This window comes from Phocoena phocoena, chromosome 1 (assembly GCF_963924675.1).
Source record: "Phocoena phocoena chromosome 1, mPhoPho1.1, whole genome shotgun sequence".
Lineage (NCBI taxonomy): Eukaryota > Metazoa > Chordata > Mammalia > Artiodactyla > Phocoenidae > Phocoena > Phocoena phocoena.
In genome coordinates, this window is record NC_089219.1 from 89,702,235 (window position 1) to 89,774,323 (window position 72,089).

General features: G+C 41.3%; 1 protein-coding gene across 1 annotated transcript; it reads left to right on the forward strand.

Annotated features, from left to right (window-relative positions):
• Positions 1 to 27,978: 27,978 nt before the first annotated feature.
• S1PR1 (sphingosine-1-phosphate receptor 1) lies at positions 27,979 to 32,599 on the forward strand. The gene is made up of 2 exons (XM_065881190.1): positions 27,979 to 28,286; positions 29,934 to 32,599. The coding sequence occupies exon 2, from the start codon at positions 30,097 to 30,099 to the stop codon at positions 31,243 to 31,245; it is 1,149 nt and encodes a 382-aa protein (XP_065737262.1). The 5' UTR covers positions 27,979 to 28,286; positions 29,934 to 30,096; the 3' UTR covers positions 31,246 to 32,599.
• The last annotated feature ends 39,490 nt before the right edge of the window (positions 32,600 to 72,089 follow it).

Sequence of the window (72,089 nt, forward strand, 5' to 3'; positions counted from 1 at the left end):
GCCCTTTTTCCCCAATTTTTGTCCTCATTTTTTATTTGTTAATAGATGTACTCTCTTTCTTATGTACCTGGTAGGCATACTCCTAGGTCATAGAAACATGTGGGCTCTTGAGTTGTGTCCCAAATACCACCATGTTAATCCCATTATCCAAGAATTTGGCTGATAGAATAAGGTAAAGTAAGCCACTTAAATATTGCGTTGACAATATTGAAGAACTGCCATGAAAGAAGATGAAGTGTCTTTGTATTCTATCTTCCATTTTTGGAAATCTCCTATTTATATGAATTCTGTTTTTTACTGAAGAGTTTAAATAGCTAGGGTTCCCCTCTTCCCTTTGCATTAGTTTCCTATGGCTGCTATAATAAGTCAGCACAAAGTTAGTGGCTTAAAACAACACAATTTATTCTTTCATAATTCCATATGTCAGAAGTCCAGAATTGGGTCTTATGGGGTTAAAATCAAGTGTCAGCAGGGTCGGTTTTTTTTCTGAACACTCTAGGGGAGAATCTATTTCCTGCTTTTTCCAGCTTCTAAATGCTGCCTGCATTCCTTGGCTCCAGGCCTCTTACATCTCTCCAGCGTCTTCCGTCCACCCGTACATATCCTTGTACTGAATTTGATCCATCTACTCCTTCTTATAAAGGCCCATGTGATTACATTAGACCCACTCAAATAATCCATGTTAATCTCCCCATCTCAAGATCCTTAACCTAATTGCATGTGCAGAGTTCCTTTTGCCACATAGACATCATATTCAGAAGTTTCAAGGGTTAGGATGTGGATATCTTTGGTGGGGAGGCATTACTTAACCTACCATACCCTTATTGACATCTCTATTTTTATCCTATTGCATCATAATTTTGTACATTAATTTTTTTATAATTAGGTATTGTAGCAAACAATATACCTTGGATTTGTTTTAAAATCACCCAGTTTATATAATGGACAGTGCCTCTTTTGACTCCCTTAATGGATAAGGCTTATGAGAGTCAGAGTCCAAATTCTTGCTACAGAAGCTCAGGGGGCCTGATTCTCCCTTCCCCAATGCCCTGGCATCTGGGCTGTTGTTCTGTGACCTTGGTTCAGCCCATGTGGACTCCAGCTCCATATACAGAAACCATTTAGACATTCTTTAGAGTAGGGTGGGACAGCCAGGGTCCAATGGCAGCAAATCCATACAGCTCCTGTAGAATGACATCAGCTGTGATTTCTGCTGTCTAATCTCCTTTGGCTGATTTTTAAAAATTGAAGTATAATCAACATATAACATTGTATTGGTTCAGGTGTACATCATGATTCAATATTGTATACATTGCCAAATAAGTTTAGTTAACATCTATTACCTTGTATAGTTACAATTTTTTTTTCTTGTGATGAAAACTTTTAAGAGCTACTCTCTTAGCAACTTTCAAATATACAATACAGTGTTATTAACTATAGTCACCAACCAGTACACTACATCCCCATGATTTATTTATTTTATGAAGCTTTTACCTTTTGAGGCCCCTTCATCATTTCTCCCACACTCTAGTCTCTGGCAACCACTAATCTGTTCTCTGTATCTATAAGCTTGTTTCTTTTTCTTTTCTATTTCTTTCTTTCTTCTTTTTTTTAGATTCCACATATAAATGAGATCATACAGTATTTGTCTCTGTCTGACTTATTTCACTTAGCATAATGCCCTTGAGGTCCAGCCTTGTTGAAAATGGCAAGATTTCCTTCTTTTTATGGCTAAATAATGTTCCTATATATACGTATATTTATACTATATTTTCTTTATCCATTCAACCCTTCACGGACAATTAGGTTGTTTCCATATCTTGGCTATTGTAAATAATGCTGCAAGGAACATGGGGGTACATATATCTTTTCAATTTAGTATTTTTGTTTTCTTAGGATAAATACCAGAAGCGGAATTGCTGGATGAAGTTCCATACTGTTTTCCATAGTGGTTGCAACAATTTATTACATTCCCACCAACAATGCATAAGGGTTCCCTTTTCTCCACATTCTTGCCAGCACTTGTTATTCATTGTCTTTTTGGTAATAGCCATTCTCACAGGTGTGAGGTACTATTTCACTGTAGTCTTGATTTACATATCCCTAGTGATTAATGACGTTGAGCATTTTTCATGTACCTGTTGGCCATCTGTATGTCTTCTTTGGAAAAATGTCTAATCAGGTGTTCTGTCCATTTGTTAATTGGGTTGTTTCTTTGCTATTGTGTTGTATGAGTTCTTTATAAGTTTGGGATATTAACCTGTTATCAGATATATAATTTGCAAATATTTTCTCTCATTCAGTAGGTTGCCTTTTCATTTTGTTGATGGTTTATCATTATCTTTCAAATGAATTTCTTTTATATTTAATTTAGTCAGAGTTAGTTTCTGTTGCTTTCACAAACAACATTCTTTTAATACAGGGTTCTTTACTTTTTTCTTAATTATTTTTTAAATAATTAACTGTAGTCTAAGGGTCTCATCATAATTATGTATTATCATTTGAGTATAAAAAAATAAATACCAGTAAGAGTATTTACTAATCCAAGCTCTTAACCCCATGTACAGATAGAGCTTGTACAATGGTAAATGGTTCCTTAATGACAACTGTGAGATACACATTGCCTTTTAATCATCAAGGAATGATTTATGTTTTGTTTAGGTTTTGAGTTTATTTTTTAATTGCTATTACCAGGACTTCCCTGGTGGCACAGTGGTTAAGAATCTGCCTGCCAATTCAGCGGACACGGATTCGAGCCCTCTTCCGGGAAGATCCTACATGCCACGGAGCAACTAAGCCCATGCACCACAACTACTGAGCCTGCGCTCTAGAACCCGTGAACCACAACTACTGAGCCCATGTGCCACAACTACTGAAGCCCACATGCTCTAGGGCCCACATGCCACAACCACTGAGCTCATGTGCTGCAACTACTGAAGCCCGGGCATCTAGAGCCCATGCTCCACAAGAGAAGCCACCACAATGAGAAGCTCGTGCACAATTAGAGAAAGCCTGCACACAGCAATGAAGACCCAATGCAGCCAAAAAATAATTTAAAAAAAGAATTTGATGTTGGCAAATACAGACTTCTCTATTACATAACAAAATATTTAATTGGAATGCTCTAGCCTTTAACCACTAGATAAATAGGAACGTATTAAACAGTTGTCTAATTGCCACAGGTTGATTTTCCTAATTCAAAAAGCTTGGGTATTATAGCATATTTTGAGAAAACACATTCAAGTAACCGCGACCACAGTGTTTGGGTTTAGCCCCCTCAGTGAGTCATATTTTACCCATGGCACTTATTGAATGCCTGCCATGTGCTGGCCTCTGGATGAGATGCTGGGTACAAAGATGAATAAGGCTCCTGGCTCCTCATACAATGCCTGGCAGTGGCAAGAGACCCTTGATGAATGCTTTTTGAATTAATGACCTAATCCCTGCCTCTAAGGATCTCTATCCTGTGGGAAAGGCAGGCACCTAATTGTGACGTACCGTGCTGTGTCAGTGCCCAAAAGTGCGTTTGAGTGAGAGTGGGTGTGCAGAGGCATGTTTCAGTTGCCTTTGTGAGTTCTTATCATGGTGTTGAGGTCACACTGTCCTGTCCAATAACACCTCCTGGCTCTCAGAATTGTTATTCAGGCCTCTCCTTCCAGGCCCTCATAGTTAAGCTTGTGACACTGTGTTTGAACTCCTATTATTAGGCCGAGTCAGCTCCTCAGCAGATTGCATCTTAACATCAAACAGCCAGAATCCCCAACAATCTCAGCAATGACTTCTTGGCGCAAAGCCAGCCCTCAAGCATCAAAGCCATATTCCTCGTAAATCAGCCCCACGTGATGATACATAATGGCATCAGGATTCCAAACCAATTATCCCCTGGTGAAAGGCATATTCCTCAAGGGCACGCTGGGCTTTATTTAAAAAACGGTAACATCACAGGTGCTAGCCCTGAAACGTGAACAATGAACACAACAAGCGGATGATAGCAGCACACACATTGCATCAACTCTCTTGAAAAGTTCAAGAAAAAGTGTGTCTAGGCACACTTTAAAAACTTTCCACCAGGAAAACTACTGGAACCCTATCTTGCCTGGAACTGTATAATGGAGTAGACGCGTGTGCTTTTAAATTCAGATCTTAACACTCGCGTTAGCTATGTGATCGTAGGCAAATAATTCTCTAAGCCTCAATCTCCATACCTGTAAAATGAGGGGTATTAAGACCTACCTTAAATCTGTTTTATGGATAGCAATATCATGTCAAAAACTCAATAAATGGTAGATATTAATGTTAATTAGAACTACTATGTCCATGATCACATGAAGCATTTTACAAGCGGTATGTTAGTCCTCCTATCAACACTCTGAGGTAGGTATTTTTACCCCCAACAGTAGATGAGCAAATGGAGACTTAGGTTACTTACCCGACACCCCAGATAGTGAGAGAGAGAGTGGATTCAAACTCAGGCTGGCTGACTCCTATGGCCAGGCTCTTACCCACACTGGTGATGCTTCCCTCTGACAGCCATCACGGTCCTCATCTTGCTGTCTTGTTCCTCTCTATTGCTCCCACGACTCCCCGTATCTCTCAGTTGACCTAACCAGCACGGGACAGTCATCATTACTGTGTTCACCAGATTCACTGGACAATCTGCCTTGTGAGTCAAATTCTCATGGCGGATATGCAGCAAAGGACCTCTTTAGGGATCTTCATTGAAGTAACTCAGTTTGAAACAGAATATTATATTTGACCCAAACAACACAATACTTCTCAATCATCAGCAACTAAGTCATTAACTAAGTGTATTGGAAAAAAACACTGGCTTCAGAGGGTCTGGAAACTTGCATTTAAGTCTCAGATCAGGGATTATGAGTTGTGTCAATTTAATCGGGCACTTAATCTCTCTGAGCCTGTTCTATTCTGAGTTAATATATGTGGTTGGTTATTCTCTGGATTTTCCCCCAGACACATTTCCCTCCCCCTCCTCTGCTTTCTCTGTGCCCTAAGGATTTGCTGTCTCCTACTAACTCCATTGCCAGAACCCCCTTGTCATCTGGCTTCTGGTTCAGTAGATCAGAAGGTGGGAAGGAGGAACAAGATAATTTTGCCTTGGGCTTCCCTGGTGGTGCAGTGGTTGAGAGTCCGCCTGCCGATGCAGGGGACACGAGTTCGTGCCCCGGTCCGGGAAGATCCCACATGCCACGGAATGGCTGGGCCCGTGAGCCATGGCTGCTGAGCCTGCGCATCCGGAGCCTGTGCTCCGCAGCGGGAGAGGCCACAACAGTGAGAGGCCTGCGTACCGAAAAAAATAAAAAAGATAATTCTGCCTTCTCTCACAGCTTCCATACTACATCTGTGGCATCAGCAGGGTGACCCCTCTTCCTTAGCTCTTAACTTTCCATGGGGGCTCTGGTAATGCTGTTTTCATCTTTTAGACGTTAGGCTCTAGAGGAAGTAATGGCTTTCTGCTCTCGCTAGTCTCTGGTGGCCTCAACATCCCTTGTTTGCTCTATAACCTCTCTACAACCTCTGTAAGTAGTCCCTTCATTAAACTCTTTTCATTGAATCTTCTGAGCAAATTCTGTTGTTTTCCTCAGAACCTGATGGGTACAGTATTCAAAAATATTTGAAAACTATAAAACACTATAAAAATATGTCATCAGGGACTTCCCTGGTGGTCCAGTGGGTCAGACTCTGCACTCCCAATGCAGGGGGCCCGGGTTTGATCCCTGGTTCGGGGAACTAGATCCCACAGCAACTATGAAGTCCACATGACACAACTAAGAGCCCGCATGCCACAACAAAGATCCTGCATGTTGCAGCTAAAAGATCCCACATGCCGCATCTAAGAGCCACACAGCCAAAATTAGAAAAACAAAAAAAGTCATCAAGTTAGTGGTACTTATTATTATTTGTCCACATTTTCACAATCAACACTATATTCTGAAGTTTGCAGAACTTACCCGATTCATCTAAACATTGTGCCAGCAGAAATTAAAAAATGAGAAGCCAGTGAGCAAGGTTATGTTGATTAAGATGCACCTGGATCTGATTTGCATCCTCTTTATAAATTAGGAAATGGTGACAAAGCTGAGTAATTATCAGAATTGAAAGATTTCCAATCATAATTAAACTCTACATCTTCAAGGAATGGTTGCCTGAAAGCAGAATAAGTAGATATTGTTTTTGTACAGATGTAAATATATGTGTGTCTGTACACACACACACACACACACACATATATATATATATATATATATATATATATGGCCTTTCTTAGTGAAGGGACTATGGCAGTAGCTCCCAAAGGCAACTATTACAGTGACTCATTTTATTTCTACTCTAAGAATCTCATTTTGGAAGCTGGAGTTTATGTGCATTACAGAATTTATTTGAACATTAACAGTTTTACATAAAAAGGCCAGTATAGGGGCTTCCCTGGTTGTGCAGTGGTTGGGAATCTGCCTGCCAATGCAGGGGACACCGGTTCAGGCCCTGGTCTGGGAAGATCCCACATGCCGCGGAGCAGCTAAGCCCATGAGCCACAACTACTGAGCCTGCGCATCTGGAGTCTGTGCTCCGCAACAGGAGAGGCTGCAACAGTAAGAGGCCCGCGCACCGTGATGAAGAGTGGCCCCCACTCACCGCAACTGGAGAAGGCCCTCGCACAGAAACGAAGACCCAACACAGCCAAAAATAAATAAATAAATTTATTTTAGAAAAGGCCACTATATTTATAATTCCTTTTTAAAAATAATGGGTTTTTTAAATAAATAAATAAATAATGTGTTTTTTTAAGAATACAATTTTTCTCAATACATTAACAAAAGTTATGCTTTTTGAGTATATATTTAAACTGTGTTTTTGTGCCCTGGGGAGTGAACTTTTGGATGACTCAAGGAAAAACAAAATTAATTCTCATTTTTGTCAGTCTCAACAAATGTATTTTTAAAGGTCTGATAATTATTTATTACATTCTCCAATCTATTTATATGAGTAAGTATATTAGGATTCATTGGACACAAGCAACAGCAGTCAATTTAGGCATATTTAAGTAAAAGAGAATTTTACTGGAAGGATATATGGGGTAGTTCAGTTAAGCTTGGTGATCTAGATGACAGGAAAGAATGGATGATTTCTTCAGGCCTCCACCATCAGAAAGTCCTGGCTACAAATATTTTCTGACCTTGAGTCACCCTGCTCAAGATTCAAATCCCAGGAGAATCAGCCTCGCCTGGCTCAGGTCCCAGGCACAGTGGTTGGCCAAGGGAGTTGGGTCGGTTGATTGGCAGTCCTGGCATGTGGAATGAAGTGGATGGTCTGCCAGAGGAAAAGTGGGGTGCTGAGATTGGGGGAAGAGGGAAGAAACTTTAAACCAGCAAAAAGAACAGATTCTACCACAAAAATCTTTGGAGCATTTTATAACATATTAAGATATTGGATATGGTACATTTTCTTCCTTAAGATAACTTCTCCAATTTGGACATTGGAACATTAAGAATATGACATGAACCTAGGGGTCAAAGGAGGCCACAGAGGTGGTTCTTGAAATTCCTGTAGAAACTACAGTTTCTTCGCCCAGATTGCCTGCCTGAGGAGGGTGCGGGAAGGAACAGCTTTCCCTGCACCTTCCTCAATGATTCAGTTAACACACCTTCCATAAGGGGTAGCAAAGGTTTCCTTGTCACAGTGAAAATGAAATAACATTGGCAGCAGTAAAGACTGTTACCCATATCCATCCCTCCAGTTAGAAACAATGTTTTGGATTTCAGGAGCTTTTCAATTGACAAAACAAACAGGAGAGAGGTAGTTATTAACTTTAGGGTAAATGTGCTATGCAGACTCATGCTTTTTCAAATCCATGCCTTCTCCATGAAATTCTGGTATGAATATAAAATATTTGCCCGTGAGGACAGAGATTGTGTCTATACTGTTGCTGCCATTTTCTGTATCAAATAAGCCCTTGATACATAATTTTGAACTAAATGGACCAATGACTGAATGAATATACCTGTTGTTAATAAAAGACATCTTATTACTACATACATTTTTGCAGAAAATTTCTTTAAAAAGTGAATGGGGGCTTCCCTAGTGGCGCAGTGGTTGGGAGTCCGCCTGCCGATGCAGGGGACACGGGTTCGTGCCCCAGTCCGGGAAGATCCCACATGCTGCAGAGCGGCTAGGCCCGTGAGCCACGGCCACTGAGCCTGCGCGTCCGAAGCCTGTGCTCCGCAACGGGAGAGGCCACAACAGTGAGAGGCCCGCGTACCGGAAAAAAAAAAAAAAATAGTGAATGGTTTTTGCTTTCATAGTATGCAGAAGCTTTGGAATTTTTGGAAGGAAAGAAAATATATTTCAGGACTTCCCTGATCGCGCACTGGTTAACAATCCACTTGCCATTGTGAGGGACACGGGTTCGATCCTTGGTCGGTAAAGAGCCCACACGCTGTGGAACAATTAAGCCCATGCGCCACAACTACCAAGCTTGTACTCTAGAGCCCGTGAGCCACAACTACTGAACCTGCATGCCACAAATACTGAAGCCTGCGCACCTAGAGCCCTTGCTCCACAGAAAGATAAGCCACTGCAATGAGAAGCCCGTGCATTGAAACGAAGAGTATCATCCACTCGCCACAACTAGAGAAAGCCTGTGTGCAACAGTGAAGACCCAGTGCAGCCAAAAATAAATAAATAAAGTAAATAAATTTATTTTTAAAAAAAGAAAATATATTTCAACCATGTCCTCTGTTTTGGATTTAGATTTATTAGTTTTAACTATTTCTAATGTGCTATATAATTTACTTATTTATTATGTTTGCTGTCTATCTCCCCTTGTTAGAAGTGGAATGCACAGGGATAGAGATCTTTGTCTGGTTTGTTTACTGCTAGGTTTCTAAATATTCAATAAATATTTTAATGGATTAATACCACATAATTTACTTATTATATTGATGGTTAATTGGATGTCTCCCCTATTAGAATATAATCTCCACAAGGGCAAGAATCTTTTTCTGCTTTATTCATGAGGTATATCCCAAGTACCTTGAACTGCACGTGGTGCTTTTTTTTTTTTTGACCATATCACACATCTTGTGGGATCTTAGTTCACCAACCAGGGATTGAACTCAGGCCCACAGCAGTGAAAGCACCACATCCTAACCACTGGGCCACCAGGGAATACCCAGACATGGTTCATTTTTGGTTTTAAACAAATATTTGATGAATGGGCTAAAGAATGAATACAATATCTTAATAAAATTCATTCTATCTCTAACCACACCTCAATTATAGAAACATTTTTAGAACTTATTTAAAATGCTGCTACATTGAAGCTTTAATATTTCCTTATTGAAGATAGGTTTTTTAAAAAAAATAAGACATAATTGACATTTAACACTTTGTAAGTTTAAGGTGTACAGTGTGTTGGTTTCCTACATTTGCATATTGCAACACGCTTACCGCAGTAGAGTTAGCGAACACATCTCTCACATCGCATAATTATCAGTTCTTTTTTTTTGTGGTGAGAACATTTAAGATCTAGTCTCTAAGCAACTCTGAGGTTTATAATACAGTATTGTTAACTATAATCACTACGCTGTTCATTAGATCTCCAGGACTTATGCATCTTCAGGTTGCCATTCTGTATCCTTTAACATCTCCCCAATCCCCCAAGTTCTGGTAACCACAATTTTACTCTCCATGTCTATGAGTTCAGCTAAAGATAGCCTTTAAAAAGAACATATACTACAGGACCACATTCTCTGCTATTTGTAGAATTTGCACAAGATTTGAGCCCTACTGGATCCTATTCCCACTTCCATTCCAAGAATAATTCCAAGAGGCTGGCTGAGCCTCTCCTTTCTCAGTTCATAGTTCAAAAAGTCATTTACAATATTTAATAAAACTTTAAAGGTTTCCTCTAAAACTTCATTTTAATATAATACCTACTTAAGTTTAATCCTTATTAAAAATAAAAGTCAGTGGTGCCCACATTCCAAAGATCAGTTAACTTGTTGAGGATTATATGTTTATTTGTCTGAGGAAAATACAAAAGGTATTAAAGACTCAGAACAAAGAAAATCATTCTTCACCAACTAGTTTCTTTTTCTGTCTCCATAGGCAAAAATATCACCTAAGTAGCAGCTGGAGCCCTGCTTCTTATATAATTAACAAAAGGCTTGCTGGTGGGCTCTTCATGAACTGTTTCCTAGGAGGCCCAAGAGGTCTAATGATAGCATTAGAATTGGGAATAATTTTCTTCTTTGCAGCATATCTACTTCAGAGAAAAAAGAAAGGAATATTATCATACTTTTTGTTATAGCTGTAGTCATTTTACACGCAAGACAGCCAGAATAAATTTTTTTATGTTACCTAATTACAAGAATATTATATATCCTTGCGAATGAATTCTAGTATTGAAAAGATTGACAGATCTCACCTGAAACATACTTGTATTGTTCCGATGTATATGTGATTATGTAGATATGGGTTAGAGGTTTCACTCACTTGCAAAACTAGCAGTTATTGACACCTTGCTGTGCACCAGGCATTGTGCCAGCGAGACCACAATAAACAGCATGACAAAATCTCTGGCCTCATAGAGCTTACAATCTAATAAGAATATCCCCATTATGCAGACCAACTACACAAAGATTCAATCAACTGTGACTTAATATGTGCCAAAACAGAATACAAGTGAAATGCCGGCATGTAACATGGGGGCTTGACCCAGTCAAGAGGGTCAGGGAAGACTTCCCTGAGAAGTGATGTTTAAACTGGCACTCAAAGGGCATGAAGAAGGAGTTAGCCTGGTGCAGAGAGGGTGGTGGGGCTGGTGGCAGGTTGGAAAGAATATTTCTTACAACAGAAACAGCGTGTGTGAAGGCCTTGAGGTGTACAAGGGCAGGCACGTGTAGAGAAGCAAAGGAAGTCCCCTATGACTGGAGAATAAAAAGCAAGGAGGGAGAACAGGTAGAAATGCAGAGGTTGGCAGAGGGTCTTGGAAGCCTTGTTAAATATCTGGACTTCATTCTAAGGACAAGAAGAAGCCTTCGCAGGATTTGTTTTTAAAACACAAAAAAGTTTTAAAAAACTTCTTCTGTTGGAGGATTGACACTGCCCAACTTTAAGTCTTACTATAAAGCTATAGTAATCAAGATAGTGTGGTATTGGTGAAAGAATAGACAAATAGATCAGTGGAACAGAATATAGAGCCCAGAAATAGGCCCACATAAATACAGTCAACTGATATTTGACAAAGAAGTAAAGGCAACACAATGGAGCAAAGATAGGCTTTTTAGCAAATGGTGTTGAAACAACCAGACGTCAAACATGCAAAATAATGAATCTAGACACAGACCATACTCCCTTCACAACAATTAACTCAAAATGGATCATAGACCTAAATGTAAAGTTCAAAATTATAAAACTCCTAGAAGATAACATAGAGGAAATCTAAGTGACCTTGGGTATAACAATGCCTTTTTAGATACAACACCAAAGGCAGGATCTGCAAGAGAAAACATGGAGAAGCTGGACTTCATTAAAATTAAAAACTTCTTGACACTGTCAGGGGAATAAGGAGATAAGCCACAGACTAAGAGAAAATATTTTCAAAAGACAAATCTGATAAAGCGCTATTATCCAAAATATACAAAGAGCACTTAGGCTGGGATGAAGTGAGGGAGTAGCGTGGACATATATACACTGCCAAATGTAAAACAGATAGCTAGTGGGTAGCAGCTGCATAGCACAGGGGGATCAGCTCAGTGCTTTGTGACCACCTAGAGGGGTGGGATAGGGAGAGTGGGAGGGAGGGAGATGCAAGAGGGAGGAGATTTGGGGATATATGTATATGTATGGCTGATTCACTTTGTTATAAAGCAGAAACTAACACACCATTGTAAAGCAAATATACTCCAACAAAGATGTTAAAAAACAAAACAAAACAAAACTTAATGATAAGAAAATGAACAACTCAATTAAAAAATGAGCCAAAGACCTGAACAGACACCTCACCAGAAAAGACATACAGATAACAAATAAGCATGTGAAAATATATTTAACATCATATATCATTAGGGAATTACAAAACAACAGTGAGATACCTCTGTACACTTATTAGAATGACCAAAATCCAAAACACTGACAACTAATGCTGATGAGGATGTGAAGCAATAGGAACTCTCATTCATTGCTGGTGGGAATGCAAAAACGACACTTTGGAAAACAATTTGATAGTTTCTTACAAAACTAAACATGTGATCCAAAAATTGTGCTCCTTGGTACTTACCCAAATGAATTGTTATATCCGCACAAAAGTCTGCACACAGATGTCTATAGTAGCTTTATTTATAATTGCCCAAACTTGGAAGCAACCTGGATATCCTTTAGGTGGTGAATGGATAAATAACTGTGGTACATCCAAATTATGGAATAAAAGTAACTGAGCTGTCAAGCCATTAAAAGACATGAGAGGGCTTCCCTGGTGGCGCAGTGGTTGAGAATCCGCCTGCCAATCCAGGGGACACGGGTTCGTGTCCCGGTCCGGGAAGATCCCACATGCCACGGAGCGGCTAGGCCCGTAAGCCATGGCCGCTGAGCCTGCATGTCCAGAGCCTGTGCTCCACAACGGGAGAGGCCACAACAGTGAGAGGCCCGCGTACTGCAAAAAAAAAAAAAAAAAAAAAAAAAAATCAAAAACACAAAAAAAGACATGACAGAACCTAAAACTAATATTACTAAGTGAAAGAAGCCAATCTGAAATGGTTCTATACTGTATGATCCCAACTCTATGACATTCTGGAAAAGGCAAGCTATGGAGACAGTCAAAAGACTAGTAGTGGTTGTCAGAGGTTAGCAGGGAGGGGGTGATGAATAGGAGGAACACAGAGGACTTTTAGGGCAGTGTAACTATCCTATATGATACTATAATGGTGGATAGATCTTTATATAGTTGTCAAAACTAGAGAATGCACAACACCAAGAGTGAATCTTAATGTAAACGGTGGACTTGGGTGATTATGATGTGTCAATGTTGGTTCATCAATTGTAACAAATGTCCCATTCTGGTGGAAGATGTTGGCAGTGGGGAGGTTGTGTGTGTGCAGGTATAAGGGGTATGTGGGGACTCCTTGTACCACCACCCACTCAACTTTGCTGCGAACTTAGAACTCCTCTAAAAAATTAAGTTCATTAATTAAAAAAAAAATGGAATTACCTAGCAAAAGATGAAAAGAAGCTCCTTGTTGTTCCTGAGTGGAGAATAGACTGGAGATGAGCAGAAGTGGAAGCTGAAGAAGCTACTGCAGTAATCCAGTGAGAGGTGATGGCAGCTGGGACACAAGGGGGACAGCAGAACAAGAAAGAAGTGGACAGATTCAGGATGTGTTTTGGTGATTGGATGCCAGAACTTGCTGAGGGATTGGATCTGTTGGTAAAGAAAAGGAACAACCAAGGATGACCCTGGGTGAGAACTGGAAAATGGGAGGGAGCTGGGGGTAGCTGTGGGGCACAGGGGCTTTTTGGGAAGGAGAGACTAAGCGTTCCATTGTAGTTGTGCTGAGTCTGAGATATCCAATTGGAGATACTAAGTAGGTTATTTTTGTTTGTTCTTACTTTGTGGCAATAGAAGTTTCACTCTCTGATGGCACAGTTTCTCAAAAGTGACCTTTCCTGATTTGGATTTTTAACTTTTCATTTACATAACTGTTGGGCCCATTTTGATGGTTTTTCAATAAAAGAAAAATCTGACTCAGACACATATTGAGTGTCAAATTCTCCAGAAAATTGCTTGCAGTTTTGAAATGAGTTTTTCCATCTTTCTTTCCATCCTTGCCGAGGTTTCAGTGATTTGAGGCCAGTTTCAGACAGCTCAGGCCCTAGTAGTCTCTACAAGAAGGAAAACTCTCAGAGCCTGGGTGCATAAGAACACAAGCTCAGCTGAGGACGTGGAACCACACACTGATGACAAGATTTACTATGCTGGATGGTATATATTTTTTATTTCTCAGTCATCCCTACTAGACTGTGAGCATGCTAAAGCCAGGGATTTTATATCCTTAGCATTAGCATATATGCAATATTGGATATTTGTGTATTGGATTAACATATAAGCCAACTTTGAGCCACTGGGTTTTCATTTAGAGATTCAATGCTGTCTTACCTGAAGTCAGGTCAATGGTTAAAAACTATAACCAAACAACCTGTTGTTTTCTTTATGCAATGACAGCCAGTTAAGTCTGATTTCTTTCACTGGATTGACTAAATTTAATAATTTAGTCATAATTTAGCGGAAACTCCCTCTTGTAAAGTTGATGCAATGTCAGTGTTAGGTGCGGTTTGAGGCTGTCCATAAACACTATTATGAAAGCTCTAGATTTTACTTTAAAGATTTAGACGTTCTGATTCTTTCTTTTTGGCCTTTAATGAGAACTGGTGTTTTTCAGAGAATATTCACTTTCCAAAAAAAAAAAATCATTTGGTGTTTAAGGAGAAATATCACCATTTTTTTTGTGATATTTCATTCATTCACTCAACAAATACCTCTGTGACTGCTGTCTCAGAGACTTTTCTGGGCCACCAACAAAACAGTTCACTTCTAGAGTTTATGCTGTGGTGGGAGAAGACAAACAAATTATGAACAAATGATGTGTTGGGTGTTAAGTACTATAAAGAAAAATTAAGTAGATGGAGTAGAGAGAAAATTGTGCATTTTTAGATAGGGGTCAGGGCCGACTTCTCTGAAGAGACAACGTTTGATCTAAAATCTGAATGAAGTAAGGATGGGAGTTATTTGAGGATAATAAGAACATTCCAGAAAGAATAGCAAGTGCAAAAGCCTAGAGTTGAGGGATTTGCACACAATTTCTAGTGTATTTAAATAACAAGCTTTAATTATTTTCCTTTTCATTACTTAAAGTAGCTTATTTTTATATGTAATATACACATACTTATGTATATATAATATAGACATATATATAATAACATATAAGTACTTATATTACCTAAAGTAGTACACTTTTATTTCGAATAAGCAGGACATCAGGGGAGTAATTATTTTGGAGTAACCTTCTAAAATTCCTCAGTTTTTGGCAATTTGAATTTAACCATCGAGAGAAAACTCCAGTGGTTGAAAATCCTTGACTGAATTGTGGGACCATAGACAAGTCACTTTATCTGTTTATCCTTTTGTCTTTCTGTTCAATTATCAACTTCTCCCCTGCCACAGAAAAGAGATTTAAAACGTTATAAACAATGCAACATATAAGAGTCACGATGGACTGAGGGCAAAATAACCTGTGAAGACAAAGTTTACTAAGCTGTTTGAATCTAAACAATTCTTAAGGGCTCTGGGTAAACATGTTAAGATCCCTTAAGCCCTTGAGAGGCATTTGTTTATCTCACATATATGAGAGCTGGTTTTGACCCATTCTTTTCATTCAGTCAAAGCCACCTCCTGGGACTTCCCTGGTGGCGCAGTGGTTAAGAATCTGTCTGCCAGTGCAGGGGACACGGGTCCGAGCCCTGGTCTGGGAAGATCTCACATGCCGTGGAGCAACTACGCCCGTGCACCACAACTACTGAGCTTGCGCTCTAGAGCCCGCGAGCCACAACTACGGAGCCTGTATGCCACAACTGCTGAACCCCGTGCACCTAGACCACCGCAGCAAGAGAGGCCACCGCAATGAGAAGTACACGTACTGCAATGAAGAGTAGCCGCTGCTCGCGCCAACTAGAGAAAGCCCGCATGCAACAACGAAGACCCAATGCAGCCAAAAATAAATAAATAAAATTAAAAAAAGAAAAAAGCCACCCCCTAAACAATATGTGCTCACCCTCATTCTTGTAATTCAGGGAATTTTAATGGAATTAGGCTGAATTTACTTTTAAAATACTTTTTTTTTTCTTTTCTGGCCACATTGCACAACACGCGGGATCTTAGTTCCCGACCAGAGATCGAACCCACGCCCCCTGCAGTGGAAGCGTGGAGTCTTAACCACTGGACCGCCAGGGAAGTCCCAATACTTTCTATTTCGATGTCTCACTAATCTGATTCGGCCTTTTCTACGTAACAACGATTAATGTGATTTTGCCATGTTGATATTAACAAATTTGCAGGAACTGTATTGTTTGTAATTTATGTAAATAAAATTTACATCATCATGCAAAACTTGCTGGACAGACTTTTCTCAAAATGAGAGGCTGTAATTAAGATGGTTTGACTTAAAATATATAGATAAAAACTTGGAGTGCCACAGGATACCCCAGAAAGACTAGGTTAGCATTCTTCAGTGCAGTTGGAACAATGGAACAAAGAGAGATTAAAGTTACTGTCTCTAGGAACATGAACCCTAGACAGAGGCAACAAAATTATGAAATTCTTCAATTAAAAAAATTTAATAAACTGTATTTTACTTTATTTTTTTAACATCTTTATTGGAGTATAATTGCTTTACAATGTTGTGTTAGTTTCTGCTTTATAACAAAGTGAATCAGTTATACATATACATATGTTCCCATATCTCTTCCCTCTTGCATCTCCCTTCCTCCCACCCTCCCTATCCCACCCCTCTAGGTGGTCACAAAGCACCGAGCTGATCTCCCTGTGCTATGCGGCTGCTTCCCACTAGCTATCTATTTTACGCTTGGTAGTGTATATATGTCCATGCCACTCTCTCACTTTGTCACAGCTTACCCTTCCCTCTCCCGGTATTCTCAAGTCCATTCTCTAGTAGGTCTGCATCTTTATTCTCGTCTTGCCCCTGGGCTCTTCTGATCATTTTTTTTTCTTTTCTTTTCTTTTTTTTTTAGATTCCATATATATGTGTTAGCATACGGTATTTGTCTTCCTCTTTCTGACTTACTTCACTCTGTATGACAGTCTCTAGGTCCATCCACCTCAATATAAATAACTCAGTTTCGTTCCTTTTTATGGCTGAGTAATATTCCATTGTATATATGTACCACATCTTCTTTACCCATTCATCTGTTAATGGACACTTAGGTAGCTTCTATGTCCTGGCTATTGTAAATAGTGCTGCAATGAACATTGTGGTACGTGTCTCTTTTTGAATTATGGTTTTCTCAGGGTATATGCCCAGTAGTGGGATCGTTGGGTCATATAGTAGTTCTATTTTTAGTTTTTTTAAGGAACCTCCATACTGTTCTCCATAGTGGCTGTATCAATTTACATTCCCACCAATAGTGCAAGAGGGTTCCCTTTTCTCCACACCCTCTCCAGCATTTCTTGTTTGTAGATTTTTTGATGATGGCCATTCTGACTGGTGTGAGATGATAGCTCATTATAGAATAAAGTGTATTTTAGATCAGAATTGAGTGGAAGGTACAGAGATCTCCCATATACCATCTACCTCCACATCAAAGCCTCCCCCATTATCAGCATCCCCCACTAGAGTTTTGCTACAACTGCTGAACCTACAGTGACACATCATTGTCCCCCACAGTCCAGAGTTTACAGTAGGGTTCACTTTTGATGTTGCACATTCTGTGGGTTTGGACAATTGTACAATGAGTGACATGTATTCATCATTATAGTATTATACAGAGTAGTTTCACTGCCTTAAAAATCCTCTGTGCCCTGCCTATCCATCTTTCCCACCCCCCTAACCCCTGGTAACCACTGATCTTTTGACTGTCTCCATAACTTTCCAGAATGTCATGCAGCTGGAATCGTACAGTGATTCTATTCACTATTCTATTTACTATTCACTTAGTAATAGTGCATCTTAGCTCCCTCCATGTCTTTTCATGGATCAATAGCTCCATATCTTTATAATTAGAAACTAAAATAAAAAATCAAAATAACACTCCGATTTATAATCTAGCTGCTTTCAAATGGTTCATCCCATTTGACATAATTCAGGATGAATCAGAGACACTTTTAATTTATTCATTCACTCATCGTCAATATTTATTGAGTATCTCTATGTGCCAGGCACTATGCTAGGTACTAATATATAATATACGGCAGTAAAAGATATAGACAACATGCTGTCTTTATGGAACTTACACTCCAGTAGGAGAGCCAGACAATAAACAAATTAGTAAGTAATATAGAATAGCAAATACTAGTTGAGTATTTCTCTCTTTTTCCCTCCTTTCATTTCTTTCTTCTCTCCTTCATCCCTTCAACATTTTCATTTAACTCTTCTTCAAGCACTGGTAAGGAGCCAGGAATCTATCATTTCTCATCTGGCTCTGCTACAGACTCTCTGTTAGACCTTGGGCAGCTCACTTTCCTTCCTAGGCATTTTCCTTGGCCTGTAAAATGAGGATGACAATCCCTGCTTACTACTTAGTAGGGAGGTACAAACAAATGAAAAGTTGTGAACTTGTTTTAAAAGTATAATAATACCTTCAATTTGTGAGATTAAAATGCCTTTGGATTTCTTATCAATTTAAAATTCGTATTTATGTACAGACGATTCAGTTCAATCTCCTTAAACACACAAATGTGGCAGCAATCACTGCTTCTTCCTCCTCGTGGCCTGCTCTGCTGGGCAGTGCAGAGCAAGATGTTCTCTTTAGGTTTTATCTCAGCACTGCACAACTGGGAAAGAAAATTACAGCCCAGAGTGCCCTTAATTACCTCTGCAATTCATGTGAATAATAAGATTTTTTTGAGGCTTGTGAAAATGACACAATAAAAGAAAATACAAATGTAAAAGACAGCTAACTTCAAACCTATAAGGCACATTTGGAAACTTTAAAAACAGAGTTAGATAACATAAAATTTGTTGGAGAATCTGTCTTCATTTTGCTTCTAAAATACCTGGAGAAATGATTCAAGAGAAAGATCATCTATTGAGTGGATTTTCAAAGCCAATGACTTCTTGATTTAGTTTATATGAAGCAAAATTCCTTCCGAAATTTTTATTCACTGTAAATTTATATATATTTATATAAATTTTTATATATAATATGAATTTATATACATATTACATATATAAATTTATGTGTAATTTATATAGAAAAATAAAGTCATTTTAATTGATTTTCTTTATTTAATAAATTCATCTTGAATACTTAGATTATTTATTTATTTATTGTTTATTTGGTTGCAGCAAGCAGGCTCCTTAGTTGCAATTCACTGTCTCCTTAGTTGTGGCATGCGAACTCTTAGAACTCTTAGCTGTGGCATGCATGTGGGATCTAGTTCCCTTACCAGGGATCGAACCCAGGCCCCCTGCATTAGGAGCATGGAGTCAACCACTGCACCACCAGGGAAGTCCCTTGAATACTTAGATTTTGCTAACATGTTACTTACAGATGTGTAATCCTTCAATTGAACAGAGATTACTTTCCCTCAAGAGAAAACTTTCCTCAGGAGAAGGTGGTCTTTCTTTTCTTTTTTTGGGGGGGGCATGCTGCGTTGAGTCTTTGTTGCTGTGCTAGGGCTTTCTCTAGTTGCCGCAAGCAGGGGCTTCTCATTGCGGTGTCTTCTCTTGTTGCGGAGCACTGGCTCTAGGCGTGTGGGCTTCAGTAGTTGTGGCATGCAGGCTCAGTAGTTGTGGTGCATGGGCTTAGTTGCTTTCTGGCATGCGGGGTCTTCCCGGACCAGGGCTCAAACCCGTGTCCCCTGTATTGGCAGGCGAATTCTTAACCTTTGTGCCATCAGGAAAGTCCTGAGAAGGTGGTCTTATGGAATGTTAGAGAGGCTTTTCTGCAGTTCCGATATCCCTCAAGACCCTCCAACCTGGTAGAGTTAAGGGACCCACCAGTCACGTGTTTGTTGAGAGCTGCTCCCGGCATTTACCACCCTACACTCTGGCTCCCTGATGCTCTCCTCACCACTGGCCAAGCAAGGTTCCATGGCAGATGGAGCAGAGGCTCAGCCAGGCCTTGCAGTTGAAGTCCTAAACTGGAGAAAAAGAGATAGCAGTTGTAGAAGATTGTTTTGGGGGACCCAGGACCCAAGAAAGCAAGTAATGGAGAGCTGGAGGTAGAAAGGACTTTAGAGGTCCAGAGAGAGGTAGAAACTTGTCTTAGGCCACTGAGTGAGTCCCCTGGGTTGGTCCCATGGCACCTACTTCAGAGCTCCCCTCACTGGGCCTGCTGCTCTCAGGACAGAGTTCTACTCAGGCCTTCCTGATGTCATTCCAGGGAGTCCCGAGCCTGCCATGGTGCACTGGTATCCAATGCCAGTCACTCAGAGAGGCCAACGCTGGCCACCCAGAGCAACAACTCAAGGCCACGTCATCCTGCCTTCATGCCCAGCATTGTTCTCATTACTTTCTGATACTTTCTTATTTACTTATTTCTTTAGTATTAGTCTTCAGTATAGGAATGTAAACTCCATGGTATCAGGGAGCTTATCAGTCTTTTTCAAGGCTGCAATGCCAGTTCCTAGAAGAATGCCTGTTGGTTCATAGTAGGTGCTCAATGACAAATTATTGAATAAATAAATGAAGGTCCATTTTTATCTCTATGATTCCAGAATTGCTTTAGCTTAGTTTCTGATTAGTACTTAATCATCAATGGTTTGGAACATTACAGATTTCAGTTTCTCTTGGTATGTGTCTATTGATCTGTAAAACACATACATGTGGTGTTTCTTGAAGGGATCTTGCTATCCTTCTGTTATGTAAGGAACCCTTCCCTCCCATGGAGATTACCTGTCTACCCTCAATAAGCAGAAAAAACAGAACTTAGGCATTTAGGAAAGCAACTCTGATGGTGGTCAGGCCAGTTAGGAGGAAGACATTATAAGTAGGGGATAAGGACCTAACAATGACACTGGAAGGATGGTGAGGAAATGAATTCAGAAGCCCCTTCAGAGGACAACAGTCTTGGCAGCAAATTTCACATAGAGGGTGAGACAGAAGGAGCAGTCAGAATGGACTCAATGTTCTAGCTCGTCTGATGAGATGAATGGATGCCGTTAACTGATATGTATGACACAGAGTAGGTTGAGTTGTTCTGAAAAGTGAATGATGAAAATGACATGGCTAGGCCTTGGGTATTTTTATCTTGAGGTGGGTGTGAGACATGCAAAAGGAGGCTTCCTATAAATATTTGCGAATTGAGTCTGTAGCTTAGGAGAAAGGGGGCCTAGAGATATACAGTTCAGAGTTGTCTACATGTGATAGAAAAAGTCCTAGAAGTAGATGAGAAAAGCCAAGAAAGGGTAAATGAATAAGAGGGTAGACCAAGGATACAGCATTTGAAGAGGCAATATTCACAGTGGAAAAAAGCTGGGAACTGGGACAAATTACTTAAGCTTTCTGTGCCTCAGTTTCTTCATCTGTAAAATGGGTTTTTAAATAGTATCTCGCTTGTAGAGTTGTTGAGGGGACAAACTTATTACAAAATGCTTATTTAGTACAGTGACTGGAACATAATACAGGTTATATAATTATTTCCTATTACTGGAGTAAGGATATTTAAGATCATATAGAAAAGGAGAAGGCAGTTAAGAGTTCTGGGAAAGAGCAATCTGAGCCAGAAGAGAACGAGAGAGAGTAGCACTACAGAAGAGCCCAGTGGAGAGTTTCAACAAGGGGGAAGTCAATGGTGCTAAATGTTACAATAAGTTCCCCTAAGTGAGGATTCACTAGAGACCTTTGTCTCTGTCATTAAAGAGTCATTTGTGTCCTTAGAAAGGGCAAGCTCAGGAGAACGACTGCAGCAGAAGCCAGACTGCCAGGGGTTTAAGAGAAAATGGAAATGACCTCTCTTCAGAGGTGGTAAATTGAACACTTTCACTTCCTTCTACTCCTACACTTCAGGGACATAATAGTAAAGGGATTTTTTTTTTTTTTTTTGCATAAACAAACAAAGAGAAGGAAAAGACAAGTGATCACAGCAACAAAATTCTGAAAACTGAAAAGCAGAGGATGGATGCTAATTTACTTAGTACAATTAGGAAAATAGAAAACTAAGGCTGCTATAGACCAAAAACCAGCTGAGTCATGCTATAGAACTGCAGAAAAACCCCAAATTGGGAATTTTAGGTATCTCTGAAAGTGGGGTTGAAAGTTAAGGTGAAAAGAGAAAGTCTGCTTTAGAAGAAGTTAAACTCTTGTAAATCAACTTTATATATATATATGTGTGTGTGTGGGGGGGGGTAACAACTACATAAAACATTTAAAAAATTAAAAGCTGAAAAAATCTTTTAAAAAAAAAGAAGAATGAAGCAGTTAGAGTCATCTTCATCCCCTCATACTGCGACCTTCACTAACCTTGCATAACCAGAGTGAATGTCTCTTTCCCCGTGGGGCAGAAGCTGTGGGGTAGAACAGAATGACTTTTTAGAAAGTATTTTATTGGAGTATAGTTGATTTTCAATGTTGTCTTAGTTTCAGGTGTGCAATAGAGTGATTCCATTATACATATACATATTCATTCTTTTTCAGATTCTTTTCTCATATAGGTTATTACAGAATATTAAGTAAAGTTCCCTGTGCTATATAGTAGGCCCTTGTTGGTTATCTATCTTATATACAGTAGCGTGTATACATAGAACAGAACAATTTTGACTGTGGAACACGACAGTAGAAACAGGTTGATTAAGTGGAAGTCTGTATGCTGAACAGTTATATATGTCCAAATGAGGAGTCTGTAATTTCTCTCATATTTTATTGAAATAATCCTAAACTTATTTCCAAATTGCAATAGTTATACCCTACAAATACTGAACATATACACAAATTCTGATCAATCTTTTTTGTGTGAATTCCATCAAAAATGGAAAAAAAGCATATGATGTGTTTAATAATTATACATACTAAGTTATCAAATATATTCTGGAAAGAAGAGAACTTCTGTTTTAACTAGGTATTAGTGAGAAGCAAATGCTCCAATTACAATTTACACACGACATCTCTGGAAGAATTTCCCCAGACTAGCTTCTGGCTCAGAGTTATGTGACACTGACCTTGCATTTTATATCGTGATAGCATGAGTAGCCATGGAGGGCAGTGCAAGTCCTGAAAATCAGTTCTACACTAGGAGGGTTAGTAATAACATGGAAGTAACTGTGGATCTCACTCACATATCCGTCTAAACTCGATCTAAATATAGCCCCCTCCTCCCCTTATTCAATCTAAATGCAGCTCAACTTCCCTCCAGCCAGATCCCAAAAATGCCTACAGCAACTCCAAAACCACCCCTACACAGAAGAAAATGAAATAGAGAAGGCTTCCTAATGGACAGAGACAACAAACTTAGCCAGTTATGGTTAAAATGTCTTATTTTTAATATTTATATAACCATGGGGACATATTGCTAGGACTCCTTCCAGGACCTTGGAAGCGGGACCCTAAAGTTTGAGCTACATTAGCTTCAAGGTTAACTGCCTCTGAAAAAAGCAATACAATTTTGGAAAACAAATTAATGTGTGTAAACGGCTTGTCAGACTAGAGAAAGTTGAAACTTGAGCTAGAAGCAGGGGAATCCTAGAAGCAAGTTAAATTCCCACTACAGATCCTCAGCTAGGGTCAGGAAATGGAAGCTCCAGGTATTTCTGAAAAGTTGGTGTAAATGCTGATCTGAAAATAAGAGGACTGAGTGTGAAACATTTACTAGAGAGAAGATGCTCTATACACCACCTCCTACCTGCCTCTCTCCAACCCTACTAGACTCATTGCTTTCAGCATCTTACTTCTCATTCATTTTCCTTTTTGATTTTTAAATCAAATTTTTAAAAATCAAAGTAAAATTAGCAGCCAAATCTCCAGCCCTCCATTTCCAACTTGTACAACAGGACAAGTACCAATACCCCCATTTCAGCAGAAGACTGGAGGTTTCCCGGAGGCTAAATCAGAGGGGTCTTTGGGACACCGGGTTGAGCTGAGAGTATGTATGTGGGGATCCCCATTATTGTGATTCAGTCAAATCTAAACACTGAGTGGTAAGATTCTCCCTACTTCTCTTCCCTGCTCTTCCTTGATTCACTTGGGAAAATATTAGAAGGCAGACAAGAGATTTTGGAATTCCCATCTAGTGAAATTGACCAGCCTAGGAATAGAGATCTCCAGATATTGACATTTTGGGCCCTCCAACAAAAGAACACAGCCTGGTCACCCAGCACCCTTCCATTGACAAGCTCCCCACAGAGTTTTAATTAGCTTTCAGTGTCTCTGTCTGAAATATGAATAGGCAGCCAGAGATCCCACATGCCTTGGAGCAAAACTAAGCCCGTGCGCCACAACTACTGAGCCCGCGTGCTGCAACTACTGAAGCTTGTGTGCCTAGAGCCTGTGCTCTGCAACAAGAGAAGCCACTGCAATGAGAAGCCCGTACACCTCAACGAAGGGTAGCCCCTGCTCACTGCAACTAGAGAAAGCCCACGTGCAGCAACGAAGACCCAGTGCAACCAAAAATAAATAAATTAATTAAATAAATAAATAAGAAAAGGAACATCAATAAGATTTCAAAGTGGTTGGGAGGATTAGAGGGTCAGGGAGCCTCGGAGAACTGATGCTCTTCCCTGCGAGTTTCCTACTATTTGATTTTTTTAAACCATATGCATGCATTAATTTTATTAAAAATAACTTTATTTTACAGTCAAAAAGGAACGTGAATGGTAAGATGGAAAGTGAGATAATAAAAGCAGTGAATATAATAGAGTTAAAGATAGAGGTGGTGGGAGAGTGAACATTTACCATAATAGTTTTTTAAAAAAGTATTTATTTATTTGGTTTCATGGGGTTTTAGTTGCCACAGGTGGGCTCCTCTCCTTAGTTGCAGCATGCATGTGGGATCTAGTTCCCTGACCAGGGATCGAACCCGTGGCCCCTGCATTGGGAGCATGGAGTCTTATCCACTGTGCCACCGGGGAAGTCCCTTACTGTAATACTCTTTACACACATGAAGCTCTTTAATCCTCCTAATGACTGAAAGAAATATCACTATACCATTTTAGAGATGAGGAAGCTGAGGCTCCAGGAAGTTAAAGGAACTTGCCCAAAGTCACACAGCTAGGAACTGGCAGAATTAAGGCTGAACTCAAGTCTGTCTGGTTCCAAAGCTCAACCATATTCCATTACATAGTTTTAAATGTTGGCAAACAAGAGAAGAGAGAGATTCTGGGACCTAGTATGAGGGGTAGACAGTGAGTTTTTGGTACAGGAAACACATAAATATTAAGGTAAGTTTCAAGTGAAGAGTCATCAGAGGGAAAGAGCTGAAAATACAAAAGAGAGAAGGAATAATTGTCTTAGAAATTTTGGAGGAAGCAGCATGGTGATACAGGCAAGAGAAGGAGCAGAGCTGTGGGAAGGAGGTTAGGGTGGGTGAAGTTATTACTAAGCTGAAATTTATAAGTGGTGATACTCTTTTCTCCACGAAGTCGGAGGCTAGTTATTCTCCTATGAACAAATGAGTAAGGAGAGAGTTGGATCTTTACAGGTGACTAGGGGGAGGAGAGGGAGTTGGAAAGTGAATGGAGCCTTTAGGAAAGAGAGTGGAGTTGCCAGATTTAGTGAATAAAAATACAGCTCACTCAGTTAAATCTGAATTGCAGATTAAAACGACAATTTTTTCAGTATATGTCCCAAATATTGAATGGTATTTTATCTGGCAACCCTTAAAGAGAGACACTAAAGCATGCATAAAGAACAGCAAAGCTGCTTTGAAATCAGAAATTTGGAATGGATCAACCTCAATGTGATGGGCATCAGATGGTAACCTCAGCATGCCAGGAAGTAAGGGAGGAACATTGGACTTGCAGCAGAAAGGAAGCCGGGCTAACAGCTTTCTGAAGATGCAGTTCTTGGGGGGCTCTCATGAGAGTAATGGGAAGAGACACATGTGGGAACCAGAGACTTGAAACTGGCAGGGAAGCCATTGTGGCAAATCACTTTGCCTACTTTCTAATTTTGCCCGAGTGGTCATCTATATTTTATATCTCATAGCTGTGCACTAAGGATGAATATTGCTAAGTAATCATCTGCAAAGTGTTTGAGCTCTTCTAAATGTTGAATCAATATTGAACGTTGTCCTCACCAACATTATTCACAAGAAAAGGACTGACTTACCTCACACAAATCTTTGACATGGTTGAGGTTTATCGCGGTGGTTTAGAGCAGCAGTTAAGAATCTGCAGCTTGTCTACGGTCAAAGCCCACGCTAACCAAGTTGCTTAATATGTTTGGAACTCAGTTTCCTTGTTTGTAGAATTAGGATATTAACAGTACCTAACCTGCAGGGTCATGGTAAGGATTAAATGTGTTAATATGTGTAACACTTGCATAGTCAGGAAAGAAGTGGTTTTAAAGGACTTCATTTGTCAAACCGTCGTACACATACAGAACACCTTAACTGTTTACTGAAGGCATTTGACACGGCATCTGCAGTATTTGAGTTTTGGAACCTAGCTCAGCCACTCATTAGCTGGGACATCTAGTGGCTTAAACTGCCTGACATTTCCTTCATCAACAAAATGACCAACAATGTTTGCTTCATAGAGTGGTAGTGTTAAATTAGATCATCTATCACGTCTGATATAGTCTGGGTATGCAACTTACTTTAATTCCTTTCCCTTTAAAGAACTCATAAATTAGTGGATGAGGTGAAGTTTGCCAAGTCCACACATTTTGTTGTGCTGAGTAGACACAACATATCTTCCCTTTGAAGTGAAATACATTCTCAGACCCAATCAAAGTCTATTCTAGAGTATAGAGGACAGTTATCTTAGTTTCTATGTCGTTCGCACTTACTGCTGTTAAATTTGTGGGTGTGTGCTGGGTGCAACGCTGCTGATGAGAGCTTTCGGGCAACTGTGTATTAACTGTCATTTGATTTTTTTCCTTTGCAAAGTCGTAAGATCCCAGAAGACAGGAGTCTGTTGTTTATTCATTCAGCCTCCTTCTGAGTCATTCAGGTACAGGGTGTGTCTGTACTGTGTTAATTGAAACTGCACAACGGAGAAGTTTTGCGTTCACATCTGTCAGGATGGGAAGCCAGGGCGACCAGGAACTGGGTGGAAACCATCTTTGAAGCAGGCGGGCCGTCAGAAGTGCTCTCAGCTTATCATTTAGGCGGAGCTGACCAAGACCGCCTCGCAGTCTCACGTTCTGAAGTAGCATCCAAGGGAAAGGAAAGAGTGGGCGAGTTGTGAGCACTGAGGCTTGGGGGCCTCTCAAGTAGAAAGGGAGAGAAGCGCGCTGGCCCCGAGCTGGGTAGCTGCGGGCCCCAGGCTGATCGGGCCCGGCAGCTCTTCCCCTTTGGAAATTCCTGAGCTGCCCAGCTGTTTAAATCTCTCGGGCCCCGGCAGCTGCCCACCTCCTCAAAGACCTCACCACTGGCCAGAATCTAGGACACAAGGCCTGATTTTGCGCCCAGTTGAGTGAGGGGAACCCCCGCCCAACACCTCGCCTGGAGCTGGCCCATTTCACTGCGCGCCCCGAGAAAGCCACTTTCTGCCCCTCAGACCGCAAGTTTCGAGGCAGCAGCGGGATGGGGGTGAGAGATGGAGGCGGGCAGAAGGGGAGGAACCTCCCGGGCCATTCTCCCTCCCAGGCTGCTCTCCTCCTCCATACCTCTGGCAGCCCCTTCCCAGCCTCTCCTCCCCCAGAACGCAGCCGGGACTCGCGGGGTCGCGGCGCCTGTTTCCCCTGCCTCCGCAGACGCGGCCGGGGCCGGAGAGGAGGGCGGAGCCCGGCCACAATCACCGGACTCCAATCCCCCAAGGGCTGCGGGGCTGGGGGACCAGAGAGGTGCACTACCCACGCCAGGCCGTCCTCTGTCCCTTAAGACTTTTCTGGAGAAAAGCTTCCAACAGCTCTTCACCTCCTCCCTTTTCTAAGGCGCGGGAGAACGGTCTCCACCGCCCAGGAGCGGCGGATTTCAGGGCGAGGGCCGAGATTTATACATTAAGAGTTCTGGGGGCACCAGGCTCCGCCCCTTTTCGGGTTTTTTTTTTTTTTCTTTCTTTTTTTGGTTGCCTGTGGGGAAGGAGGGGTTCTTCTTGTATGTGTGTTTCTGCCCCAGATCTTTCCTGGACAGTGAGTCTCAGCAGCACTGATCACGGTCTTCAGCCGCGGGCGGAGGGCGTGTGGGGTTGAGGCACTCACTCCTCCCTGTCTCTTCCTAAAGAAGCCACTCAGCCTCAGCGGGGCGCTCGGCGACTTCAGCTGACCGGTCGGCCGGGCCGCGGCGAGCGCGCTGGCCATTGGAGTGCGCGGCTGCGGAGGGAGGGGACCCCGACTCGAGTAAGTTGAGAACGCGGCGCGCTCAGTCGGGGGCAGCAGCAAGATGCCGAGCGTGCCGTGCAGACCCGGAGCTCTCCGAACGCAGCTTCGTCCAGCCTGAGCCAGGTAGGGAGTGCGCGCGGAGGAGCATCGCGGCGGGAGGTCTTCAGAGGCAGAAACAAAATTTTTAAACCGGAATGAAGCAAAACGAACACTTTTAAAACATCTGTCTGTGGGTGCTGAAAACAAGCATCTCTGGGCTACTAAGGAGACCAACCGGATCGGATTGTTCTTGGCGCACTTGTGACTTAACAAAGTTTGGAAAAGGGTTAAGTTCCCATTGTAGAACCGTCTGGGGTTGGGAGATAGCGGAAGCTGTGGTGGGTCGGAGGAGAGGCGCTTATTCTGGGAAATCCTATAGACAAAGACCGGGGGAGGTGGGGTAAGGGCTTAAACTTGCACTGGCGAGCGAGCGGGGTGTGGAATTAGATGAGGGAAACGCGGAGCTACTGGGCGCGAGCTGCCTCTGCAGTCCTGGGAATTGCTGGAATTGCTGTCGCCTCGATGACTCCACTTTTATCGCATTTGCTACGTTACCTTGAAACATTTCAACAACTCTCGGGTAGACTCCTGATCACCAGTGCCACGTTTCATTCCCCCCACACTTTCTAGTTCTATGAGAGGAGGCAACGTGTTGGGGAAGAGCAGTGAATAAAACTGCCCGCGCTAGTTTAGCAATGCACCGACAGACTTCTGTTTGTGTGAGTTTCTGGAGAGCAATTTGGCATTTGGAATTTGGAATGCAGTGGCATGTATTTTTATCACTTGTAGTTTAACTTCTCTTTTTGTGTGCGTGTTTTGGCTATATCCACAGTAACTAAAAATACTCCTTTTGCAATCAACGAATGTACGGCACTTCTGGGATTTATTGCAATATCTTATGAATGATTTTCACTGAGTACCCTTATATTTTCTTGCACTGGCTCGCAAGAAAAAAAAAAGAAGAAGAAGAAGAAAGAAAAGGCTGTTGCTTCACGGAGGCGCTAAGCTTTCCTGTTTACCGCAAGGCCAGGGCGGGCTTGGCTGCCCACACCATGCTGCGCCTTCGGACCCTAAGCACACCTGCTCCTAGGGAGTTATTAATAGAGCCCAAAAAGTGACTGACGCTGTCAAATGGTTTTCGTGCAAACCTAATTTCTTGCATGGCAATTAGGAGGTGGTTTTAGCTGGGTGGTGGTGGAGGGCAGAGGTGTGCGTCTCCGCCCTCACATTGGCGGTTGAGGCTCTTCGAAGGAGCGACCAGAAGCTGGTGGTGAGCCCGCCGCCGAGCGGGTGAACGCTTCAGAGACTCTTTCGACTGCGGCTGGAAACCTTGTGGGGTGGGAGCAGCGTTGGGCGGAGGTGGGGGGGGGGTTGAGGAGGCAAGAGTGGGGATAAATGGGGTTCACTTTTCCAATTTTCCCATTTTCCATTTAAGTGGATGTAACCATAGGGGGCGATTTTCGTCTTGTCGCGTCGGAATTTTCAGTTTGGGTACATTTTTGTTTTTTCTCCTTTTCTTTCTTCCCCTTCTTCCTTTTTTTTTTTTTTTTCTTTGCAAGAAATGAGAGTTTGATTTCTTTTTTGTTTTCTTTAATCCTTCTTCCTGCACTCTCCCCAAGTTTCTTTAAAACAAATCAACAGCAAGAAAACTGGAGCAGTACCTTTCTTAGAATGAATGACGCCAGTGTGCTGTGGCTTTTTCCCTGACTCTCTCTTTGTGATTTGTTTAAGGCTGCGGTTTCTGAGGCTCTCTCCAGCCACGGAAAAGCTGCACAAAAAAGCCTGGATCTCTCTCGCTCAACCACCCCCGCTGCCAGTGAAGGCTCTCTCCGCCTCGCCCTCTAGCGTTCATCTGGAGAAGTACCGCCCCGGGCTCCTGGGGACAGCGCGCATCATGGGGTCCACCAACATCCCTCTGGTCAAGGCCCTCCGCAGCTCTGTCTCCGACTATGTCAACTACGACATCATCGTCCGGCATTATAACTACACGGGAAAGCTGAATATCGGCGCGGACAAGGAAAACGGCATTAAACTGATCTCAGTGGTGTTCATTCTCATCTGCTGCTTTATCATCCTAGAGAACATCTTTGTTTTGCTGACCATTTGGAAAACCAAGAAGTTCCACCGACCCATGTACTATTTTATTGGCAACCTCGCCCTCTCAGACCTGTTGGCAGGAGTGGCTTACACAGCCAACCTGCTTTTGTCTGGGGCCACCACCTACAAGCTAACCCCCGCCCAGTGGTTTCTGCGGGAAGGGAGTATGTTTGTGGCCCTGTCTGCCTCCGTGTTCAGCCTCCTAGCCATTGCCATTGAGCGCTATATCACCATGCTGAAGATGAAACTCCACAATGGGAGCAACAGGTTTCGCTCCTTCCTGCTCATCAGTGCCTGCTGGGTTATCTCCCTCATCCTGGGGGGCCTGCCCATCATGGGCTGGAACTGCATCAGCACGCTGCCCAGCTGCTCCACAGTGCTGCCGCTCTACCACAAGCACTATATCCTCTTCTGCACCACGGTCTTCACTCTGCTCCTTCTCTCCATCGTCATCCTGTACTGCAGGATCTACTCCTTGGTCAGGACTCGGAGCCGCCGTCTGACTTTCCGCAAGAACATTTCGAAGGCCAGCCGCAGCTCTGAGAAGTCGCTGGCACTGCTGAAGACCGTGATTATCGTCCTGGGCGTCTTCATCGCCTGCTGGGCGCCACTCTTCATCCTGCTTCTGCTGGACGTGGGCTGCAAGGTGAAGACCTGCGACATCCTCTTCAGAACGGAGTACTTCCTGGTGTTGGCTGTGCTCAACTCTGGCACCAACCCCATCATTTACACTTTGTCCAACAAGGAGATGCGTCGGGCCTTCGTCCGGATCATGTCCTGCTGCAAGTGCCCCAGCGGAGACTCCGCCGGCAAATTCACACGACCCATCATCGCCGGCATGGAATTCAGCCGCAGTAAGTCAGACAACTCCTCCCACCCTCAGAAGGATGATGGGGATAACCCAGAGACCATTATGTCTTCTGGAAACGTCAACTCTTCTTCCTAAAAGTGAAAACTGCTGACCCATGGGGAGCTTGCATGGTTGCCCACCACCCCAGTGTTTGGAAAAAAACCCAACAACTCTGTGCCTCTGCTGCTGCCAGGCAGGAGCTGTCTCAAGCCAGAGGGAGGGAGGGGGAGCTTAAGAACAGCCTGGTGGTGCCTGGTGTTGGTGGGTAGACTTAGTTCCTGTGAACAATGCACTGGGAAGGGTGGAGATCAGGTCCTCGCCTGGAATCTATTTCCTCCCCTCGCTGGAGCTTTGATTTTGCACTGAGCCAAAGGTCTAGCATTGTCAAGCTCCTGAAGGGTTCATCTGGCCCCTCCTCAAAGACTAATGTCCCCGTGTGAAAGCGTCTCTGTTGGGAGCTTTGAGGAGATGTTTTCTTTCACTTTAGTTTCCAGCCCAAGTGAGTGTGTGCACTTCTGCTTCGCTAGGTATGCTCTGCATATCCTACCCTCCCTTCCCCTTCACACCCCTCCTCAGAATTCCTTTACTTTATATTTTAACTACCTGGCATTCAGAGTTGGGAGTGTGGCACGGTCCATTTCTTGATGATGTGTAGCAGGTAGGCTGTGTCCAGCAGGTAGACTGTGGTGGAGATGGTTTGGAAATGTAAAGCAATTTCACTTGCGGAAGCCAAAGTTTCCACGTAAGCTGGATGAGTGTTTTTGATTTTAGTTGCAGTCACTTTAAAAAAAAAAAAAAACCTTTGCAATGAAATGTATTACAGTATATCCACCATGGCTGAAAACTGCATAAGGAAGTCCAATTTATTTAAATGACATCAGCCAGGATCCTTAGTGTCATAGGAGAAACAAACAAGCAAAACAAGGTGAAAACTGACTGGGGGGTGACTTTGTAAACCAAGAAAGATTTCTTAACGAATTTGTCTAACAAATACAGCATCTGTCTTTGGCACTTTTGTTGATGTTTCTTTCAGAGTGTTGTGTGAATCATTTCAACCAACAGGATGGCTGTATTTTGTTGTGTTAAAAGTACTTTTTTAATAATTTTTGAATGTATTTGTTTCAACATTTTATTGGATTTTCCTAACCTGTGTTAACACCATTGAATGTGTATTTCTTCAGAAAATACCATCCTCTTGTGCCCTTAAAGCATTACTTTAACTGATAGGGAACATAAGAAGTTTTTCAGTACATTAAATAGTTAATTGAAGATGTGTATAAATGTCACAAAGAATAAAAATATATTGGTGTCTGTTTAGTGTGGTTTCCAGTGCAATTAAACCGAGAAATGTCTTTTTTTTTAAAAAAAATAGTATTTAATAGGTTTCTGACAATGTGGATCATTTTGCACATAGCTTTATCAACTTTTAAACATTAATAAACTGATTTTTTTTTAAAGATTCCTTTGTGAAGAGCATTTTTAAAAAAAATAATTACTAAGACATTCTATTTGACTATGTGCCTCTTCAGAATCAGTTAAAGGCAAATTTCTGTTATTCTTTAGAGGATTTTACCCTGATAAACTAGGGTGTGAAAAAAGAATGTGGTTTGTTTAGAAACCACTTTTTTTTTTCAGGAAGAGAAACTTCAATAACTTAACATTGAAGAGTAGTAAAGAATGAGATGAAAACCACCAGCTTCTAAATACCACATTGACAAGTAAATGTAATTGTTTGAGTTTTAAATGACATTCAAGCCAAACTAAATTAAGTACAATAATTCTGTCTTAAAACGTGAGTTTTAAAAGAAATAATGTACAACAATATGGTTGTAAATCAAAGTTAAATTATGACACTCAATGGTCAGTTCACACCCATCCCTAGAAGCTTACATTCTTGGCTTGCCATCAACATACTGGGGAAGTGGGGATATGGCTATGGGAGATTATATCAAATTACTTAATTCTTTCAGGACATTGTCTTGGCTTCTCCCAGTCTACCCACTGAACAATATAAAACTGTACATTAGAATAAAGTTACAAGTTGTAGAATGTTGGCTGAATAGCATACCTCTTTTCTCTGAAAATTTTTGATTCATAGTATCTGAAAGCTTTAACATCCCTAGTCAATTTCTCCATCTATAAAATGGCAAGCCTCACAAAATTTTTAATTCTTGTTTTGATATTTCCATCTTCATTGGGGGTTACATAGAAGTACTTTGGTGTGTTTGCCTCTTCAGTGCTATTGTTAACTTTCAGAATTAGTGCTTTCAAGTGTCATTGAATATGCACAGGACACAGTTGGGACACGAAGATAAACCTCACCTAATAGAGTAGATGTCATTTCTGGGTAAAGTTAACTGTGGGAAACAGAAGCGTGTTCACTAAGGAAACCTTAGGTCACAACCTCCAGTTTCCTGAAGGAAATGCCAAAAATGCTCCGAAGACAAAAGACTGGAAACAAACTAGAATGTCTCTATCCATCTGTCTGCTGAGGCGGAAGGAATGAATTCATGTTACACTCACTTCCCAGACCTTTCGTTACAGAATCAAGCATAATGGAAAAGCGTGTCCACTTTGTGTTTCTATGGAAGATAAAGTGGTTGTACTCTTGGACTTATCTTTATAAGCACAGCAGTGACTCACATGATGTGGGGAAGAATGAGGTGGGACAGTTGACCTTGGTGGGGACTGGGGAGCTCATCAGTGACAAGGGAACACAGCCTCGCTTGCCTACCTGTGAGCATGTTATCCAATGATTAAATGTGTTTTCTTCCTGGAAATTCCAGACAGTGCATTTCATTCCAAGACAACTGGACAGTTGTGGACTGTGGTTTCCCTGGGTAGATGCGGGTCAGAGCCCTAGTTCTGGCCAAGAGCAATGGCTAAGATGAAGGAATCCTTGGCCGTATCCCAACATGAATATCTGGTTTTAATTCAGTATATTTTGAGGATTGAGGATGAAAAAAGAAAAAAAGCCCTCAGTACCTATATGTTTATACTAAAATAAACTCCCTAAAGTTTTAATTAAAAAAGATGTAGAATGCCACGGAGCAACTAAACCTGTGCACCACAACTACTGAGCCTGCGCTCTAGAGCCCACAAAGCACAACTACTGAACCCGCAGGCCACAACTACTGAAGCCCTCGTGCCTAGAGCCTGTGCTCTGCAACAAGAGAAGCCACCGCAATGAGAAGCCCCTGCACAGCAATGAAGACCCAATGCAGCCATAAATTAATAAATAAATAAATTAATTAATTAATTAAAAAAATTATAAAAACATGTAGAGATTTTTTTAAGAGGAGGAAAACAGACAACCAGAGCAATACTTTATGGCTTATAAATATTCAGGAAAATTACAAAATGACACCAAATAATACTTTCTTCCCAACAACATTAAATGTGATTATAATTTTACAGAGTATTCAAATAAAAATCTTATATAAGACAATGCTTGTTCTTCCTTTGTAGTCTCTTAATAAGTAGAAATATTAATTCTTTAAAAAAGTTGATTTAGTGATATTATAAATTCAAAACTGTACAGGAATAGGAGTTTTGCATTCATGCTAATCAGATACTTTATTTTATTGTAATAATATCAGTAGTACCAGCACTACAGTTGTCATTTATGGCATCTTTAATTTTTTCCCAATGTAAAAATACATAAAGATTTTAATGGTTCTTGTTTTCATATTGGATTAATTTCTCCTCTGGACATGACCTATGTTAAATATATGTCCGGTCCAATACTCTTTATAGTACTTTTAACCTAAACTATAGTTTTTGCATGATTTTGACCATTCATACCTCCATTCAATATATCAATATATCACCTGTCAGGTTTTCTAGGCAACTACAAATGAACTATTTCTGGGAGCTATTACTCTGAAATAGCACCTTCAGAAAGATGATGGACCATGTTGGGAAAATCCTACAAAGTGAGGGCTTGAAGTTCAAGTAATTCTGAATATTAAAAATCCCTTTTTCAACTGAGACACAAGGGATAATACTTGAGTGACATATTAAAAAGAAATTCTACCTACAGAACCGTTAAAGATTTGATTCTGTAAATAGTCACTGGCTTAGAATTAATCTCTAATTAGGAACCAATATTTATCCACAGTATTTGCAATAATGAGTTTTTATGATCTCAGTATAATGTTCAGTTATTCTTTTTTTTTTTTTTTTTAATGCTGGTTGCTCCATTCTCATCTGGAATGATGTTTCCTGCGGACACCTAACTATAGATCAAATTAGATTGATCTCATTTGTTTTCTAACAAATTAGATCAAACAAGATTTGTCTATGCTTTCTCAAAATTTGTTTTAAAGCTCTTGAGGGAGGAATCACAAATAACCAAAAGAAACATTTACAGGAACTATTATTCTTTCCCTGTGGACACAAGTTCTTGATGATGAGAAATCATAATAAATTGCATAATTTCCTCCAACTTTCCTTCCTGCTTTTTTGATGTGTGCTTGGTCACAAGGAAAGGAACTCAAAATACATTTATGTATACACCATTGCCTTCACTGTCATTCTAACTGAAACTACAGACTACCCAAGCAAGCAAGGCTTTCTTGAATAGGTGAAAGTCTTTAGATTGTCTACAGAGAAAAATAATTTTTAACCGGTGGTCAAAAGAGCTAGGAAAGATAAGAGGAAGATAACACTGAGAGAGGGTTAGGGTTAGACCTGCATTTAATTCAGTCTTTTCACAATCCTTGACAAGAGCCAGGACCTAGAGCAAATTTGGCTCATGTTGAAGATATCTCCCCTAATACCTCCTATCTCTTACTCCTGCTTTCTGCTCAGATTCTTCAGACTCTCAAGAAGTTTTTCTCATGCTCTCTTTGAGGACTGAAGGATTAAAAATCAGCTTTGGACCTGGATATAGTCATTAGCAAAAGCCAAGTATAAGCTGCAGATTTGAAAGAACAGGAATTGCTACATTTGTTTTATTGAAGCACCAGCGTGTACCCATCCAGCTTCTGTGTTAATTAATAATGGATAAACACACTGTGGTAAATTCACAGAATGGGAATATTATTCAGCAATTAAAAAAGGAACTGCTACTGTTACTTGCAACAATCAGCGTAAATCTCAAAACCATTACGTTGAGCAAAAGAAGCCAGCCACAAAGAGAACATACTGCGTGATTCCATTTATGTGAAATTTAAGCATAGGCAAAACTAATCTATGGAGATAGAAGTCATCAAAATAGTGGTTGCTTGGGGGAGGAGAATAAACTGAAAAGGAACATGAAGGAGCTTTCTAGGCTGTTAACAATGTTCTCTATCTTAATTTTTTAAGGTGTTTGTTACTCGATGTATGCATTTGTCTAAACTTATCCAACCATATTCTTAAGACCTGTGAAAATAAGAAAAAAAATTCAATATGGTAAACTTCTACTTCTGAGTATGAGGGCTATATGGGACTTTGTGAAATTACAGAAAAAGTTTTCAGAGTTCAGTAGAATGTGGCAAAAGCCCCAGAGTGTTCCACAGAAGGGACACACGCTCTTTTAGTATTCTCCTAAGCCCCAGAACCAAGACATTAGAATGCTAAATAACTGTGACCTGATGATATATCTTTGCTTCTATGGAATGAAAATTTGGCCTAGTATTGGTATTTGTAATCTCTGAAGAATTTCTGTGTCTTGAAAGAGTCTAGCGTCATAATTGAAATTCTCACAATGAAAGTTTCTTAACAGATTTCAGTCTTAGGTGTATATGGTGCATTGTAAATCACCTAATGAAGAATGGACTTTTACACACTGGCAAGGAGGCTGAAACATATTAGTATTGGTGACACAAACTGGAGTGTGCCAAATCACCTGACCAAACAGATAAAAGGTATTCAGTCACATGATTACACTTGTCTCAGTGTAAGATCTGCATTGTTAGAAGTAGTGGGCAGAGACACAAAAGAAATGGATGATAAGCTCATGCTTGCTCTCTGTCGCGCACTCTCTCTCTCATACATTCTTTTTTTTAATATTCTTTCCCATTATGGTTTATCTCAGGATATTGAATATAGTTCCCTGTGCTATACAACAGGACCTAGTTGTTTATCCATTAAGCTCATGCTTTTGAGGGCTTTATAAGCTTGTTGCAGCTAGATAGCTTGTTGGCCTGTGCTCAGCCCTGTTTAAGGACTCCTTCCTTCAGCCAGCTCTGGGAGTGGCCAGGCAGAGGTGAAGTGCTTCAGGTGCTGCGGTGGTCTTGGGACAGGCTGATTTGATACAAGGAGGAATGGGAACAGGAAAGAAGGGACATTGCTTCCAGTGTTGACCCGGATGGGGAAAGGTAGATTGTTGCTTACCTACTTCCCTAGAGCTCTAATCCTATTATTGCTCCAGGGCAGAAAGAACAACCCCAGAGGAAGCACTGATTTAGCTCGTGCTTCCTTCTCCCACTCCTCCTAATGGGTGCACCCACCCATGCACCCATCCCTTCAACAAGAATGCTTGCCCTCGGCTGTGTGCCATGGATACCACACGAACGATAAACAAGGTCCCTGCCTTCATAGAGCTTATAGGATCCATTCCACCAGCTCTAGTGCTTCAATGGCTCCTTCTGTTTGGGGCCCAGGAAGCCTGATACAGCAAGAAACAGTTCTTCTTTCCAAGAGTTTGTCCAATGTTGTACACTTCCCGGAATGTATTCGCTTCTCAAGCAGTGTAAAATAATTTCATTTAATAAATATGATCCACGTTGGCAGCTTTTAATCTTTGGCTTTTATTTAACCAATATCTCTAAATAACTTAAAGTTAAATAATGGTGAATTAACTTTTAGATTAAGAATGAAGTCCTTTATGGTATTGGACTCTGTGGTAAATATCAGAATTGGTATTCAATTTTTTTCTTCCAGTTTTACTGAGATATAATAGACGTACAGCACTGTATAAGTTTAAGGTATACAACATAATGAGTTGACTCACATACATCATGAGATGATTACCGCAATAAGTTGAGTGACCATCCATCATCTCGTATAGATACAAAATTAAAGTAACAGGAAAAAAATGTCCTTGTGATGAGAACTCTCAAGGACTCACTCCCTTCACAACTTTCATATGTAACATACAGCAGAGTTCATTATACCTATTATGTTGTAACTTACATCCCTCGCATTTGGTTTTTCAAATTGTTCTAGGCCGCGTGTGAAATCAAAGCATTCAACTTTTTAGTTTATATCTCACTTCACTTTGTGCTTTTCTCTCAAGAGCACTGCTGTGAACTCTGTTGGGTGGAGCCACTTGGGTGAAATAGGCAAATGAAGTCTGCATTTGAATAAGTCTTAGGTGGTGTCCTAATTTAACCTGGGTGCAAAAGAAAGGAGACAAAAATGTGCAACTGAAGAAGAAGCATGACACACATCCTTCATTATTAACATCATGAACAAACTCATCTAAAGGTGAGCAATCACAAATCCTCTAGAGGACCAGAGAAAGAAGCCTAGGTAGGTCTTTTGTGTGTTGTATGTTTCAGTGACTTCTGATGCCAGGGAGTGGAGCTAGATCCCAAGCAGCCCAAGGACTCTGCATTGTAGTCTTACATAACAATCCCACTGAACCTGCCAATGGCTCAGATGCCCACCCACCATGACCAGATCCACCCCTCAAAGGTCTGCTGGTGGGACAGCTGGGTGGTTTCATTCTTTGGTACAAAGGAAAGCATACTTCTTTCTAATTTCAGGGTTTCTTTTATGCCTGTCCAGACACTTCAGGAAAAACAAATTTAAGTCACCAGAAAGTTATGTTCTAAAATAAGAGAAGACTTGTGCTAAATCACTTCGAAAGGCATTAGCTATCATATGCCTGGAGAGTCTTCACTCACCAAGCTTCTGCAGAATTTTGTGGCACCAGAAATAGTGGTTAGGTCTCACATGCTTTTCTGCTTCAGCTAGCTTCAGTGGCCACCTGCAGAAATAGTTCTTGGTTTCTCTTCCTTGTCTAGATGCTGGTCAGGGCAGCATTTAGAAAAACATAGATTTTCATATTCCCATTCACACGTGCAAAGTGAATTAGGGTATTAAAGAATTACCTACATTATTCAATATATAAAATCCTTTGCCTCATTTATCTAAATATTTTATGTCAATACTTTCCCCAGCTGAATTATTATACTATCATAAGCACCATAGTAGGAGTTGCAAAATTACAAGAAATTTAGAAGACATACCCACAAGGACCTCCTAACTTAAAGGGGAAAAATGACCCCTATAACAACACAGTTTTATATACATTACCTCATTTTATATATTCATTGTATTAGTTTTTCTTTTAAAAATTATGCTTATAGAGAGCTTTTTTTTTTTCATAATCAGTTATTTTTGAATTGTGGCCCTATGTAGCAAAAGTTGAAATGGATTGAGGTAATTTAAACATCTGTGAGTGATTTGCATCAAATAGATTTCCATCCTCTGCTCACTTTCTAGAACATTCAATACAAGCAGTTTAGTTACTGAACTTGTTAAAGTAAAGAGCTATCTGGATGACACTATCTTTCCCTTAAAGAGGTACTCTTGGAACAGGGGCTGTGCTAAAGTGTATGTAGCCTACAAGATAAGGAGACTTGGATTTCTGGGGTTGTTTATTTGGTATCTTTCTCTACTCATCTGGGCTTTCTATTAGATTTGTAAAAAGGCCATTGCTATTCTCACCAATTCTAGGCTAAATACTAACCAAGGCACTAGAGTACAAATTTGAAGTGCGTGTTAATACTGAACACACTTAGCAGCTAATAGCTAGCAGTGTGGGATCTTGGATGCCTAAATACACATCAGATTTCCACTAGAGGGAAAAAAATTTGTTCAATCTTTTGTCTTTTCAAAAAAGGAGTGAATTAACTAATTCATCCCTAAAGTAAAAATTTAGAATAAATTTTTAAATTCAACACAATGTTCCAACGTTGGAAACCTAAAGAATTTTAAAATTAAGGAATGGACAATTACTTTCCTTTGTGTTTTAAAATAGATTTTCTTGATTTATAGAAAGGTGGCTTTTTGGAAGTGCTATATAATTTTATCAGAGTCTTAAAGAAACAATTATTTATACATAATTTTTGCCTAATGGATAGAATAAGCCTATGGAGAATTTGGAGGAATTAAATAAACACTAGAAAAAAAAAAAAGCTCACAAGAGATGAGTTTCACTGAAAAACCACAAAATGATTGAACGTTGATTCCTTCCCTGGTGAGGACAGTTTTCAGGCCACCAAAACTGCCTTGCGTCATGTCAGGGTTGAGTCTGGCACCGCGTGTGGTATTATTAGGTGGTTTGCAGAATTTTGATTCATACGGAATTGTGTGCCTGTGTTACCACAGTAAGTTTACTTTAGAGTTTGCATATCATTATCAATTAAGAATGCACTGGTAACTGGCAGGAAACGTCCATTTGGAGCGAAGTAATCGGAACATTTTCTCTTTGTTGAAAGCACTTTAACTTCCTCCCTACTTCCATTTAAATCTATCTGAAGGAAAAAGAGCAATTTGTATTCCATACAAAAGAAGTCTTAGACATCAGGGGTTACGATAGTTTCTTTGCATTATAAACTCTCTACATTCTTTGTATGTCACTCCATGAACTTTTCTGTAATTTAGAGGAAATCCACAGCACTAACTCTTACTTTAGAGGCTGTAACCCACTGCCTAAAGCAAATAAAAGGTAGCAGCGTCATTTCCCTTGCTGAATTCTTTTTTCAGTCAACTTAAGGAGGGGTATAAATTGAGGGCGTAACTTTGTTTCCTGTATTTTTGAACCGACAGGGTATCCCTAGGATGGGTGGCTGCCTACTTGAATAAACTCTTCGATGAATACTATTCACATCTCATGGCTCTCACTAGGAAGCACTAGCAGCCCAGCACAGAGTTCTGCTTTCACTTAACTTGTAAGAGAATGAAGAGGCCTTGCCAAGGTTCAGAAAAGGATAACAAAGCATAAGCTCTTTAATGGGATGTAATAACATAAAAGTCTAAGTGCACCGAAGCCCTTTCCCACAAGCAAGACCTGATTGCGGGGCTGGCATTCAGGCTGATGACGACCATTACACATGGGGAAACAGCACTACGGAGAAACAAAAGTAATTCCACTGAAATGAGCCAAGTGTGGGCTTTGGGAAAAATAAGGATCTGTCTGTTAAGCTTTGCTAAGATCAGGATCTCTGTGATTTATAGTATTTTCCATGGAACTGAGTTTATTTTTATGGAAGAAAATTGTAGGATCTAGAAAACATTTAGTTTAGTGAAGCCCTGTTTGAATTCTTTAAGCGAGCTGAAATACTCTTTTATATGGTGAAATGCTTCCATATATTTGTTGGCTAATTAACATGATATCTTATAAAATGACATTTTATATACCATACATGGCAGAGCAGAGAGGTCGAAACGCAATAATAATGCTAAAACAGTACTTCTGGCCTGGCCATCATTCCTTGTCAGTGTTGTAAGAACTTCCAGGCCTGCTTGTCAGCTCTGAGCTAGCCAGCCTCCTTCCATCGTTTGGCTTTCAGGGGTCCCTAGCACAGGGGTCTTGTTAGATCAGCTTTATGATTAGATGCAAGAATAGCCACTTAGATCCAGATGTGGTTGCCTTCCAGCAGTTGAGGGGCCTTCAGAAGGTTTCCTATTCTATTTAGATCTTCGAGTCAGTGGTTGCCTTCAAATGTCTCTGGGAACCAGGCAGAGAACTTATTGGAGTGAAGTGAGTCAGGTAGGATTGTGACAAGCTTGAGAGGAAAGTCCATCTCAGTGGAGAAGTCCTTACCTCCTCAAGTCCTTTGCTGCCAGCTGAGAATGGGAGCCCAGTGTTTTGAGGTGTTCCAAAGGAAGCTGGAAATATAGAGTTTGATGTGTAATCTCCTGATTTTTAAATGTTAGTAACTGATTCAATTTCAGAATAATCTTATATAGGCCAAATGTCAAATGACAGTAGCTACAGGTGACCTCAGGGCTCCTATTTGTCACTTGATTTAAATAGGAATAACTGAGCTGCTCAGTCTAGGTTCAGTATTAGTGTTAAATCAGTCCCACGTTGAAGCAGTCTCCCTCCGTTGGCTTGGGGTGTGACAGCCCATGGTGGATTTGGGAAACAGGTTAGATTGGGTTCTGGGACTTAGGGTTAGAAAAGCTTCTTGGTTGGTGTGTCTGATCATATCTGAATGGGATGTCCTAGCTCCTGGATTTCCACTGCATGGTGATAATGGATATCAAGCCACTAGTGTCTCAACCTTTCCAAAATGTGTCATCTCATATAATGCAGTAGCATAATGAAAACATCAGCCATGCATATTGGATGCTGCAGTACTTTCTAAATGTTGGTTCCCTTCGTCACCCTCCTTTCTAAAATTACTTTAAAAATTAAAAGCTTTAAAAAGTGTATGAGCAAGTCTGACTTTTCCACTAGCTATACACAACAATCCTATGAACTGTGTATCACTACCTATTCCCTCAGGATGAAGAATCTTAAACTAATGAGGTTAATCAACCTCCCCCAAGAAGCTGAGCTATGCTTTTCCATTACACAGAGAAGCCAAGAAAACTTCCTCAGGCTTCCCAGACTCATAATCACAGATCCATTGAGTTGGAAGGGACCTTAGAGAGTCACTTTATTTCTTTCAGATTCAGCTAGGTTTTCTTTAGGCCCTTAGGCTATTGACCCTTGCTAATTTTTATAACTGGGATAAATGGAGTGCAAGTCTTTGAAATGACAATGATTTTGCTTCTGCAGCAGGGTGAATGCCTGTTAAATTTAGAGGGAATCTCAGATCAAAGCAGAAGGGTGTGGTAAATGTTAATGTAGATGGTAGTGTTCCACCAAACAACCCACCAGAGGGTAAACCGCCATGCTGTAATTTAAAAAATGGTGGAGCGTTTTGTGGTTTGTAATGTCACTGGAAACCCAAGAAAGACCTTATTTTATGCAATTTGGCCTATTTTTTTGTTTATTTTGATTACAAAAAGGTCAAGAGTTATTTTGACATTTAAAAATGCTTATTTCAGTTAAAGTTCGGACTTCTGTTATGATTTCCCTTTTTTCTTTCTTTTTCTTTTTCTAGGATTGCATTTTGGTTTCCCACACAGCCTTTTCAACTTTCCTGTGTTTCCTTTCTCTCCAGATAACTATGAACGTTTTAATTTCGACACAGTATCTGCCACAAAATCAGTTACTTTCGTAGCAGAAGGATCATTTTCGCAGTAGGGATCAGCTTTGCAGGGGTCATGGCATCTGGTCATGGCAGAAAACACCAGGATCTTCCTTGTGATATAAAATGGAAGGTGGAAATATCATTGGAATTTCTTCCATATGAAGAGATTTCCTTCCACAGGAGGAAATACATTGAGAAGTCACAGTCGTTCATTTGGCCTGTGCATGAATTCTGTCCACATCACACACTTCTCAGGTGTGTGACCCTGGAGAAGTTATTCAACCTGTCTGAACGCCTTTATCTATCAAATAATGACGATAATTACAACTTTAAAAGTCTGTTGTGAAAATTAAATAAGATCATGTTTACAATGTCGGGCACAAGATTGGTACTCAATTCACGTCTATTTCTTCATTCATTTAACATGTTTATGGAGCACTTATTATGGTCCAGGCACTGCCAACACATCTGAGAAAAAATAGACAAAATCTTTGCCCATAGACCGCATTCCCTTTCCTCCCTCCGTCCTTCTCAGTCACTTGATCCTCCCCACTAAAGCCAGACCACTTAGGATGAATAGCCCTGTTTTTTTCCAAAGAATTCATTCCTTTGAAAGTCCTACCAGTCAACAAGTACATTTTGTGCTGAGATTGCCTTTTTACTTGAAACCAAAGAAAGAACGTGTGATGGAATTGCAAAATTCAACTTTATTTAATCTATGCTATTTTGGCTTCCTTCCCAAGCTCTTACCTCCTGGTCAGAGGGAGGAATAAAATTGACTAAATACCTGGTTAAAATGTAGTTCCATTCACCTAGAGATGATCATGCTAAGTGAAGTAAGTCAGAGAAAGACAAATATCATATGATATCACATATATGTGGAATCTAAAATAATGATACAAATGAACTTATTTACAAAACAGAAATAGACTCACAGACATAAAAAACAAACGTAAGGTTACCAAAGAAGAAAGCAGGGGGTGTGTGTGGGGGGGAGCGGGGGATAAATTAGGAGGTTGGGATTAACATATACACACGACTATATATAAAACAGATAAACAACAAGGACCTACTGAATAGCACAGGGAACTATACTCAGTATCTCGTAATAACCTATAATGGAAAAGAATCTGAAAAAGAATATATATATGTACTGTATGTATATATATATGTATGTATGTCTATATGTGACTGAATCACTTTGCTATACACTTGAAAGTAACACAACATTGTAAGTCAACTATACTGCAATAAAAATTTTTCAAAAAATATAGTCCCATTCAATATTGGACACTATTCTGCTCCCCTTGGCTAAAAATCCTCAGGCTCACAGGCCACCTCTTCCTCCCCAGCTTGTCTGGAGCAGGGAGAAGGGCTGAGGCTTATGCAGCCTTGGGTGGTGGGAAGAGACAGTGTCTTCAGGCACAGCTGCCTACCCCTCCCTGGCCCTCCAGGCTGTTGTCCCATCCACCTGGTGCTGCTGGCCCTGTGGGTGTTTGTGGCCAACTTGGGTGGGTGTGACCTGTGGTTGATCTCCCACCCAGTCAAAGTCTGTAGTGGGCTCTGGTTGACCTGCTCTCATTTCAGTTTCCCCTGCTGCCCTTTGAAGTCTGGCTGGCTTTTGTCTGCCTCTGAGGAGCAGAGGGGCTTGAGGTGTCTGGGTCCTCTCTATCTACATCATTCTGTCTAGCCATACTGCATGGACTGGGGCGGGTTGGGTCCCTGGGCTTGTCTGGGGGTGTGCCACATGCAGGGCTACCTCATTTCAGAGTCCATGGGGGTCTCTTGCTCTGCCTTTGGAAGTAACTAACCTTGCTTTCTTAGTGCACGTTTCCCGGCCTGGGCCAAACTCAGAAGAGCTGGGTAAAGGGAGATTAGGACCACCTTGGCTATTTCTCTCTCTGTCTCTCTCCTTCTCTTTCTAATTCCCACAATTCCCCACATTAACAAAGGCGAGATCTTTCCAGTGAATCTTCTTTCCTGACTTCATTCACCTGGCTAAATCTTAGTGACAAACAGGTTACTTTTTTTTCTTTTTTTTAACTTTATTGTGGTAGATCTCTATGATCTGAAGCCTCCATGTATGGTGGTTAAACTACTCAGGCCTCACAAAGGAGTAGAGAGAATTCCTTTTTAAGAGGCTTGCAAAACCCTATTTTTTGAATGACAGAAGCAAAACATTACTCTTTGTCTTGTTCTCTTCCTATAATAAATTCTAACCTTCCTTCCAGGCACATCATTACCTCAGGCAGGCCAGTGCAAAGATTTCTACTCAGGATGACAAAAAAGAGAAAAGCACTTCAAACATGTAAGAATTTACTTCTTTTACAGAATGATGGCTCTTGCCATCAAGGAACTCACTGTTTATTTAGCTTTGTGGTCCAGGTGACTGGCCTGCACCCAGATGTTGGTGGTCCTGGGAAGGTGGCTTACTGTCCATTGATTCGGAGTCGGTGGCAGATTACATGATTTCATGTCACACTTCTCTTCCACCCAGTGGAGTCTCCCTTCTTCTTGCTCTTCAGTACCCTTTTCTTGTTTTCAGTTTTCTCTCCTTGATTGTACACTTGTGCTTTGTTCCCACACTGAACTCACATCCAGGAATGTGGGTGCACAGAAAGGCACACCGCTTCTCTCGTCTGTACGTCCGCACTGACAGCCCCTTTGCTCCAGCTCTTCTTCCAGATCTTTCTCTCTTGTCCTTCTATATATGTGAACATTGATTTCTTAATGTGCTGATAATCATTGCTATACTTTATCGAGTACATTTTACATAGTAGAGATGAGAAAGCTCCTTTTATTTGGCTCTCTCATTTAATCCTGAGAACGCCCATTGTGTGCAGGAGGAAAGAGAGGCTCAGAGAAGTTAAAACATTTTTGCCCAACACTACTGAACCATCCTTTCCCTAGTTCTCCATTTTATCCAAAACTACCTTCCAGGAAGATTTCAAATAACCCCTGCATTTTGAAAGCTTCGTCAATTTTGGCAGATTTGCTTTCTCTGTTCTTATAGAGATGTGTTTATATCTCTTTTATATCACATATTACAGTCTGCCTTGTATGATAGTTAATTATATGAATTTCTCCTCTACTGTATTATAAATCTTTGAAGGCAAGGATTAGCTTTTACTGATACATTCCTTGCTCCCAGAACCTAATAATACAGTAGCATTGAACATAATGGACACTTTTAAAAATGTCAAATATCTTGCAGTTTGTTGAAAAAGTATTTAATAAATTATTCATTCATTTGTTAAAAATTATTTAGTCTACTGTGTCAACTACTATTAAACAAATGACAAATAAATGATAAGTAAAATTAGAAATTATCTCTGTCCTTGAAGAGACTTCATTTATTGGGTAAGGCAGACTATCAAATAATCAACTGAATAAATTGAAATTTTAATAAGTAAGAAAAAAGACTACAGAACCAATAATTAGCAGAGCTAGGACTTGAACCCAGATTTCAATGGCCTCAAAGCCCATTCCACTAAGGCACACTGCTCTGAAAAAAGATTTAGATTTTTGGGTGAAGACTTTATATAAACTGAATTATCCTACAATAACTCTGAATATGGAACTTTAAAATTATCTTATAGGGCTTCCCTGGTGGCACAGTTGTTGAAAATCTGCCTGCCAATGCAGGGGACACGGGTTCGAGCCCTGGTCTGGGAGGATCCCACATGCCGCGGAGCAACTAGGCCCGTGAGCCACAATTACTGAGCCTGCACGTCTGGAGCCTGTGCTCCGCAACAAGAGACGCCACAATAGTGAGAGGCCCGCACACCGCGATGAAGAGTGGCCCCCACTTGCTGCAACTAGAGAAAGCCCTCGCACAGAAACGAAGACCCAACACAGCCATAAATTAATTAATTTAATTAAAAAAATTATCTTGTAATAACTATCTAAAAATCATTATAGCTGGTCCTCCATATCCATGGGATCTGCATCCAACCCACATTCAGTCAACCACAGATGGAAAATATTTGAAAAAAAAATTCCAGAAAGTTCCAAAAACCAAAACTTGAATTTGCTACACACCGGTGACTATTTATTTACAAAGCATTTACCTTGTATGTACAACTACATAGCATTTACATTGCATTTGGTACTATAAGTTATCCAGAGATGATTTAAAGTATGCTGGAGGATGTGGATTGGTTATATGCAAATACTACACCATTTTCTATAAGGGACCTGAGCATCGGTAGATTTTGGCGTCTGTGGATTTGGGGCCTGGAACCAATCCCCTGTGGATACCGAGGGGCAACTGTACTTTGAAGGGAAGAATGGGGAACTCCTTTTCAGAGATGATTAATCCTTGATGTAATTCTGTTAGAAGTGCTGACTAACGGTCTGATGACTGCTTATTTTGATCTTGGTGTTGGTAAAGAGGGCAGTACAAGTCAGGAAATGAAAAGAAACACAGATTTCGGACGCTCAAAATTGCTAACAGTGGAGGTCTTCATATTATTTTGGTTCTAGCTTTTTTTTTTCCTGGGCTAATTTAACCACTTCCTCTTCCATTCTTCTGTTTTGTCCTTGAAGGCCAAATTGTTTTTCCCTTTTCTGTTTAGGTTATTATTAATTTTAAAAATCATATTTAATTTCCCATTTTTTAGCATCTTTTACCACCCCCTCTTATCTTCTTCCCTTTCTTTATATTTTCCTTCCTATTCTCTTGTTTTACTTCTTGTATCCTTGCTCACAGGCTCTGCCCCATTGTTACTGAAAATCAAATATACTGGAATCCTAATCTCTAAAATCCTGGCCATCACAGGTAAGGCCCTTTGAAGTTTGCTTTCAGCCTCTGTTCGTGGATGGTCAACTCACTCACCAATTACAACTGTGCTATTGCAGCATTTGGAGGTGGTGTGTGGAGCCCTGCCTGTATACTTTTTTATTCTGTGAGGTTTTGATAAAAATAATGGGTGGCTAGATAAAAAAAAAAAACCTGATTGGGCATTCACTCTAGAAAAAAGTGAGTGGGTGTGTGTATGAGTGTGTCTTTGGGAATGAGAAGGAGATTAATTCTACCTAAAAATGTATAGTTATTTGCTATGAGTTACTTCTCAGCATCCTCTTGAATCGCAGTGGACTTTAGTATCAGATCAAAATGATGATTCAGGGTGGTTAAGTGACTGACATTTTAAGGATTAGGGGAGGGAGAGGGATAAAAGAAGGAGAACTTTCAAAAAGACTATACAAACTAAAACTAAAGCATGTTTAAATCTCTTTCCTCTGCTGTTGCCGTTCCCTTTTCCCTCCGATTTCCTTGATTGGCTTGTCCTTAAGGGAAACGGGGAGGATTCCTTTTGGGCTCCCCTTCTCAGAACAAAGAAAGATCTCCAGGTTCCTGTTTCAGAGGAAGGGGGTAGGGGTGCAGATCCTTTATGGCCTGGAAGAAGTCAAGGCTATTTCCTCAAGTTTATCTGTTATTTTGAGATGCATGATTCTTTGTCTGAAGCTGCTGTGACCTTTCAGGAAACTTCACTACTGGTGATATCAGAGGCACTTGGAAGAAATAACTGGTTATTGATGGGCATAAGGTGTTAGTAAAGACCAACTTCAATGTGTAATAGTTATTAATTGTTAAATTTTAAGAAGTTTTAAGAAAATTTTAAGAGGGGAAGCTGGGAAGAAAATTTTAAGAGAGAATAGCATTGACATATATACACAACCAAATGTAAAATGGTTGGCTAGTGGGAAGCTGCTGCCTAGCACAGGGAGATCAGCTCGGTGCTTTGTGATGACCTAGAGGGGTGGGTTAGGGAGGGTGGGAGGGAGGCTCAAGAGGGAGGGGATATGGGGATATATGTATGCATATGGCTGATTCACTTTGTTTGTTGTACAACAGAAACTAACACAACATTGTAAAGCAATTATACTCCAATAAAGATATTAAAAAAATAATAAAGGCAGCAGAGAAAAAAGACAAATGATTTTTAAAGGAAAAAAAAAAGAAAACTTTAAGAAATGACTTGTGTGAACAGGGCTATTGTCGAATCACATAACATCTGTATCCATGAGTTTTATTTTTGTACATGTCATTTAATCCAAGGGTCCCTGCAGAATAACACGTGCATTTAGAGCCATCCACGATGTCCAGCCTGAGGTGACAGACAATGGTGCATATATCCGGATGAGATTCTTTACTCGTTTTTTTTAACTGAAGTATAGTTGATGTACAATATAAGTTACAGGTGTACAGTGTAGTAAATCACAATTTTTAAAGGTTATCCTCTTAACACCCTGAGCAGAGAAGTGGTATGTTCAGGGGGGATCTGCTTCTGGCCCCTTCGCCAAATCCTCTGCTTTACTTTCTTTGGGAGCGATGCCATAACATCCTGCCAGAATTGACAGGGGGAGAAATGCAGTCAATATGCTGATCTTCACAAAGAAGCAGTCACCAATCCACTTGGAATAGGGCGTGCGTTCTGCATCACGTTTCTAGTTGTGACCAGGCCTAACTTTAAAATTTAGCCTTCTTTACCAGGCCCAGGCCTGTCCTTAAGCAGAAAACGGGCTTTTGGATTGAAGTGGAGGAACGCTAATTGACTGATAGGGGTAAACAGATCCAGACAAGCCCAGGGGAATTAGTGATGAGAAACAAACAGGGATGCATAGCAGATACAAGGGAGGAAATGAAAACAACAACAACAACAACAATTTCGCCTCTCAGTGTGCTTTCTTATACTTTTTCTTTTTAATTCTAATTAGGGTCTTATTCAAAGGACTTAAGGGGCAAGGAGCAGCTTCCCAAAAGAAAAGTTTAGACTTATAAAAAGAGCATTCTTTTCCTATAGGTCAAATAAGCATAATCAGTTCAGGAAAATACTCCCTGGAAGCTATGAAAACATAACATCATATTAGGAAGATCAGCCAATAAGGTGGTCAGAGAGCCTACTGGACCAATCAGGAAACGTGATTCTAATGGCTCTCTGGGCCCTTCCTTTCTAGCAGGGATTACAAACACTCCCTCTCTTTAAAATGTCACCTTCAGGGACGCGTTGCCAGCCCTTTCAGTTGTAATCCCCAAAGGAAAAAGGGAGATTTAATAAGAATTGTGGGATGCCAATATTCAGATAAATTTCAACTTCCAGAGAGAAATACAACCAAGATTTCCAGCAAGTTTAACAATATGCCTGTCATTATAAGCAGGCTTCACTGAATCATGTGGTTTTCAAAATTTAGGAGGCAGACTAACTCTATAAGAAGAAACTAAATTTATAGAAAACAGAGACTAGAGGTAAAAAAAAAAAAAAAAATCCCCCAAACCAAAACCTCTGTTATTTGGTTGCCGGGGTAACTTTTCCTGATTGGAATAAGACAGACATGTGATACAAAAACATAGCTGATTCCTCTGAACACAGTTTTACCATATCTCCTTGTGCTTGAACTTTATGGGAGCGAAGGGACAAAGTTTTCTTTCTCATTGTACAGAGAGAGATACAATGGAGGTAGAGTGGAAATAAGACAATTTCGAGTGAGGAAGAGGCACGGATTGCCCTCTTTCTGATAAATTGCAAGCCCGCAGTCAAGGGATGGAACGCTTCTGGCATTCAAGTAGTTAAGAGATTCTGAGGTCAAAGCCACAAACACCAGTGAAGGTATGCATAGGCTTTTCAAAACTCAGAAAGCTTCTTTGAGAGGAGAGCAGGAATTAGAATAAGCTAATGTTGCTTAACTCGTGAAATTGGTTGTTAGTAATTTACCAAGCCCAGGAGATACTCAGCTTCTACAGGGCATTCCAAACTCAGCCCCATCAAAACAATGGCACGTGTTTAAAAGAACAAAGTCAGACCAGAGCAGAAGAAAGGAAAGAACCCCCAAACCTATGTCTGATACAATTATGAGTTGCAAGCAGAGAGAGGAGGAACCACAAAATTTGTATGTAAATGACAGGGTTTACCAGGGACCTGATACTGGCTCTAAAATGAACTTCTATTTTTTTTATTTACAAAAGTAATGCATATAGAAAAATTAATAACTACTGATAAAATTTTAAAATAAAAACATCACCTGTATTTTCAATACTCAGAGCTAACTTTATATTTGGATCATAATCACTTAATACATGCTAGCCATTAAAAAAAATAATATATATACTTCCATACATATCTATCTATTGACCTGCATTCTTAAAAATCCTCATTTATTGCTAAACAATGTATTAGGACTATTTTCCCATGTTTAAAAACATATTTAATAGTTATATTTTATATTCTTTGTCTTACCACAAATATCTGTATGCTTTACAACATAACAAGATAGAATGTAGACCATCTTGGCTGTATCTGGAAACCAACAAACCTTATCTGTAAATGCAATGAAATCCCTCTAGTCAGGAAAGAGATTATAAAAACAACAGAGTCTCAAAGGGAAAAAGTATGTCAGAGATTGAATGTGCACACATTTATTTGAATATATGCAAAGATATGGACTAAAGAAACGAAGATCTAATTTGAGCCCAGACAAGAGAAAAGAGTCCCTCCCTTCCTTGCTACACAACCCCTCCCTCTTCTCCTTCCCCTCCCTCCCTTCTTTGTCGCTCCAGATGTGCTCTTGCTGGCTGGGGTCACTCCAGGATTTCCTGATTATAATGAGGAAACACAGCTGATCAAGCCAATGAGTTTAGATTGAGATCTATCACCTTTTGACCTTTAGCCCCACCCACCCTCTGTTTACCAGTCTGAGAGTTGGCACAGATGACTCTAAATGGAAGAAAAAAGAAAGAAGGCAAAAAAGCAAAGTGACATGTGCCAGCTTTGCAAGCCACACCTTGTTCTCTCTTCCTGTGTAATGATGAGAAGCAGAGCCTTGGGCCATTATATTGATAGTTTAGGGTAGGAACAGAGCTGCAGTGTACAAGCAGATTATTTACTTCTCAAAGCAATTATATCTCATTGAGAAAATACAAGACATCAGTTGGAACTTCTTTATTGTCTCACCACCGAATCGTTAATTCTGCTCATACCTTTCCCCATCTTCTTTTCTCCTGGTCCTGCTCTTACCAAAGGTCAGTCTCTCCAGTTCTGCCCTGGGACCCACTGCCTCTGCCCACTAGACTTCGATTCCATTTCTTCTCTTAACTCTTCTCCAGCATTTGTCCATCTCTTCCCCCAACTTGCAAACATACTTTCGTAGCTATCAAATGAAAAAGCAAGCACAAATTAAAAAGATGCAAAATCCTCTTTGAATTCTTGTCTCCTTCCAGCTACCATCCCCGCCTATGCTTATGTTCCCTTTTACAGTAAAACTCAAAAAAGTTTTGTTAATACGCTGACTCTCCTGCCTGAACTTCATTTTATCCTTCAGCACACTCTAATCTGGCCTCTATCTCTACTAGCCACTAGAAGAGCTTTGGTCAAAGTTAACAATGACCTCCAGGCTGACAAGGCAATGGGAATGCTGTGTCTTATACTCGTCAGCCTCTCAGCATCGTTCCATATGGTGAACCATTCCAGCCTTCTTTCTTGATTTTAGTGACACTTTCTGTTTTATTTTTCTCCTTCTTTTTGTCTTATTTATTTATTTAAATTGAAGTATGGTTGATATTCAATATTATGTTAGTTTCAGGTGTACTAAATAGTGATTTGACATTTGCATACGTTAGGAAATGCTCACCACAATAAGTCTAGTATCCACTTGTACCCACACAGATTTATTACAATATTACTGACCATATTCCTTATGCTGTATATCACATCCCCGTGGCTTACTTATTTTATAACTGGAGGTTTGTACCTCTTAATCCCCTTCACCTATTTTGCACCCTCTACCCTATCCCTTGGGTTTTCTTGTACCATACTGACTGTCCTTTCTCCATCTCTGTCACCAGCTCTCTAGCTAGTTTTTAATAGTTGACTTAGGGCTAGGTTTTGAGACCTTTTTATTTTACTCTCTACATTTTCTCCTCAGTGAGCCCATCCATGGCCCAAATTATCATCTACATGCTGATTACATCTATTATGGAGACTGTGGTTCACCACCCAGATATTCTCTTCAGGACTAAGGCACTCATTTCCCCAGCTGAACTGTTGGCAGCTCGCAGTTTATCCCCTCCTTGAGTATTGTCCTCGGCCCAAGATTAAACCCTTTCCCCCAGGACAGCCTGCATCCAGTGCTGGTTGAAGCAAGGATAAAAAGGCCATCCATTCGGGACAACTCTGAAGGGTCATGCCAGTTCCACAGCTCCTTGTAGAATTGGCAGTGGTCTCTGTTACAACTCCATCACACTTCAGCTTCTCCTCCTGCCCAGTCATGCTTCCCCTACTTCCATACAGATATGGTTTCCAAGAGCATCTCTGTGGTAGACACTGTGATGCACCACCCAAATGCCCATTCAGGAATGGAGGACTTAATTACTACGACTTCTGGGAATGCACTGGCAAACATATAAGTCCTCTTCGGGGCAGCTCACATCCAATGACTAATCAACATAGGGACAAAAAGGCTTGACGCTCTCATCCCAGCTTGGGATGGCACTGAAGGGTCATCCTAATTAAGAAGCCCCCTAGGGAAGGGGAAAGAGAATATCTCAACATTGCAAGGAACACGGAGTCTGAGTTGATATCCAGAGATCCAGTGTCATCCTGGTCCTTCCCATTAGAGTAGAGATTTATAAGGGCAGGGAAAAAAAAACCAAATTCTTGGCTAAGTTCCAGTGACAGGGGATACACTAGGTCCCCAGACCTACCTGGTGATCATTTCTCAAACTCCTAAGTGCATAACTAGAATTGACATATTTGCAGTTAGAGGAACCCCCGTACTGGATCATTGGCCTGCAGGGAAAGAAATATCAGAGTGAAGAAGACCAAGCGGAAATCTCTGAAACTGCCCTAGCCCTCCCCAGCCAAGATAACAAACAACGGAAAATTGCATCCTGGGAGTAGGGGGATAGTAGAGATTCATGCTACCATTAAAGACCTAAAGGAGGGCTTCCCTGGTGGCGCAGTGGTTGAGAGTCCACCTGTCGATGCAGGGGACACGGGTTCGTGCCCCGGTCCGGGAGGATCCCACATGCCGCGGAGCGGCTGGGCCCGTGAGCCATGGCCGCTGAGCCTGCGTGTCCGGAGCCTGTGCTCCGCAACAGGAGTGGCCACAACAGTGAGAGGCCTGTGTACCGCAAAAAAGAAAGACCTAAAGGATGCAAGGGTGATAGTCACTACTCATATCTTATCTTCATTTAAGTCACCTGCAAAAACTGGATGGTTTTGGAGGGTGACTTGTAGAAAACGACAAGCTCAAACAAGTGATATCCCTGATTGCAGCTACTGGGCTGGATGAGGTTTTATTGCTAGATAAATATGACAAAATAGGTTAATAAGACCTTAGGTACATGGTCTATGGTAATTAATTTAGGAAATGTGCTTTTTAAAATTCCAATTAGAAAGAGGATCAGAAACAGTTTTTATTCATGTGACATAAATAATATTCAGTTGCAGCTTTAACCCAGGACTATGTTGACTCTCTTCCTTCTGAAGTTATATAGTCTGAAGATATTTGCATCATCTTGAAATCCCACTGAAAATGATATGGATTCATTCTGTCAATAATGTCATGCTGATTGAAGAGTATGCTAGAAGACTTCATAGGATACATGCAAGAGAAATATGTACTATGATGATTCAGAGACCTGACACTTTGGTGACATTTTTATGGATCTGGTGATCAGGAGAGGGCTGGGCTATCCCCTCCAAAGTAAAAGACACATCTTGCACCTACTACCACAGAGGAGGAAGCACAGTAACTTCTTTGGGTTCTGGGGACACAGTAGGCATGTTTGGGTTCTGGGAACAGTACATTATACACCTAGGAATACCCTTAGCTTTGTGTGGGGCCCAGAGCAGGAAAGAGCTCTGCAGCAGGTCAAAGCTATGGTGCAAGAAGCCCTGTCATTTAGACTAAATGTCTGATACCTAACTACATTGGAAATGTCAGTTGTGGGGCTCACCAAATCATAAACTGGGGCCAACCCAGCAGCAGTCTGTCAAAATGGTTCATCTGCAATCACACCAGAGTATGACCAGAGGGCATGAGTACACGGCATGTCGCTCTCTAGAGCTGCACAAGTGTTCTTCCTTCAGCTCACACCTATGGCCATATTAGGGATCTCTGATCCGCTGAGGGAGGATGAGAAAGCCTGAGCTTGGTTTGTCAACAATTGGTCTTGGTACGTGTGTGCAAGCTAAAAATAAACAACAGTTGCGTTATTGCTACAATCAGGGTTGCCCTTGAAAGGTAGTGGGGAGGGAAAATTTTCCCAATGGAAAGAGCTGTTAGAGATACACCAAGTAATCCACATTGTATGAAAGAAGAAGTGGCACAGATAGCTTCAAGGATGAGCTCTGTCATATATTTAAAGTAGAAATAACAGAAATCTAACACAAACTTCTTTAAAATATAGTTTGATTAATAGATACAGTGAGGACTTCCCTGGTGGTGCAGTGATTCAGAATCTGCCTGCCAATGCAGGGTACACAGGTTCGAGCCCTGGTCCGGGAAGATCCCACATGCCTTGGAGCAACTAAGCCTGTGTGCCTCAACTACTGAGCCTGCGCTCTAGAGCCCACGAGCCACAACTACTGAGTCCGCATGCCACAACTACTGAAGCCCGCATGCCACAACTACTGAAGCCCGCATGCCTAGAGCCCATGCCCTGCAACAAGAAAAGCCACCACTATAAGAAGCCCGCGCATCGCAATGAAGACTAGCCCCCTCACAGCAACTAGAGAAAGCCCGCACGCAGCAACAAAGACCCAATGCAGCCAAAAATAAAATAAATTAAAAGAATAAAATAAAATAAAACATGTATTTGAGTTAAAAAAATAGATATAGCGAAATCCCAGTCAAAATCTAAATAGATGTTTTTTGTAAATTTAAAAATTCATATGGAAATGCACGCTGAATAACCAAAAGAAACGACAAAGAGAGAACAAATACATTATCTGATGTCAAAACTTATTATACAACTACAATAATAAACACACTGTGATATTGAAACCAGGCGGGGCCTTGTGGGGCTCCCAGGCACATGGAGGTCATTTTTTGCCGTGCTCAGCCCCCCTCCCCATTCCTTGTAGGCGAGACTCCAGCCTCCATGACCTTCCCTGAATTCCAAAGGGAAGATTGTTTATCAGGGGAGGAGCAGTCAAGAAACGACCTGAAATTTACAAGCAGCTCATGCAGCTCAATAACAAAAAAACAAACAACCTAATCCAAAAAAGGACAGAAGACCTAAATAGACATTTCTCCAAAGAAGGTATACAGACTGCCAACAAACACATGAAAGAATGCTCAACATCATTAATCATTAGAGAAATTCAAATCAAAACTGCAATGAGATACCATCTCTCACCAGTCAGAATGGCCATCATTAAAAAATCTAGAAGCAATAAATACTGGAGAGGGTGTGGAGAAAAGGGAACACTCTTGCATTGCTGGTGGTGAATTGGTACAGCCCCTATGGAGGTTCCTTAAAAAAATACAAATAGAACTACCATATGACCCAGCAATCCCACTACTGGGCATATACCCTGAGAAAACCATAATTCAAAAAGAGTCATGTACCAAATGTTCATTGCAGCTTTATTTACAACAGCCAGGAGATGGAAACAGCCTAAGTGTCCATCATCGGATGAATGGATAAAGAAGATGTGGCACATATATACAATGGAATATTACTCAACCATAAAAAGAAACAAAATTGAGCTATTTGTAATGAGGTGGATGGACCTAGAGTCTGTCATACAGAGTAAAGTAAGTCAGAAAGAGAAAGACAAATACTGTATGCTAAAACATATATATGGAATTTAAGAAAAAAAAATGTCATGAAGAACCTAGGGGTAAGACAGGAATAAAGACACAGACCTACTAGAGAATGGACTTGAGGATATGGGGAGGGGGAAGGGTAAGCTGTGACAAAGCGAGAGAGTGGTATGGACATATATACACTACCAAACGTAAAATAGATAGCTAGTGGGAAGCAGCCACATAGCACAGGGAGATCAGCTCGGTGCTTTGTGACCACCTAGAGGGGTGGGATAGGGAGGGTGGGAGGAAGGGAGATGCAAGAGGGAAGAGATATGGGAACATATGTATATGTATAACTGATTCACTTTGTTATAAATCAGAAACTAGCACACCATTGTAAAGCAATTATACTCCAATAAAGATGTAAAAAACTAAAGATTTTATAACCAAACAACAACAACAAAAAAAGCATTCAGTATCAATAAATACAGTACAGTACTCTAAATGTAAAAAAAAAAGAAACCACCTGAGGCAAGATTAAAGGGACCAGAGAATCTCAACAAGATTAGGATACTGACCATGTGAGATGAGATTAAAGGAGTACAGACCCTGCACACACCTTAATCTTGTCAGAGACCCCACCCTTGAACCACTGCTATAAAACCCTTCATCACCATCCTCTGGGGTTGGGACAATTAGTTTTCCGAAGCGGGAGCCTGCTGTGTCCCCCTTTGCCTGGCAAAGCAATAAAGCTATTTTTTCTACTTTACCCAAAACTCTGTCTCTGAGATTCTATTCTGTACCAGTGCAGAGCCTTTGACATCAGTATCAACATAAGTATAGAAAAACAGAGCAGTGGAGTAGAAAAGAGTTCAGAAATACTCCTACACATATATGTTTACTAGAATTTCAAAAAAAAAAAAAAGCACCAAGGCAATTTTAATGGGAAAGGGAAAGTCTTTTCAACAACCATGAGGTAAAAACTAAACGTGTGGGGTTGGAAGGGGATGAACTTGTTCTCTATCTCACACCACACAGAAACATTAATTCAGGGTGAATCAAAGACCTAAAATGTAAAACTAATCAAATCAAAGACCTAAATGTGAAACTAAAAGTATAATGCTTCCAGAAGTACATAATAAGCATAGTAAGCTTTGTGACTTTGGGGCAGGCAAATATTTGGGTAAAAAGCACTAAACATAAAAGGGAAAACCTCTGTTCATTAAAATACATAAGGAGCTCAGCTTCACTAGTCACCAGGTAGATGCAAACTAAAACCACAAAGAAATATCATTTCACGTCCAACAGAGTAGCTAAAAAATAATGACAATACCAAATGTTGAAGATGACATGGAGCAACTGGAACTCTCATACATTTGCAGTAAGGGTGCAAAATGTTACAATCATTTTGGAAAACTCTTTGCCAGTTTCTCATAAAATTAAACATACATCTACCCTATGACTTAACAAAGTTAATCCTAGATATTTATCCAGAAGAAATAAAAACTTATATCCACGAAAAGATTGTGTAAGAAGGTTTATAGCAATCTTATATATAATATCTGAAAAAGGAGAATCCACACAAATGTTCAGCAACAAGGGAATGGATAAACAAATTCTGACTCATGGAACAGAGGGTGATGCATGAAACACTAATCAGCAATGAAAAGGAAGAAACCACTGTCTCAACACTGAAACAGCACGATGAATTAAATGAATGAATTAAATGAATTAAAAGAGGGTTATGTTGAGTGACAGAAACCAGATATAAAGAGTAAATACTCTATGATTCTATTTGTATGAAGCTCTAAAACAGGCTTAAGTAGTAAATTTGTAATAGAAACTGGATAAATACTTGCCTCTGAAGGAAGTGAGATGGGGTTGGAATCGACGTAAAGGACCAGGAGGGAACTTTCTGAGATTATGAACATGTTTTGCACGGTGTTAACATGGGAATATACAATTGTCAAAACTCATCTAACTGAACATAAAGGACCTGTATATTTTATTGTATTTAATTTATATATATATATATATATATTAGCTACTGATACATGCAACAACATGAAAGAATCTCAAAAGCATGTTCAGCAAAAGAAGCCAGATACCAAAAAGTACATTTTGCATGAATTTACTCATATGAAGTTTTACCATGTGCAAAACTAATTTATGATGATAGAAATCAAAACAGTAGTTGCTTATGGAGGGTGAGGCTTGGCTGGAAGAGATTTTCAGGGGTGATGGAAAATTTCTATGTCTTGATTGTGGTGTTGGTGACGTGGTATAAACATTTATCAGAAATCATCAAATTGTATACTTATGATGCATGCATTTTTTTAAAGATTTTTTTTTTGATGTGGACCATTTTTAAAGTCGTTACTGAATTTGTTACAGTATTGCTTCTGTTTTATGTTTTGGTTTTTTGGCCACGAGGCATGTGGGATCTTAGCTCCCCAACCAGGGATTGAACCCATACCCCCTGCATTGGAAGGTGAAGTCTTAGCCACTGGACTGCCAAGGAAGTCCCACATGCATTTTAATATGTGTAAATTTTCACTAAATATAAGAATTTTATTTGCATCCATCCAAACTGACAAAAATGATCTGTTTTGGGCAAGGATGTAGGTAAATGAGCAATCACATACTTCCCTACAGGAAATGGAAGAGGTATTAGGCTTTTGAACAAGCAATCTGTCACCTGTATCTATTAGAAAATAACACTATGTCGTCTAGTCTAGTGAAACCACTCCTAGGAATCTATCTCACAGAGATGAAAGCATCAGAATGTAAGGACATTTGAATAGTAATGCTTACTGAGGCAGTGTTAATAATAGCAAAGGGGTTGCAAACAAATGAATGTCCATCAATTAGGGAATAGCTGAATGAATTATGGTGCATCTGTCTCCATGGACCATGATATAGTCATTAAAACGGTGAATTAGACTTGTACCAGTTATCTTGAAGGGATTTCTACAAGTTAGTGTTGGTTGAGAAAAACATGCATATAATGTGATTTAATTTTTGCAAGACAAAGAGAAAAGCATGCCATATTGATGTATATGTCCATAAATCTAATGTGTACCTCTTTAGGCTGGTATGGTAGGAAGTTCAACTGCTCACGTGAGTTACCTTAGGCAGGACAAGTTACTAATATGAGTGGAGGAGGAGAAAGAAGAAAGAGTCAAGAAGAAAGCAGGGCTTCCCTGGTGGCACAGTGGTTGAGAGTCCGCCTGTCGATGCAGGGGACGTGGGTTTGTGCCCCGGTCCGGGAAGATCCCACATGCCGCGGAGTGACTGGGCCCGTAAGCCATGGCCGCTGAGCCTGTGCCTCTGGAGCCTGTGCTCCGCAACGTGAGAGGCCTGCGTACCGCAAAAAAAAAAAAGCAAAAGGACTTCATTAAAAGCAAAGCATGCTTTTGCTATTGCATCTCTGCCTTTATTTGAAGATATATTTGTATTGATATATGAGTAATGACATCTATTAATCTTTGTTTATTCATTTACTTAACATATATTACTATATAGCAAGCACTATATTACGTGCTTTCAAATAATAACCAATTTAATCCTAAGAATAACACCCTGAGGCAGGTATTGTTAGTTTTAAAGATAAAGAAGCTGAGGCGCGGAGAGGTTGCCCACATAGCTAGTAAGGTCAGGTCAGGATTTGAACACAGGCCTCCTGGTTTCAGAGTCTATGCTTCTAACTACCACACTGTGCTTCCTCTCTTTTTAATAAAAAGCAAATCAACTATCACTCTACTGCTTGACAATCTCCAATAGCTTGCCATGGCATTTAGGAGACAATTCTAGTTCTTTTTTTGTTTGTTTGTTTGTTGTTTTGCGGTACGCGGGCCTCTCACTGTCGTGGCCTCTCCCGTTGCAGAGTATAGGCTCCAGATGCGCAGGCTCAGTGGCTATGGCTCACGGGCCCAGCCGCTCCGCTGCATGTGGGATCTTCCCGGACCGGGGCACGAACCCGTGTCCGCTGCATCGGCAGGCGGACTCTCAACCACTGCGCCACCAGGGAAGCCCTCTAATTCTTTTGATGGCCTTTAAGAACCTTTGTGATCTGGTCCCTGCCAAATTCTCCATAGACACCCAGCACACTAACCCCCGTCTCTTCTTTGATAGGCTGTTCCGGTCATGCTCTTCCCTCACGTCTTCCTCAGGTCACCTCTGGCTGGCTCTGACACACCCTTCAGATCTCAGTGTATTGTCGCTTCCTTGAGGGGTCCTCTCTGACCACCAATCTATGAGGTCTCCTCTACACTTCTCTCCCATAAAATTCCATTCATCTTTCTTATTGCCTCTTTCTAATAACAGGCTATTTTTGTTGATTATTTGCTTACAGTAAGCTCCACGGGGGCCTCCACTGTACCTCCCCATAGCGCAGTGCTTGGTTAACAGTGGGTCCTCAGACGCATTTGTTAAATAAATAAAAAAATAAATGAAAAGCATTCATTTATTTATGCTGAAAGTTAAGCATGAGCTTGATTCTAGAATCACATAGACCAGGGTTTGACTTAAACCTCTGATTTTAGGAGACTTGTGAACCTTCATCTGTGTAAAGGAGATGGTAATAGTATCTACCTCAGAGAATTGTTGTGAGGATTAAAAGAGATAACCTATCTACCAGGCACATTGTAAACCCTCAAGGCATCAGAGCTGTCATTGTTACCATGATCATTGTCATCACTCTCAGGCAGCATCACAGGTCATTCTCCAGCCTGTGGGTTAACAGCCCTTGGGTCACATTCTATCCCTGTTTTAACAGCTCAGGTTGGCAGTGAGGGAAAGCCTGGGGGGAGACCTTCTAGCTGAGCCTGCGGGTGGGCCAGGCACACAGAGTCAGGCCCACAATCGTGCTCAAAGCCAGCAGCACTTCCCGTAGAGCCTCTTCCCCTTTATCCCTTGCTTGTCTCAGCCTTTCTCCCAGTCTCTTCCCTTCCCTTGTGCGGCTCTTCATATTGGCCGAATTTAGCCAGTCCTTTGTTTAGTTCCCTTTCTGCCACTGGAAAGCATCTTTGGGAGTTTAAGGGATTCTGTCTCCTCAGTGAAGAGGCTGTACTTAGCAGAGACAGGTATTTGATGTTGTGTTGAGATAGGTTAACCAGACTTCTAAGGAAACTCATAGTGGCTTAATCATAGCACAGGGCTGATACCCTCTTGTTTTCTCTTCTTGGGTCACAGGAAACCCTGACTACTCCACCCTTCCCAGCGGTTATCGGCAGCAAACACAGATGTGGATTAATATGTAGGGTAAGTACAGAAGACAGATGGAAAAGAAGATGCAAGTAGGGGTTAAAATTTCTTCATCAGTGGAAAAGCATTGGAAATGGAAAATAAGAGAGGAAGAATAGGAAGCCTTGGTTGCTTTATGTTTATTCAAAGTGAGAGGGCAGAAGCTATTGCTTCTCTAGGGATCAGATGGAGAAAACTTCCTGGAAAATTACCGAATTATCTAGGCTCATGTCTGCCAACTCCTAAATGACTTCCTGCTTCCAGCCCTCCTGAACTAACTTGTAGTTAACTGAGCATTTTTTCTTGAGTGTGTAATACTGTTCTCTCTTCCTGTAATGGCTTTATTCCCTGTTTCCCTAATGGTCTCAAGTACTCCTACCCTTTGTAACTGTTCCATCACTAACTTCAGTCCCGAGCACAGTGCCTGACACACTTACTATAGGCATCTCGTAAATGCTTGTTGAATGAATAATGGATATTCAGAAGCTTCTTGATGCATACAGAGATTGTAAACAGGTGAAAAATGTAAATGTTGGCTGCATATAAAGGCTGTCCTACAATGGGGTTGAGTCTTGAGACTTAATTATCCTGAAAGGTGATATAAGCTAAGAAAGGAAATGTGTCAAAGTAAAGGTTAGACACAGTCTTGGAGCATAGTTGCATCCTGGGTGACAGAAGGGAGCTTGAGCTGGCAGAAGCTTGGGCGGGGAGTGGGGGTGGTGGTGGTGGCAGTGACTGGAGGTTGTGCCCTGCCCAAAAGAAGTCTGGCAGAGGGTAAGAAGGTGGGGCTGACATTCAGCCCCCTCTCAACTAGCCAAGAGGTCAAGCTGTGTACCGTGGAGAGGGGCTGTGACAGCTCTGAGGATGGGACACCTTGTTCTAAATGACCTCTTGGAGGAGTGAGTTTTTGTGATTTGCACAAAGTCCCAAGCTAGCATTGGCCCTGGAAGGGCCACATTTTGATACTTTTAATGCTGATGTTGTAAAGAAACCCTTGCTCTTTTCTACATAAGTGTCACCACTAGAAACAGTACTGAACCACAGACTCTCCTGGGGTAACAACATTTTTTTTTTTTTTTCTCTCTCTCTCTCTCTGTTATTGATGTACAGAAGCCTACTTGGTGGGTAAAGGAAAAGGGAAAGATTTTTCCATAATGAGCTACATAGCTATGCTCCACAAATCCCTTTCTCTCTCATCCTTCCATGATGGTTAAGTGTTAAAAACATCACCTGAAGAAGTTCTTGGGCTCTCATTGGAGATATTTAAAAGGAGCACAGATTGTCATCTTTTCTGAGATGGTTTCAGTGAGCCTAGGCTTGACTTTAAAGGGATATACTGACCACTTCATATCTCTTACAACCCTGTATTATTATCTGATTCTAGGATTTCATATTTACACGTACTGAACATTCATATATCAATCAGCTTTGATTATTCTGGGACAGAGTATACATATTGACAGGGTTAGTGGCCCATTCACAATCATTTTTTTTTTTTTTTTTTTTTTGCGGTACGCGGGCCTCTCACTGTAGTGGCCTCTCCCTTTGCAGAGCACAGGCTCCGGATGCGCAGGCTCAGGGGCCATGGCTCACGGGCCCAGCCGCTCCACTGCATGTGGGATCTTCCCGGAGCGGGGCACGAACCCGTGTCCCCTGCATCGGCAGGCTAGACTCTCAACCACTGCGCCACCAGGGAAGCCCCACAATCACTTTTGATTTCAAGTTCTTATTAAGATAATCACAGACTCTGCTTCATTAATCCCTTCTTTGAAATTATTACTATTGGTGTTTATTCCTACATGGGAGTCAATGCAAGGATGCTTTTCTCATGCAAAGCAGTGTTTCCCCCCTACCCTTTCCTCTGAGTGTCATTTCGGAAAAAGGAAGGCAAATAAGACCTTTATATATTAGTCTGAAGGGGATGCTGTTTATGAGAGGCAAATGATGCAGTGGAAAGAAGACAGTCTAAGTAGGTGTCATTCATTTACCAAATATTTATTGAGTGCAACTATTATAGTACTGGGTTAGGTGCCCTGGGTTCAAATCCTAGCTCAGTCACTTACTAACTATGTGACCTAGGGTGACTAAGTATCCAGTTTGCCCAGGACTGTCCAGGTTTTAGTGCTGGAAGTTCTGCACATCAGGAAACCTCTTAATCCTGGGCACTCTGGGACAGTTGGTCCTCCTGACTAAGTCACTTGCACTTATCTGTAAAATAGGGAAGTTGATTCTTTTCTATATCATGACTTTGATGTGAGGGTCAAATGAGATAATGTGAAAGATCTTTGTGAGTTGTTAATTGCCATATAAACATAAGGTACTCTTTTACCTCAGGAAACAAGAAAAATCTCAAATAAACAATCTAACCCTACACCTAAAGCAACTAAGGAAAGAAGAACAAACAAAACCCAAAGTTAGTAGAAGGTAAGAAAACATAAAGCAGAAATAAATGAAATAGAGACGAACAATAGAAAAGTTCAATGAAACTGAAAGCTGGTTCTTTGAAAAAATAAACAAAATTTATAAACCTTTAGCCAGACTCGTCAAGAAAAAAGGGGAGAGGGCTCAAATCAATAAAATTAGAAATGAAAGAGGAGAAGTGACAATGGACACCAGAGAAATACAAAGGATCATATGAGATTACTATAAGCATACTTTTTTCATCCCAGGTACATGTAGTGATGGGCTTGGATCTAGAAATGGATTGTCGCACTGGAGGTGAGGCAGGTACTGAGGGGTGGGTGGAACCCCAGACTCATCAGGTACTGGGATAAGTTTCCATCTGACCACAAAGTTTGGTGCCCAAGGGGGATGGCAATACGACATCAGAGTTCCGCAGGCAAACGGTAAAGAAGTCCAAACCAAGTGGCAATGGGCTCTGGTTGTTTTCCAGTGCATCTATCTGCAAGTAGGTATCAGGGCAACAGCCATAGGGCAGGGCGTCTGGGAATCTCTGTGGGCGGGGATTGGCCAGAGCGGTCCAGGTGGCCTAGTGGAGGGACCTGGGGTATTGGGTGGGTACCTACAACATGAATGGGAACAAACAGGCACCAAAGCAGAGCCCTGTTATCAGACCAAGACCCAAGGTTGGGGATGGACACAGGATAGCCAGGATGACTCATAGGCTGGGGCCACGGAATGTGGGACTGAGGCTGGAGTAGGAAGGAATATGGGATAGAAAAATGGACTTTACAACTCTGCTGGGGACAGAGCTCTTCAGGATTTTACTACCTTTTTACAGAGTTTGATATTCCAGACTAGCCAACCTACATACTTCGAACTCTGTCTTTAGTCACACTATTCTTTTTTTTTTTTTACAGCCTTCTCATCACCTTTGAGCATATTTTTTATGATATTCAACACATTTTCAACAAGTGCTTATCCTGTGCCAGATCTTGGGAATGGTTAACAAACGCCTGCTGTATGCTGTGTCATGGGAATCGTGTCCCTCTGAGGCCGGCATTATTCCCTCCGTTTTACTGACAGGGAAATGAGGTTCAGAGAGGTTAGCTAAACAGCATAAGTTTACACTGTACATCAGGACGTTGGCATTTGAACTCAGTTCTGCTTTACTCAAAGCCATGGACAATTCCACTCTGGGATCTGGCCTCTCAGTTTGAGCCCTCAGAGACTCAATTCATGTACCATTCTTTCAGCATGTCATCCCTTCCGCACCTTGGGTTGCTGGTTCTTCTTAGAATCGTACCTTGTCTCCCTCCCTTTCCTAACCCACCATGACTACAAGCTTCTCACTGACCCAAATCACCATCGAGGGCTTCCCTGGTGGCACAATGGTTGAGAGTCCGCCTGCCGATGCAGGGGACATGGGTTCGTGCCCCGGTCTGGGAGGATCCCACATGCCGCGGAGCGGCTGGGCCCGTGAGCCATGGCCGCTGAGCCTGCACGTCCGGAGCCTCTGCTCTGCAACGGGAGAGGCCGCAACAGTGAGAGGCCCGCATACTGCAAAAAAAAAAAAAAAAAAAAGTCACCATCGGTTCAGAAAGTACTTTGATTCAGTGCCGCTTACAGCCCTGGTCTGCGAACTGCTTGTGACGGGTCCACAAAGACAAGGCACTTGGGCCAGAATGTAAATCAACGATGTCACTAGGCACACTTTTTAGTTCAACTGACACTTTCAAAATTTTTTCCTAAAGCAAGACTTTCTTGAAGTAAGAACTGCCTTGGGTTTACTTTCTGGCACTAGTTCCTTATCTTATAGCGGATCAGTAAAAACGGTGGGAAGATGGACGTTGATCCAGAAGTTGGCGCTGGTCCAAGGACAACAGTTTGAATAACGCTGCTTAGGTTAACGTCACGTCTCCTTTTCCCTCGCCGCTGTCAGCTTTGGATTATTGCAGCAGCGCCAGGTGGTCTCCTGTTGTTTCCAAATCTGTTTGTGACACTTGCCTACTTAAAACCCTTCAGTGGTTCCCACCATCTCCTGATAAAGTCCAAACTTCACTCCAAAGGTTCTTTGTGACCTGCCTCGGAGTGCCCTCACCAGCTTTCTCTCTCTCTTTCCCTTGCTCCCTGGGCTCTTGCTTTACTGGATGGTCTGTAGTTCCCCAAGATGGGCCGTGTGCTTACCTCACAATTTTGTCAATGTTGCTCTGTCTGCCCCTGTTGCCCTCCCTTCCCTTCTTTCCCCTGTCACCCAGGCAGGGCCTCCAGAAAAACTAGATGCTCACTGTGGATACCTCACAGGAAGAGGGATTAGATTTTGTAAAGAGGTAATGCTACGTGGTAAACAAAGACAGTTCCTGCAGAGAAACTCCCCTGGGGTGCTGTGAAAGTGGCCAAACGGCTCAGGAGGACTTCTCATCTTTGGCTGTCAAAGTACTCATAACTCTGAAAGGCCTTAAAGCAAGGAATGGCTACTGGCAGCCAGAGGAATGGTGATGGGCTTGGCCAGCTGGTAGAGGAAGCAGTTAAACTGTACACAGTCCCTCCTCCCACACACCCGGAACGTGGCAGCTGTGGATGGAGGATTCAGGGGCTGAAGAGACCTGGCTTCTCTCCCTCACCCAGGGCACGCAGGGCAGGCAGGGCAGGCGAGGGCCACAGTTTCTCCCTGGCCTCTCTTAGCCTCTGATAAGCAAAACCTTCATTGGGAGGAGATCATTCCCCCTTTTCACTGACTCTGAGTGAAATGTGTGTCCTGTTCCCACTTCCAGGAGGCTAAGATTTATGAAGATCTGCAAATTGCTTCCTTTAAGAAAACGTTATATAAAAGGATTAGCTTCCTAGCAGGTGTTTTAGTCTGCTGTTGGTTCTAGAAAGACATGAATAGGAGTTTGCCCATTTTACGTTATCCAAATGCTCCTTAAAGATTAACCGTATGCTAACACATATATATGGAATTTAAGAAAAAAAAATGTCATGAAGAACCTGGGGGTAAGACAGGAATAAAGACACAGACCTACTAGAGAATGGACTTGAGGATATGGGGAGGGGGAAGGGTGAGCTGTGACAAAGCGAGAGAGTGGCATGGACATATATACACTACCAAACGTAAGGTAGATAGCTAGTGGCAAGCAGCCGCATAGCACAGGGAGACCAGCTAGGTGGTTTGTGACCACCTAGAGGGGTGGGATAGGGAGGGTGGGAGGGAGGGAGACGCAAGAGGGAAGAGATATGGGAACATATGTATATGTATAACTGATTCACTTTGTTATGCAGTAGAAACTAACACACTGTTGTAAAGCAATTATACTCCAATAAAGATGTAAAAAAAAAAATCTTAAGCCCACACCATTAGGTTAAAAAAAAAAAAAGATTAACTCATTCATCCTCACTGCCCGCTTGTGAGGATTGTTATCCTTTTCCCTCAGCCCTGGAATCCAGACAAAGTGTGGTGTCCAGGGTCCTTGCCCGAGGCTACACAGCTGGTGGATGCAGAAATGAGGGCTCTGCTGGCCGGCTGGTAGGCAGGCTTCCTCTCTCAGGGATGGAGATTCCTTGGGCCTCTGTCAAGGTAGCTGGCGCAGACTGAAGAGAGCTACTAGAAGCCCCGAGCTTCGGGAAGACAAAAAATCCAGCAAAACACACCAACTGTGGGTGCCATTCAGTGAGAATGTGTGATAACACAGACAGCAGCTGGGTTGAAGCTTGCCTTCCAGAGCTCTGTGACAACCAGGAAACGGCAGTTCAATTAACAGGGCTAATAACATCATAAGGGAATGCTTAAGCAACTTGTAAGTGAAATGCATAAATGGTTGCAAAGAGTTGCAATGATTTTTACACTGTTGCTTTATACCTGTACAGTGCTTTCCAATTCTGAAAGCATTCTCACATGTACAATGATTTTTTCATGATAGTTCTTTGAAGTAAGTAGGTAGATATTATGGGCTGAATTGCATTCCTTCACAAAATTTGTATGCTGCAACTCTAACTCCAGTACCTCAGAATGTGATAATATTTGGAGATAAGGGCTTTTCAAAAGGTGGTTAAGTTAAGATGAGGCCGTTAGAGTGGGTCCTAAACCAGGGTGGGTTCTAATACAATCTGACTAGTGTTTATTTATTTATCTATCTACTTATTTATTTATTTAGGTTGCGCTGGGTCTTCTTCGTGGTGCAGCTTCTCATGTTGCGGTGGTGCCTGGACTCTAAAGAGTGCGCAGGCTTAGTTGCGGCATGTGGGATCTTAGCTCCCTGACCAGGGATCGAACACGGGCACCCTGCACCGGGCATCTTAACTGCTGGACCACCAAGGAAGTCCATGACTAGTGTTCTTATAAGAGGAAATTTGGGATCAGGAAGAGACATCAGGGGTTTGCACACAGAGGGAGAACCATGTGAGGATACAGGGAAAAGGTGATCATCTGCAAGCCAAGGAGAGATGCCTCAGAAGAACCCAAATCAGCTGTCACCTTGATCTTGGACTTCCAGCCTCCAGAACTGCGAGAAAATAAAATTCTATTGTTTAAGCCACTCAGTGTGTGGTATTTCGTCATGGCATCCTAGCAAATTCATATGCTATACTCTTTTGAAACACCTTTAAACATATTAGAAGTACTTATTCTGAACCAGAAAATGCCTACATTAATCAGAAAACTTTCATATTGTCTTACTAATGACATTAGAAATGGCTCATGGGCTTCCCTGGTGGCGCAGTGGTTGAGAGTCCGCCTGCCGATGCAGGGGACACGGGCTCGTGCCCCGGTCTGGGAAGATCCCACGTGCTGCAGAGCGGCTGGGCCCGTGAGCCATGGCCGCTGAGCCTGCGCGTCCCGAGCCTGTGCTCCGCAATGGGAGAGGCCACAACAGTGAGAGCCCCACGTACTGCAAAATAAATAAATAAATAAATAAAAAGAAATGGCTCACACTTACTGAGCCTTCGCTGTGTGCCAGGCACTGTTGTAGATGTCTTACTTCATTTCATCTTCATAAAACCCCTCCAAAGAAATAAGTGGCAGGGGCCGGAGGGAGGAGCAGTTCTTCCTTACAGTAGAATTTCAGATAATACATGTGGAAGGAATGAGAGATACAGAAGATCTTTGTTGGGCAAACACCACAGTAATAATCATTGCAGGTAAGAACTATTGACAGTCACTACAATCAGTGGGTGAAAGTATGATGAGAAATGGGATGTTTGTAGGGTCTCAAAGTATCTCCTCACAAATATTTTTTAAGCCACTCAGTGTGTGGTATTTACAAAGAGGAAAATAGTAACTTTACAGTGGAGACGTCCCCCATACATCCCTTTATTCAAGTGATCGAGGTTAACCTTCTCAGTAATAAGACAAAGCAACATCATGTATTCCCACATATGATGTGCTGAGAAGAGCACAACATCACATCCTTGCCCAAAGTGCATCACGGCAATTTACTCATTAGAAAACATGAGACACATATTGTGAATAACTGGCCTGGGCTTTCCAGAAGCATCATAGATTGGAGGAGAGGAAGAAGACCTGATACCCAAATGCAATATGGGAACCTAGATTGGATCCTGGGCCAGAAAAGGGAAGTCAGTGGGAAAACTGGTGAAATTTCAAACAAGGATGTAGATGTAGTTAATGGTATTATACCAATGTCAGTTTCCGGGTTTTGATCATTGAGCTACATTTATGTAAGATGTTAATAGTAGGGGAAGCTGAGTGAAGACTGTATAATAGAATCTCTCTACAATTTTTGCAATGTTTCTAAAGTCATTTCAAAGTAAAATATTAATAAAAACAAATCCTCTGAAGTAGGTGCTATCATCATCTTATTATTAGCAGGTGAAGTAACTCCCTCAGGGTTACCCAGCTTGTCAAGGGTGAGGCAATGATGTGTACCCAGGCTGTCCAAGTCCAGATCTTATACTGAACCCTGTGATACATCCCCTTAGTACCTGGGGAGACAATGAAGTTGTAGCTTAGTTTTAATTTTTCATATACTTGTGAAACAGGAGAGAAGGAGGCAGGGCACAACCTTTGAAAGAATGACATGGCCCGAGGACATGACATAAACTGATTAGAACCAAATGGGTCCAAGACGGTGGACAAGTCAACTTTTTCCACTAGACCTTGAGCCTCAGTATACACTCACATCTTCAAGCTAAATGACACACCCATAGGCACTATGACAGTTCCAAGACCATAAGGATCAAAAAGTGGGTGGCGGCCCAATTCCTGGAAATCCCCACCCCTTCCTAAAATAGCTGGAATACTCCTCCCACTCATTAGCCTATGAAATTACCCACTCCTATAAAAAGTGACAACCCCATACCCTGGTGCCTTTCTCACCTTCTGAGATGGCCCACACTCTGTCTATGGAGTGTGTTTCTAAGTAAATCCACTTCTCACCTATCACTTTGTCTCTTTCTGCGATGTGACATCAAGAACATGAGCTTCATTAAACCCTGAAAACAAGTGTGTGATCTCAGTTGAAAGACTGTGGGTTTAGGCCGGGTTCGAGTACCAGCTGTGTGGGTTCAAGTCCCAATATGAGGTGCACGGTTTCACTTGCGTCAATAAATTATTTCTTTCATGATATTCTAAAAAAGACTTTTTTATAAACCACCGTGTCTCCTATTAGTCCCCATTAAGGAGGTGTTCACATAGCTTTTCAGTTAGAAGAAATCAAAAGCAGGGTAGGGCACTGTACAGGATACCATTACACACGCACACATACACACACACACAGACGCACACACACATGAAGTGGCAGACCTCTTTGCTTCCCTCAGAGAACTTACAAATAGCTGAGACATATGAAAGACAGCTAATGGAATGGAGCAGAAAATAACCACCAACTAAGTAGTACACGCTCTGTATGCCCTGGGAAGTCAGAGTAGGGGAAAAATGCACTTCAGGCTGGTATGATTGAGGAAGGTGACATTGAATCTGGGCCTTCAAGAATGAGAAGGATTGCAGGGACTTCCCTGGTGGCCCAGTGGTTGAGAATCTGCCTGCCAATGCAGGGGCCGCAGGTTCGATCCCTGGTCCAGGAAGATCACACATGCAGCAGAGGAACTAAGCCCGTGCCCCACAACTACTGAAGCCCGCGCGCCTAGAGCCCGTGCTCCGTGACAAAGAAGCCACCACAATGAGAAGCCCACGCACCTCAAAGAAGTGTAGCCACCACTCACCGCAACTAGAGAAAGCCTGCACGCAGCAATGAAGACCCAACACAGCCAAAAATAAATTAATTAATTAATTAATTAAAAAGAAAAAAGAGAACGAGAAAGATTGCAAAACAATGGACATGCCATGGAGGAGTCATTGTGGAAGAATGACTTGAGAAAAGATAGATGGAGGTGGGAAAGTCCCAGATAACTGGAGAGATCAGTTCGATTGTAACTGTGGAG

Bases quoted from the DNA above. Each gene is read 5' to 3' on its own strand.
- S1PR1 (XM_065881190.1), top strand. From the start codon at position 30,097: ATGGGGTCCACCAACATCCCTCTGGTCAAGGCCCTCCGCAGCTCTGTC.